The following is a 72,089-nucleotide window of genomic DNA, read 5'->3' as shown; positions in this document are numbered from 1 at the left end:
GACTTCTTGACCCTACCCAATCATTTGGTGGCTGTCACAGGGATACCAAATGTGAAGCAGAAGGTTGTCAGAGATGAGCTGGGTTCTGAGAGAAGTTCTGAGGGCAATCAAAAACCTAAAGAGCCTCCAGGGATCCATCCATCTTCCCAAAGACACTTGTGGACTGCAATTTAGAATCAGGAGCGCCATCTTGAGAAACCATCCCACATTCCAAGCAAAATTAGTTTAATGTTCCCAAGTAAAAAGGTCCCGAACCAGGTGGAGGATCATTGTATGTGCACACACCGTGGAACTAAAAAGGTCTGTATGTTGCTGGAATGGATTTATGGGGAAATTTATCACAGATCCACTTATGTAAATTGTCTCCCCGTATGATGAGCTCAGTGGAAGCAGTGAGGTCAAGAAAGGTTACCAAGACCAAATATCCTTGGAGCTGCCCCTTTGAGAAACAAGATATTCTTCATCTAGATACTCTTTTAAAATTTTTTATTTATCTATTTGACAGGTAGAGTTATAGACAGTGAGAGAAAGAGACAGAGAGTAAGGTCTTCCTTCCATTGGTTCACTCCCCAAATGGCCACCATGGCCGGAGCTGCTCTGATCCAAAGCCAGGAGCCAGGTGCTTCCTCCCGGTCTCCCATACAGGTGCAGCAGCCCAAGCACCTGGGCCATCCTCCACTGCTTTCTCAGGCCAAGCAGAGAGCTGGACTGGAAGAGGAGCAACCAGAACTAGAACCCAGCGCCCATATGGGATGCTGGCGCTGCAGGCGGAGGATTAACCAAGTGAGCCATGGAGCCAGCCCCCATCTAGATACTCTTATGTGGCCCAAGAAAAGGAAGAGAGGCAGAGGAAGAGAGACCATATCTTCTCCTAGGATAACTCCTCTGCCTCGGGGGACAGTCTGTTTCCAAGTTCTTTCTGCAAGCTGGGCTAAACTGGAGAACAATGGGGATAAACAAAGGAAAAAAGGCTGGCAAACAGAACAAATATCACAGTACTGAAGGGAACAAGGTCTTCGGCATCTCAGGTTCTTTATTTTCTCTTTATTTTTCTTCCATTGTACGTTTGTGGGCATTGGGAGTCCTTGTATACTATAAAGACCCTGACCCACAAACCCATACGTGACAGGACAATGCAACAGAATGCCAGGGCATGCACTTAGAAGCTAACCTGATAGAATCCAATTCTAGTCCTGTCATCTTTTGACAGGTCATTCTAACAAACAAACAAACAAAAAAAAAATGAAAACTAGCAACAATCATATTATGTGACTCTAGTGCCCCACTGGTAGCCAGAGTAAAGCCATCAGTGATGACCATGAGGCCCTACATAAATCATTTCCAGCTCTCTCCCTCCAAACTATTGTGCTCTCCCCACTTCCATTCCATCCCAACCATAATGGCCTCGACACTGCTCCTTAAACAGGCAGGGACACTCTTGCCCCAGGGCCTTTGCACTAGCTGTCCCCTCTGTCTGGAATGTTCTTCCCCATACTTTCTTCAGATCTTTGTTCACATGTCAGGTTATCAGACAAGAGCCTTCCCCCTGAGCCCTTTCTACCCTGCCCAGGATTCCTATTCCCCTTGTTAATTTTTGTAGTGCACATGACCAATTAAATCACATATAGCCATTTATTCATAAATCATATGCATCCCACACAAAGATGTCTAATCCTTAGTGGCACAGTTTTTTATCTATTTTATTCCCTGCCATAACCCTGGGAACTATAACAATACCTGGAATGAGTCAGTGTACACGTGGATGGATACATTTCATCATCAACCATATGCCACTTGATACCCTGAAAAAAATATATGAACAATTAACCAATTAACCAATTACACAATAATACTCAGACTTAACTTAGAGGAAAGGCAATCTTCAATACATTTACATTTATCTAAACTCAGTTAATGTCCTTCTAATAACACACAGCTTTTAAATCAGTATACTAAATAATTTAGCAATTACTTGTTTTCAGGAATTCTCTTCCAGTTATCTTCCAGTTATCTACTCCCTCATAAAATTTCCCCAAAGCTTAGCAGTTTAAAATAACAACCATTTTATTATGCTTCTCACTTCTGTCGGTCAACAATTTTGGCAATTCTCTGCTGTGTGATTTTTCAGAAGTTATTCCGTGACATCACAGTAAAATGGGCCAATCTGTATCACTCACACAGAGAGAGCCAGAAAAGACTGTAGGCCAAAGTATCTACAAAACCAATCCTTTGTTTTTAAGACTAGTAAATAAGACAACAAGCAATACAAAAGGGAATCTCAAAATATGTCAAACAATGGTAGTGTCACTGAAATGGCACTCAGCTTCCAAAGGTATGACATATTTATGTCTACATCCAAAATGCCTCTTGAAACAGTAATCTCTTAACTTGATATCACACTTTGCATACTTACTACTCAGCTTTTCAAAATAACTGACACATGGGGACGAATGACATTCTCTAGGCATAAATAAAATGAAAACCTAATTTTGTGGATTTGGAATCAAACTCAACAGGAATTACCTTTAAATTTAGCTACTATGTAAGCCAAAGCAGTGAGGTTTCATGATTTAAAAACAACATATTGAAGGATAAAAAGAAAAAAAAAACAGTAAATGCACACCTGGGCCATTCTGTATATTTTAAAGGTTTTCATATTTTACTCAGTCTCAGGATGAGTGAAAAGCAGCTGTGATGGTTTTGTATAACACAGAAAGTTCAAGAGCACAGCTATAGCTTCTCTCATACTATCTTTTGCAATGGGGAGAAAGGGATATAATCAAAGAAAGAACAGAGAAGCAGAATCCAGTTTTGTTTGTCCCACAATTTCACTTATCAGTACCTTCAAAGATGCCTACTTGAATCTTGCCCCACCTGAAAAATGTTTCTCTTTCAAGGAGCATATACGCATGTCCATTCCTCTATTCAGACAAGAGAAGGCAAGATAATGTTGTGCATGACGATATAACATATTGTACTCAGCACTGTAATGGTTGCCATTTTTGCATGCAGGAAGGTTCCTGTGCACACTGGAGGAGAAGAGGAGAGTGCTAATGCAGTTGCAGGAGCCAAGCTTACCCAAGAAGGGCCAGAGCCTATGCTTTACCTGCTTGATCAACTCCTGTCTCCTTATCTCCATGAGCAGTGTTCCTAAACTTCTCGTTCCTCCTCCAGTTCCTTGTATATGTGTTGAAATGCTTGGTCAAATCTGCATCCTCTTTACATACCCTTAAAAGACAAAATTAGCAATATTATATTGAAGATTTCAAAATAAGTAGGAGAGAGGAGTTTGAAAGTTCTCACCACAAAGAAGTGATAAATGTTTGAAATGCTGAACACCCTGATTTGATCATCATATGTTCATACATGCATCAAATTGTCACACTGCAACCTACAAATGTGTGCATTTACTATGTGTCAGTTAAAAACAAAAGAAAACTCAAAGAAGTCTTAGCAAAAAATGTTTTGAAGAAAAAACTTTCCCTTTTCCTCCATTTCAAAGTACATGTCATTCCAAAATTAAATATGACCAACAATTATAATAATGAAAATCAAAATTAACAGAGCACTTTCTATCTGTGAAAATGCTTCCAGCTTTTCAGGGATTCATTCATTTAATCCTTGCTGTAACTGTATGAGATAAGGTCTCTTTATACCATCTCCATTACTTAATGAGAAAACCAGGACTCAGGGGGCCGAGAAACTTCCTAAGATCATTCTACTAATAAAGGTGAAGCTGGTCCTTTATTTTAGGCAATCTGGTCTGGAGCTGGCCCTCTTGATACCTATGCTAATTTATATCCACAACAATCTCAGCCTTTAAAGCATCAATTTGTTTCCATCTGAGGTGATTTATTACAAAATCACAATGAACGAATATACAGCATACAAGGTACCACAGAATGCAGACTCTGTCATCATTCTTGTTTCTAGGAATGCATTCCCAGTGCCCTTGAGTAGGGATACCCGGTACATCTAGCTGGGAATGGTTCCTCACCCTGTGTGTCAACTTTGACCTCATCATTGAATTCCAGACTCTTTAATCCACTCACAAATTCAATTTAAGCATCTTTGCCTTCCTTGTTCATTGATAAATCCTAATCACTTTACTACTTGGCATATGATAGATATTTAAAAAAGATATTTGTTGAACGAAACAAGTAATGTTTAAAAGACAACTTAAATGTAACATGGTCAAAATAAGGCCTTTTATTCCTGTCCCATAAAAATTTACTCATTCTCATGTTTGATCCTTTGATCCAATTGCAAGATGCAAATCCTCAGAAACATTCTTAACTAGTCTCTGAATCAACCCCACAGCCAAACCACGAGCAGACAGGGTTTCACAAATTGCAATTTTATGTCCCTAGTCTTCCTGCTTCTCTCAATCTCCCTGCTAAACCTGAAATCCTAGCTATCATTGTCTCTCACCTTTGACTGGGCCTTCCTGTCTTCCTTCTTTCTCAGAAATCCATCATTTGCTCAGCACTTGACTCATCTTTATTAAACATCTATCTGGCCACATCTCCTCACACTAAAGTGGCTGGTCATAATGCATTGAACCAAACCCAAACTCCTAGCTTATCTTTTAAAGACCCTATACTATATGGCTCCTTCTGCCTCACTCATCTCCCCCTTTTTCCCCCCACAGGCAGAGTGGAGAGTGAGAGAGAGACAGAGAGAAAGGTCTTCCTTTTCCGATGGTTCACCCCCCAATGGCCACTGCAGCTGGCGTGCTGCGGCCGGCGCACCGCGCTGATCCAAAGCCAGGAGCCAGGTGCTTCTCCTGGTCTCCCATGCGGGTGCAGGGCCTAAGCACTTGGGCCATCCTCCACTACCTTCCTGGGCCACAGCAGAGAGCTGGACTGGAAGAGGAGCAACTGGGACAGAATCCTGCACCACGACCAGGACTAGAACCCGGTGTGCTGGCACCGCAGGCAGAGGATTAGCCTATTGAGCCACAGTGCCGGCCCTAACTGTTCTTTGAAAGCATAAAATCACTGCTAACATACAGGGGAAGGGGGCAACTTCATATAAAGTGGAACATGCTTGTGCATGTGTTTATGAGTGTCTATGAGTAAGGCAAAGAGTGTGTGGAACTGAATGTGTGTACATACGTAAATTCTAATCTACACCCTTAATTCAGTTACTATGCAAAGTGCCGATAACGTGCCTCAATAATCCACAGGTGCCTAACTAAAATATGAGTGATCCCAGTCAAGAATCAACATCTTAAGTGCTAGCTCCTTAGCACTTAAATATGGTTACTCAAAGCCACCATAATTACCAGAATACATACTAGTTTACAAATGGTGAAATGAGCAGATTTCAGCACAGGTGACCAGAACTGTCATAAAGACCCTACTGCCCTTAAATGAGCGAAGTATAGAGACCCAGCTGATCTTACATTCAAGTTCCCACCACTTCACAGAGGCCTCGTGGTTTGGTAACCACAAAAATACTTCTTCCTCCCCTTGCAGTATTTTGGCATTGGCTCCAGAGTGAGTCCTCCATACAAGGTTTTAGCTTGAGCATCAAGAGTAGAACCATGGAACTCATCATATGCTTGCCTTGTGCCTGTGTGTCAAATGTCTGTGCAACTCCTTAGAAATTAAATGTGCTTTTATTATAAGTCTTAATTTGAGATCTTCTAAAATGAGACCATGAGACAAGAATTAAAGACCATGGAATCTTGGGGGTAGTGGCATAGGGAACATGAGTATAAGGGTAGAAAAATGAAGGCAACCAAATAAAAGTTGCCAGCTACCACTGTGTGCACAACCAGTAGAGTTTAAGCCCACAAGGAAACTATGGTATATTATGCAAAACAGATACCTTGGGCGTAACAAACTGGCGTGCAAGAGACCGGGGTTATATATACACTGGTTCCCAAGTGTCACTGGTTGAGTGCTGTTCCTATGGCTGACCACACACATGGATATCATGTTGCTGGGTTACAGGGAAAAATCCTCAGGCAAAACAAGGTAGAGGCTGACTGTAAGAACTTGGCAGAGCATACCAACATGCACCCTAAAGTCTGAGAGCCAGAGGCAAGGCACTGACATGTTGGCTGAGAGAGTACAGCACCTGACTCTGCACTGAGGAGTGAAGACCCAGATGACCTCCACTGACTTCTGTCTAAGTATCCAATGAAGGGAAGGGGTAAGGAAAGGGAAGTGAAGGGAAGAGGACGGGAAGGGATAGCATGGGAGGGGAGACAGAAAAATCTACTGACATCTGCAGATGTGGGGCATGAGCCAGTTTGGAACACTCTCAGGAAGATTTTTGCACTTGCTGTTCCCTTTGCCTGGAATGGTTACAGGCCTTGCTTGAAGGGAAAATAACTGAAAAATTTGCTAGCAGAAAGCTCTAAGCAGCTAAAAACTACTCTCGTTTCCCTGAGGTCTCTCTCTCTCTGGAAAACTTAGTTCTCTAGAGATTCTTCCAGTGCCAACGGCACACTCGTGGCAAACCCCAAGTCTTATCATCCAATGTACACTGTATAAGAAGAGTTTGCAAAATGCTTTCTACAGAAGGAAAACTTCGCTGCTCTACCCAAAGTTTCTACCCTCAGTGGGAGAGGCATTCAGGCAGTAGGATACTAATTTTTTAATATTATCTATTTTTTGAGTTATAATTTATGTACATCAAATATATTTTAATTATACATTTTTTATGAGTTTTGGTAAATTTATCCAGTCCCACAAACCACCAAAAACAAGATATAGAACATATCCATCACCTAAAATTATTTATTTAGGGGCCGTGTGCTGTGCTGTAGCAAGTAAAATTGCCACCTGCAGTGCCAGTATCCTATATGGGTGCCAGTTCGAGTCCCAGCTGCTCCATTTCCAAACCACCTCCTTGCTAATGTGCCTGGAAAAGCAGTGGCAGATGCCCCAAGTGCTTGGGCCCCTGAACCCACGTGGGAGATCCAGAATAAACTTCTGGCTCCTGGTCTTGGATCAGCCCAGCTTCAGCTACTACATCCATTTGGGGAGTCAATCAGTGTATGGAAGATCTCTCTCTGCCTCCCTCCCTCCCTCCCTCCCTCTCTCTGTGTGTGTGTGTGTGTGTGTGTGTGTGTGTCTGTAACTCCGTTTCAAATAAATTTTAAAAGTCTGTCAAAAATGTTTTACTTTTTGTTTTAAAAGGCAGAGAAACAGAAAAATAAGCTACACCCACTGGTTTATTCCCCAAATGCCCTTAACTGTCTGGGCTGGGCCAGACCGAAGTCCGGAGTCCAGAGTCCAGAGTCCAGAACTCCATCAAGTCTTCCATGTGGGTGGCAGGGGCCCAGGTACTTGAGTCATCATCTGCTGTCTCCCAGAGTGCACATAAGCAGGAAGCTGAAACTGGAGGTGGGGCCAAGACTCTAACCGAGGCACTCTGATACTGGATGCCGGCGTCCCAAGCAGCATCTTAACCACTGTGTCAAATGCTAGCACCAGGGCATGACTGCTCTACACATGTCAGACACCCATCCTTAAGAGGTCAGCGTCAAAAGGTATCTGTATCAGAATGTGTGGCTGCTACAAAGCACTGCATGGCTTGCCTGCTGCTGCAACAATGCCATATGAAATCCAACCACATAGCCTTGGTGACAGAGAATACCAAGTTTACTAGTGATATGTCTGAAGTCAGGTGAGGCTAGCTGACAATCAGCTGTAGCAAATGGCGCTCTCTGCTCTGTCTGTCTCCCATCCTTCAGGAGGCCTGGCCAGGCAAATCTCAGGACATTGGCTAAGGAGCCAGAACAAGCCCCTCCCCCAGGGGATTTTTATTTTTTATTTTTTTTAGCATTTTATTTCAGAATAGTTTTCAATTTACAAAGCAAAATCTATGAAGGAGCAACACAAAGAGTATCCATATGTCCCACACCCTGCTTCCGTAGTCTTAACAGCTCATATTGGTATACCTGTCATAATTAAAGAGCCATATCCAGCTTCCCCTATTTTTAATCCAAACTTCTTGCATCCCTCCACCCTCTCCCAGCCGCTGGTAATCAGTGTTCCCACAAGCACTTTCTAAACCTCTGTCTGCTTTATATTTGTTAGTATCTCATCGGCTCAGAGTAACAGAAGCTAGAGGTAGCCTCTGCCATTTCCAAGAGGCAGTTGTCAGATACTCAGGAACTTTGTGAGCCAGCTATTAAAGTGCTGAAAGAATGAAATGAAAAAATGAAGATTTCTTTTTCCAGAGAGCTGGTATACCCCTGGCCCAAAGCAATCCCATGGCTGAAGTCAGAGTGAAAGGGGATCCAGAACACACTCAGTGGGGAAGGCTCTGCACGGTGACTGGACCAGGGAGTGGTTGTGGGAGGTGGGCAAGAGTGGGCCCACTCTGGGATGTCTCCCAGGTACTCAACAATGCCAAAAGGACATGGTTTTCTTCTAGGTTGTACAAAGCGTGGGGGCCAGCAAAGGCCCTTCTTTTTACTGATTATTTTTTTCTTCTTTCATTATCCAGGTCACTTGAAGGCTCAGGCTGATTCTTCACTTTTGGCAAACTTTCTTCTCATAAAAGATCCATGTGGTCTCATATCTTAAAAGTACACAAGTCTTTCCAGGGATGACGACTCATCAAAAGCAGGGAGCCTGTGCACTTCAAGTGCTCCACGGTGGGATCTCAACCACTGCAGACGTGGAAAAATATCTGGAAAAACTGAGAGGTGGAACCCATCCAAAATCAGAACTAGGAACAGGGTTCCAAAGTTCAAGCCACTGGCCACATCCAGGTTTTTGGGCAAGTGCACTGGAAGAGGAGAGTGGTGAACACAGGGACTAAGGAAACCTCAGGAGACTCTCATCATCGTGTGTTGAAAGCCTACTGCCCTCTTTCGTCAGAGAAACATCTGCAAGCTGCATGTTAATCTGCTTTACTGATACAACTCACTACAGATGGAGAAGGAAACAGTTTTAAAACTGTCCCAGCCCTGGTTTGCCAATGGCTTGGTTGGGTGAGGAAATCTGGTGTGAACAATACCTGCAAACAGTGTCATGGCCTCATGGTCTCACCTTGGATCTGCCTCATTCTGCCCCAAAAGGGATTCCAAACATTGCCTCTCACACCCTCATCCCAGCGAGCTCAAGAGCACATTAGTACACAGAAGGCCAGAGAAGTCTTTCAGGAAGGGATGAATGGCACGGTATTTCTCTGCCTGTCTGCATCAGTCACAGAGGACACTACGGATCTCAAAGACATGACTTGAGCCTGTCCTGCTTTTGGTGGCATACAGGTGTCAAGGTTCCAGGGACTAGTAGAGAACTGAAGAGTAAACCGTACCACAGAGAATTGCTGGGAATATTTCAGTGGCATTCAACAGCTGTCCTGTCTCTAGTCAGAAGAGTCTGGCAAAACTATCCCCAAGTCTCAGGAGCTTTAAATAATGAGACTAATTTTTCAGTCACACCCTTGCCATTTATGTGTCTACAGGAGAGCTCTGCTCAACATGGCCATCAGACCCCAAGGTGTATGGTTAAGCTTTATGAGTCAACTTGACAGGGTTGCCCAGAGAGCTTGATAAAATGTTCTTTCTGGGTGTGTCTGGGAGGGTGTTTCAGACAGACTACCATTTGAAACAACAGGCTGAGTAACGATGATCACCCTCACTAACCTTGGCAGGCACCATCCAGTTCACTGAAGGCATGAAAAGAACAGAAAGGTGGAGGAAGGGCAAGTTCACTCCCTCTGAATGGGACACCCATCTTCTGCCCTGAGAACGGGCACTCCTGGTTTCCTGGTTTTCTGATTCAGAGGGACCTACACTGTAAGCCCCCTTGGTGTTCTGGTCTCAGAGCCATGCTGCATTACACCTTGGAATACCCAACTTCTTTGCATGCAGAAGACAGATTGTGGGGCTTCGCACTCTCCATAATCACATGAGACAATTCTAGTAAGACTCACAGACACACAAGAGTACTTCATCAAGTTTGTGGAAAACAGAATGAAAAGAAAAGCCTATGTGATGCAAACAATTCCAAAATCCATGCATCTGAGTGATCTTCAAAAAGTTCATGGAAAATGTGTGTTATGATATGCATGATACATGGGGCTCTGCATACACAATCAAGGATTCTCAAGGTAGCACTTTGAGATCTTTATCAATAAATTAGCAAGTCTTTATCTTGATGCAACAGAATAAACTCATCATCTAATTCTATTTTTTCCACAAATTTTTGGAAGTGTATGTTTGTGTACCTTTCTGGAGAAACCTCAAATACCAGGATGACAAGGAAGCCACCATCTCCAAACCTGTCCATCACCAAATGGAAAAGCAGGCACTGGCCCTTAAAGATACCCATTCCATCAGCCAAAGGGGACCTGTGGCCACATAAAACTGGGACAAGTTTATATATATTCATCTCCTTAGCCTCCTATAACAAGTTACAAATATAGTGGTTTAAAACAACACAGGTATATTTATTCACAGTTCTGGAGCCCAGAAACCCAAAGCCTGGTACACTTGGCTGACACCAGCATGTGACAGGGCCATGCTCCACTTGAGAGCTCCAGAAGAGAATCCTTTCCTTGTCTCTCCAAGATTCTGGTGGCTTATGCCCACCTCACCTCATCTTCAAGGCCAGCATCCTCAAATCCTTCTCTGCTCTGTCTTCTCATGGTCTCCTCTGCATGAGTCAAATCTTTCTCTGCCTCTCTTACATGCTCACAGGTGATTGCATTTAAGGTCTGTCATGCTGCAGGAGCCTGAAGCCCAAGAGGTCTCACTCATAATGTTAGTTAATTCCAAAGAAATTACCCAAAAGTCCAACTGGCAGAGGCAATTACTTGAGAAAGGGAAGTGAGCACCAGTGACTACCAGTCAGTTGATTGGAATATCAATAATCTACATTGTCTGGCCAGAGTACCCCATGTTAAATATTACCTGAGGAACACAATCATAGTTGGTTCCAGAAGTCTAGGTATCAAAGACGCAAGCTGCAGCTGTATTCAGCATACCTTTACCCTCCCCACTAGATTCTACTTAAGATGTTTACCCTTTGCATGAGTTGTGGGGGGGGTGGGTACAGGGATGCCTATCCCAGAAGCTACCCCCACAGCACAGAATGTTCTTTCTCACAGGAGAGGGGAGCATCAAAAGCCTTCCCTACAGGGACCACCCAAACAATCCAAGATGTCCCTACACAGATATGCCTAATCACAATTTCAAAAACCTTCCAGCTCACTAGGCTAATCCTCCGCCTAGCGGCGCCGGCACACCAGGTTCTAGTCCCGGTCGGGGCGCCGGATTCTGTCCCGGTTGCCCCTCTTCCAGGCCAGTCCTCTGCTGTGGCCAGGGAGTGCAGTGGAGGATGGCCCAGGTGCTTGGGCCCTGCACCCCATGGGAGACCAGGAAAAGCACCTGGCTCCTGGCTCCTGCCATCGGATCAGCGCGGTGCGCCGGCCGCAGCGCGCCAGCCACGGCGGCCATTGGAGGGTGAACCAACGGCAAAGGAAGACCTTTCTCTCTGTCTCTCTCTCTCACTGTCCACTCTGCCTGTAAAAAAAAAAAAAAAAAAAAAAAAAAAAAAAACTTCCAAATAAGGCAGAAATCACAGTTCCAGGGACTAGGTAGGACCTGGTATCTTCAGGGGCCACTATTCAGCCTTAGGAAAGAGAATGGGAATGCTGTTGTTACTAACCGTAATAACAATCTCCATATCGTAGTACAGCCTTGCCTCCCAGCACTTCTCAACTAAGGTTGAGAATCCTCAGCCTGTCTATAGTCTAGTATTCATTTCTTCTCAGATACAGCCAGAAATACACAGAGAGGAACTCAAGAACCTACTTGTATAACTATCTCCTCTTTTTTTTTTTTTTTTTTTTTTTGACAGGCAGAGTGGACAGTGAGAGAGAGAGAGAGAGGGAAAGGTCTTCCTTTTGCCGTTGGTTCACCCTCCAATGGCCGCCGCTGCAGCCGGCGCACCGCGCTGATCCGATGGCAGGAGCCAGGATCCAGGTGCTTTTCCTGGTCTCCCATGGGGTGCAGGGCCCAAGCACCTGGGCCATCCTCCACTGCACTCCCTGGCCATAGCAGAGAGCTGGCCTGGAAGAGGGGCAACCGGGACAGAATCCGGCGCCCCGACTGGGACTAGAACCCGGTGTGCCGGCGCCGCAAGGTGGAGGATTAGCCTATTGAGCCACAGCGCCGGCTTCTCCTCTTTTTTTAAAAGATTTATTTATTTGTTTGAAAGTCAGAGTTACACAGAGATAGAAAGAGAGGCAGAGAAAGAGTCAGGTCCTCTATCCATTGGTTCACTCCTCAATTGGCTGCAATGGTCAGAGCTGCACCAATCCAAAGCCAGGAGCCAGGAGCTTCTTCTGGGTCTCCCATACAGATGCAGGGGCTCAAGGACTTGGGCCACCTTCTACTGCTTTCCCAGGCCATAGCAGAGAGCTGGATTGGAAGTGGAGCAGCCAGGACTTGAACCAGCGCCCATATGCGATGCCAGCACTGCAGGCGGCAGCTTAATCCTCTACACCACAGCACCAGCCCCAACTGTCTCCTTTAACAACTGAATAAACTGGGTCTCACAAAATGTCACAAATCCAGGGTCAGATATTTGGTCTGAGATGGAAATAGGTTACCAGGTTTATAGGGGAGCCACTAAATACTACACCATACTCCTTACTAGCTGGCTGGTTAGCCATTTGGGAGATAATCCCTTTTTTTCCTTCTAATGCATGTATTCCATAGCAACATCCACCTCAAGCCATATCACCCCGTCCCTGAACACTGTCTTAGAAATTGTCAGCACGTGATATTCTGTATGTTTACTGGGTTGTTTATGGTCTGTTCCTCTCCACCAGGATGTAAACCCCACAATGGAAAAATGCTGCTTTACTCTTTGCAGTGGTTAGCACAGGCCTGGCATTTACCCTATGTGACATGAATGAATAAATGAATCTTGAAAATTAACTTCCCTTCCTAATAGTTTATATACAAATTACAAAATTCTATAAACTATTATTTACAAATTCTGCCATGATGACAATATGTTCTAGATTATTACAAAGGATTATGTTTTAAACTCATTATGAGTGCAATTCCAATTTTGTAAAAATTTTGTATTATTATGTAGTGTTTTCTATTGTTTCTATTTGTTATAAACAAATTACCAACTTACAACAAAAATAGCCGGCGCCGTGGCTCAATAGGCTAATCCTCCACCTTGCGGCGCCGGCACACCGGGTTCTAGTCCCAGTCGGGGCGCCGGATTCTGTCCCAGTTGCCCCTCTTCCAGGCCAGCTCTCTGCTGTGGCCAGGGAGTGCAGTGGAGGATGGCCCAGGTGCTTGGGCCCTGCACCCCATGGGAGACCAGGAAAAGCACCTGGATCCTGGCTCCTGCCATCGGATCAGCGCGGTGCGCCGGCTGCAGCGGCGGCCATTGGAGGGTGAACCAACGGCAAAAGGAAGACCTTTCTCTCTCTGTCTCTCTCTCTCACTGTCCACTCTGCCTGTCAAAAATAAAAAAAAAAAATAAAAAAAATATACAAACTTAATTAACAACACATCCAATACCACAAAAATACCTTGGCTACATGTAGACAAAAATCAAGAATGACTTTATTTATACAACTAGCATCATTTTTTTAACCAATTTTGGTTTGAGGGATTTTTTTCCCCAATTCTTCTCTATAACCGCTACTTCAGATATTTACAACCAAAGGAAAATTCTCCCCTTTAACTCTCCTGTTCAACCTTTGATTTGAATAATAATTCTAACAAGTAGCTGTAGATATGAACTTCTATACCAAGTTCCATTTGATGATGGTGAAACAGAACCAAACAGGCTAATGACTGTGTATATTCTACCATGTCTGAAAATTAGCAAAAACTAAATTTTTAGTATACATTGTTTTAAATAAAGAAAGTCTATATATCTCCAGTTTTAGAGATGTCCAGTAAAAAACGAATAACTTAAGTGAAATCAATGGAAAAACTCCCTATAACGGGGTGGAATAATTATAAGATAGTTAGGCTTTCATAGGCTTTAAAATCTTTTTTATTTATTTATTTATTTGACAGGTAGAATTACAGACAGAGACAGATACAAAGACAGACAAAAAGGTCTCCCTTCCATTGGTTCACTACCTAAATGGCCGCAACGGACAGAGCTGCGTCGATCCAAAGCCAGAAGTCAGGCGCTTCCTCCTGGTCTCCCATTTGGGTACAGGAGCCCAAGCATTTAGGCCATCCTCCACTGCCTTCCCAGGCCATAACAGAGAACTGGACTGGAAAAGGAGCAACCAGGGCTAGAACCGGCACCCATATGGGATGCTGGTGCCACAGGCAGAGGATTAACCCAATGTACCATGATGCCATCCCCCATAGGCTTTAAAATCTAAAGTGAAATATTAGCCAAGATAGATTTATAGGAACTAGTAAGATGATGGACGTCAAGTATTTTACAACTATGAATCTACTATCCTTAACCTGAACTTTCCATTGTTAACTTGAATAAAAATGATTCAAGCGTACACTCTCTATTCCCACCATTCTGGATGCCCTCCAGTGCTCCAATGTATCCTGTATGTGCTTTCTTCTCAATCTTCAAGTATGTTATTCCTTTCCCCTGGACACTCTCTCCCAAAAAAGCCTGGATCTACCTCCAACACTCTCTCAGTACCTCAAATGCAAAATGGGCATATTAACATTTCCTACTCATATAAGGCTATAAGACAGCAGAAATGAGCCAATAATGCACATACTTAGTCCAGTGTTGGGGACATGGTGAACACTGAACAAAATGAGAATACTTAGAAATCATTATTTGGGGCATTTGGTAGGTCAATAGGGACATGTGTTTAATTCATTTAAGGTATTAACACTGCTAAAACAAACACTATGTGTCCTGTACTCAAGCATTTACAAAGTGTAGCACAACCCAGAACAGAAGTACATGGAATGAAAAGCATTTAATTAGGTAATTCTGAACTTACTACAACTCCAGGGGCTCCCTCTTCTTTGCCCCAGAAAGAAAATGAATGTATTCAAAATACAGCTACTGAACAGCTACCACATGCCAGGACCTAGCTGAAATCTAGAAACGTGAAGTCAAACAAACTAAAAATCCCTGCCTTGATGGAGCTTATGATCTAAAGGGCATAGGCATACAATAAAGAAAATGAATCAAGATTTGCCTATAAGATTTTGCTAAGCACTATGGAGAAAAAATTAGCAAGGCAAGTGTTTCAAGCAGTCCAATAAAGGAGTAACAATTTTAAATAGAGCTTTTAAGGTAAGATTAAGTGTAAAGGTAATATTTGATCAATGACTTGAAAGAGAAAGAGGAAGCGAACATGATTTGTGCATTTGAAATTTGAGGACTCTCAGCAGAATAAGCAACTAGTACAAAGGCCCTGAGGCAGCAGTGTGTTTATTGGTTCAAAGGACAAGCAACAAGAGTAGTTTGCTGCAGTATAGTGAGCCAACAAAGGGGTAAAGGGGCCAGATCACAGAGGACTTTGTAAACTATGTAAGTACATTGGCTTTTACCCTAGGCAACATGGGAAGCCACTTCAGAGCTCTGAGCAGAGAATGAGATTGGACTTACAGGGTGGTGCTGTGAAAATATGATTTTATACATTCAAAACCCTAAAGACTCCAACAAAAAACTATTAGAACTAATAAAAGTCTGGATACAATCATACACTAACAATGAACTATCATCCCAAAATCAAGACAACAATCTCATTTACAATAACTACAAAAATTAAAATACTTAGGGATAAATTTAACCAAGGAGGTAAAAGGTATTAAAAATTATAAAACACTAATGAAAGAAATCAAAGATACAAAAAAAATGGAAAAATACCTTGTGTTCATGGACTGGAAGAATTAATACTGTTAAAATGTCCATACTTGGGGCCAGTACTGTGGTGCAGTGGGTTAAAGCCCCAGCCTATAGCGCCGGAACTCCATATGGGTGCCAGTTCGAGACCCAGCTGCTTCTCTTCTCTTCCAGCTCTCTGCTATGGCCTGGGAAGAAGCTTCTGGCTCCTGGCTTCAGATCAGCTCAGCTCTAGCCACTGTGGTCATTTGGGGAGTGAATCAGTGGAATGGATCTCTCTCTCTCTCTCTCTCTGGCTCTACCTCTCTCTGTAACTCTTTCAAATAAATAAAATAATTCTTTGAAAAAAATGCCCATAGTACCCTAAATGATCACAGATTAAATGCAATCTCTAAAATTCAAATGACATTTTTAACACAAATAGAAAAAACAATTCTAAAATTTATATGAAACCCCAAAAGACCATGAATGGCCAAAGCGATTTTTTTAAATTTTATTTATTTGACAAGTAGAGTTATATACAGTAAGAGAGACAGACAGAAAGTTCTTCCTTCCATTGGTTTACCCCCACTAAATGGCCACCACAGCTGGCACTGCACCTGATCTGAAGCCAGGAGCCAGGAGCCTCCTCCTGGTCTCCCATGTGGGTTCAGGGACCCAAGCACTTGGGCCATCTTCCACTGCCTTCCTGGGCCACAGCAGAGAGCTAGAACCAGCACCCATATGGGATGCTGGCGCCACAGGTGGAGGATTAACCAAGTGAGCCACGGCCCGGCCCCAAGGCCAAAGTAATCTTTAACAAAAAGAACAAAGCTAGAAGCCAGCACCGCAGCTCAATAAGCTAATCCTCCGCCTTGTGGTGCCGGCACACTGGGTTCTAGTCCTGGTCGGGGCGCCAGATTCTGTCCCAGTTGCTCCTCTTCCAGTCAAGCTTTCTGCTGTGGCCCAGGAAGGCAGTGGAGGATGGCTCAAGTCCTTAGGCCCTGCACCCGCATGGGAGACCAGGAGAAGCACCTGGCTCCTGGCTTCGGATCAGCGTGGTGCACTGGCCACAGCATGCCAGCCACAGCGGACATTGGTGGGGTGAACCAATAGAAAAGGAAGATCTTTCTCTCTGTCTCTCTCTTTCACTGTACACTCTGCCTGTGGAAAAAAAAAAAAAAAAAAAGCTAGAGGCGTCATAGTACCTGACTTGAAAACGTACTGCAAAGCTACAGTAAAGAAGACAGCATGGCACTAGCATAAACCAGACATATCAACCAATGGAACAGTCCAGAAATCAAAAATGAATCCACACATTAATGGCCAACTGATTTTTGACAAAGATGTCAAGCAAACACAATGGAAAAAAATACTCTCTTTAATAAGTAGTGTTGCAGAAACTAGATATCCACATGCAAACAAATGAAGTAAGAGCCGTCTCACAAAATATACAGAAATCAACTCAAAATGGAGTCACGATTTAAACACAATAGCTAAACTGTAAAAGTACTAGAAGAAACATGAGGAAATGTTATTACATGGGTCTGGGCAATGATTTTTTTTTTATAAGATTTCAAAAGCACAGGTAACAAAAGCAAAATAGACAAATGAGACAACATCAAACTAAAAATCACCTGCACAACAAAGGAAACAATCGAAAGAGTAAGTAACAACCGAAATGGGAGAAATTATTTGCAAACCACAGACAACTCAGTAGCAAAAAAACAATAACCCAATTTTGAAATCGACAAAGGAGTTGAAACGACATTCTCAAGACATACAAATGACCAACAAGTATATGAAAGGATGCTCAACATCACTGATCATCAGGGAAATGCAAATTAAAATCATTGGGGATATCACCTCACAACAATTAGAATGACTGTTTTTTCAAAAAGATGAAAGGCAGGGCTGTCACCCCTTGGCACAGTAGGTTAATTCTCCACCTGAGGTGCTGGCATCCCATATGGCCGCCAGTTTGAGTCCTGGCTGCTTCACTTCCAATCCAGCTCTCTGCTGTGGCCTGCAAAATCAGTGGAAAATGGCCCAAGTCCTTGGGCCCCTGCACCCACATGTGAGACCAGGAAGAAGCTCCTGCCTCCTGGCTTCTAATGGGCACAGCTCCAGCTGTTGCGGCCATTTGGGGAGTAAGCCAATGGAAGGAAGACCTTTCTCTCTGTCTCTCCCTCTCACTGTCTATAATTCTACCTCTCAAATAATAAAATAAATAAAATCTTTGAAAAAAAGAAAAAAGATGAAAGGTAACAAATGACACTGTAGGCAAAGGAGAAACTTGAATACTATTGGAAGGAATATAAATTAGCACAGCCTTTGTGGAAAACAGCATGGAAGTTCCTCAAAAAGTTAAACAGAATTATCATGTAATCCAGCAATCTCATTACTGGTTACACATGCAGGGAAATGAAAACAATATGTCAAAGACATATTTGCACTCCCATGTTCTCTTCAGCTTTATTCACAATATCCACTATGTGGAATCCACCTAAGTCTCCATTAACATATGATGAACAAAATGTGGTTCATGTATACAGTAGCACTCATCCATAAAAGAGAAGGACATCTTCGCATCTCCAATAATCTAGATGAACCCAGAGGATACTCTGGTAATTAATGTAAGTAAGGCATGGAAAGATGCATACCACATGATCTCATACGTATATGAAATCCCACAAAATTGAATTCATGGAAACAGAGATTAGAAAGGTGGTTATCAGGGGTTGGGAATGGAGTGGAAGTCTTGTAGGGTTAGGGAGATGTTGATCAAAGAACATAAAATTTCAGTGAGATGGCAGGTACAAGTCCAAGACTCCATTCTACAATATCATGATTACTGCTAATAACAAGGTACTGTAGTCTTGAAAATAACTAAGAGAGTAGATTTTTAATGTGTTCAGCACAAAAAAGGTGATACATATGTGAGATGATGTGTATGCTAACCAGTTCAGTTTAACTACCCCACAATGTGTATCTATTTCAAAATATGCTGTACATGACAATGAAATAAAATTTTTGTCAATTAAAAATAAAACAGTAAGTTGGGAAGAGTGTCATGTGGAATGGACCTACTAACTTCCAGCTGTCTCAGTAGCCCAGAAGCTTATGAATATACAGCCAGCCTATGGACTGAAGTGAGTTTACCCAAAAGTCATATACTTAAGTCCTAACCTACAACATGATATTTGTGGATTGGGCCTTTAGGATACAATTAGAGTCAAATGAGGCTGTGAGTCCGAGGCACACGTTATGGGATTTGTGTCCTTATGAGAAGATGAAGAAGTTTCTCTCTTTTTCTCCCCAGTCCTAACAGAAGACACAGCTAGAAGGTGGCTGTCGCCCAAACAGGAAGGGAGGGTCATCACAGTATCCTAACCACAGTGTCACCCTCACCTCTAACTTTCAGCCTTCAGAACTATAAGAGATGAATGCCTGCTGGATGAACCAACAAGTCTGCGGTATGTTGTGACAGTACCCCCAAGAAGACTAAGACACAGTCCTTGCCAGGATGCATACCTTTTCATCTTCCTCAAATGGAAAATGCCAGAGAGACACAGAGGACTCCAACCACAGGAAGGCCAGGACCTTTCTGGGCTCAGATGGAAAAAGTAACCTCAGGCTGTGCCCTTGGGACAAGTGACTCATCTGCCACATGTGTGCCTCAACTCCTTCCAAATGGGAATTTAAAATAAACTAAAATATGCCTTGAATGTCTGCCATGTGCCTGCAAGACACTGTAGCTCACTGAGAGGGGGAACAAGTGGCCCAAAAACTATTCCTGAAAGTTCTCAAGACCTCATTACCAGTCATAGACAGGATCAAAGGAAATCTCAATTTTGAAAGGTGATGGGGTTGATTGCTCCTAGTTGACTCCAGGTATGCAAGAAGTATTACAGGTTTCACTAAAGTAACAGAATATTAAACATTTCCATTCATCCTTTGGGCAAACACTTGCTCTATGTCAGATAGCAAATTAATTGATTTAACAAACCATGAAGGGAAGTGCCTTCATCATAAAGAAAACAAATCAATTTAATATTTTACCTTCTATTCTCATCTCTAAATTTCTTCAGTGTAATTTTTCACGAAGGAAAAGGAATTAAGATGATGCTAAAACGTGTATTTCTTTATGTCTAAAACCAAGTAGGAGTGTTTTATGCAACAGTACCAAAGATCAAAGGTATTTTAAGCCTTATATTGCTATGTGACCAGAATGTGTCTGTCACATACATATCTCCATTTGATGGCCTTCGTTAACCCTTCATGATCTTTCATTTTCAATATTCGAGTGATGTTAGGACCCTACTGTGGGCACCATCCATGAGGAACATATCTGAAATTCTAACATGTTTCTGTGAGTTCATTATATGTTATTCTCATGCATACTGATGCCTTCAAAGAGGATTTCAAGCTAAGGGCCCTCTCCTTAAATGAATTACATGACAAAAATATATATTCTAAAATTAAAGCCAAGTTTGAGAACTAGCACTCTTTATGAGTGATCCTTAAACATATGTATATATCAGAATTATCTGAAGGGCATAGTAAAGTTACAGATGCCCAGGCCCTGTACTTTTTCAATGAGCCAAATGATTCTGGTAACCACAGTAGAGAATCACTATTCTAGGGTACATTCTGTTCCTAAAACAAAGAAAAAGACTCTTGTTTATAGGTGAAGATGCCACTCCCCAGCTTCGTCTGTCAGGAAACCTCAAGATTATCTGGGGAACAAAGATTCAGGTCAGTGATATACATGAGGGCTGAAAATTGCTGAAAATAGCAACTCTTGATTTTGCCAATTTTGGGTTCAATTATCATATAATGCTTTTCTCAAATAGATTCTCAGAGCCAGAAATGGTCTCTAAGATTATGAAGCCCAATGGATTTTAATAAAAGAAAAACGGAATCCCAGATTCTACATGGTGCTTGGGGCACATTAGATACTATTAGTTTTAATCAGAATTAGCACCCATGTCTGTCACACTCTATATGTCACAGCCCTAAAAAATCTGCAAAGCACCTAAACTAAAGTTGTTCATCACCACAACCTCTACAGAAGAGTTTCTCATTCTTGGCTCTATTAACCTGTGTCTCTGCTGGGGGCCAGGAAGAATGTCCTGTCCCATGCACTTCTGGTAACATTCCAGGCTCCACCCACTAGAAGCCAGCAAGAAACCCCACACAGCTGTGACAACCAAAAATATCTCCAACCACTACCAAATGTCTCCTATAGGTCCAAAGTGACCCCCAGTTGAGGTTGACTACTTCCAAGTACACCACAGTAGCACACAATCAAGCTCAGGTGAACAAGCAACTAGCCCAAGGACACAAGAGCTAGTAACTGGCAGAACTCAGGAGTGGGAGTAGAGAAACAGGACAAAGACAGGCAAAAAATACACACACAAACAAATATACAGGGCTTAAAATTTCAAGGGAAATGTGTATTATAAAAAAAGACTATGCATGACTTTCAAAATGTTTTCCACCAAAATAAACTTACCTCTTAATTCCATTTTTGTATGAACTTTCTAAAGTGGATTTTCCATATCCCCCTCTGCTGAGTGAATGTACGTTTCACATCATTCTTATTCCTTTCTAGGAAAAGAAAAAGAGATGCAAACAAGAGCTTGAAAAGCTTGAGGCCAACTGTTTCAAAGATGCTACTCACAATATATTTATCAATATTTTTTATCACAAGATACGGAAAGTGTAAGTTTACTGTAATTATTTTCAGATGAGGCCATTTGAAGGTAAATATCCCAGGGAGTATTTTGTATACATCCTTGAGTTAATCCTATGCCAGCACATACGGAAGGCAAATTCTCTCCAATGCATAGTTGCCACCCAGGGAAACTAGGACCGATTCAGTTGGTGCACTGGAGACATGAGAATTGCTTCTCAAACAAATGGCCCATCATTTCACTAAAAAGTGTTTACAAACGTTTGGCTCGACTATTCACACTGAGATAGTTAGCAATTATTTTAACTTCCAGTATTTTAAAGAACTAGTAATGGTATTATGAGTGTGGACAAGAAAGTTAAAACAAAGAAAATGGAAACAAGAGAGTTGACTTAGTCAAGGTGAATGATGTTATCTTAAATAAAAAGCTAACATGGTCTGCCCAATGGAAACGGAAGAGGTGTTGGGTTACCTACGCTGTGGCATTGGCCATGACCCACAGGGAGACATTTCCATACGGGTCATGGCCTGATGTTGCTGAAAAATCTCTCGTATCTCCTTTCTCTCATTCTTTTTCTATGTGCTATTTTAGCAATTTCTATAAAAGTTCAAAGACACCCAGTGGCAAACCAGCGAACCTGCAAACATCAGGCTGTTCTTCCAGAGGGTAAAAGACAAAAAAAATACAATGAAGTTTAAAATAGAAAAGAAAATCAGACCCAATGAGAAGGGTAAATAAAATATCCCATCTATTTTAACCTTTGTAGGAAAGTTAAACGCCATCTGCATGCTAAGCTTGGGGAGGTTAGAAATGATTTTGTGATTCAATATAATTGAAAAAATTAGGCCTAATTCTTCAGCACAGACACAACTGACATATGTATCTTCATGTGTCCTTCTGCAATGTATTCGTATCTCTGAGCCTCAGTTTCACCACTGACACACTGGGGATAATACATCTACTACAAAGATTTGGTGAGATTATATGTGTGTGTGTGTGTGTGTGTATAAATTTCTCAAGCTACTACATGACCCAAAGGAATCATTCGTTAACCCTCTTTCCTTATTTTCTTCTCCAGAACCACACTGGGAGAAGGAAAACCAAGATATTTGGATGTCAGGTTGTTTGCTTTTAAACCCACAACCCTTTCCTTTATTCTGTTCTAAGAACACCACAAATGTAGGCCTGAAATCACAGTGAAGTACATGGAAGGCCTCAACTGCTGCTGCATTCATATCTCCACAAAGAGTATGAGTCCCTCCTGTTCTGGCAGGTTAGCAAATACATACTCCACTATAGAACTGGGCTCATCAACTTGTAAAAACAGCTGCAACAAAGAATCATGGTAAATAAAGGTTGTTAAGGGCGAGGCAGAAACATCAGAGGTCTAAATCAGCAGGTGGGGTGGGGAAAAACTTAGAATAACATTAGTCTTTAGTCCAAGAAACAAAACCAAGATCCTGAGCTAGCTCTAAATGCTTCAGGTTGTGACCCCTGGGCCTGATTTCTTTTAAGAGCTAAAAGTAATTACAAACTACATAAAGTCAGTAGCTTCACAATTTTCAATAAGAAAACTGAGATCAAGAAATATTTACTTGCTCAAAGTCACACGGTTAAAAATTTTTAAAAATCATACTTTCCATGCAGTTGGTCTTTAGTGGGTTAAGATGCCCACATCAGAGGGCCTGGGTTCGATATCTGGCTCCAGCTCCTGAATTCCAGCTTCTTGCTAATGTAGATCTGGGAAGCAGCAGGGGATGCTCAAGTGATTTGGGTCCTTACCACCCATATGGGAGATCTGGACTGAGTTCCTCCCTCCTGACTTCTGCCAGGCCAGTGCCTGTCATTGCAGACATCTGAGAATGAACAAGTGAGTGACAGTGGTTGTGCTCATTCACTCTTGCTCATTCTCTCTTTCCTTCCACTGGAGAAAGTAAGATTTTTTAAAAACCTTTACACCCAATAAACAGGGATGATTCCTGTTTTATCAGGACCCTGGAATGAATATGGCTTAGTAATATTGTGGCTTAGTATAAATACTCCATTTTGGGTGTAAAGGTTTTTTTTTTTTTTAACTTTTATTTAATGAATATAAATTTCCAAAGTACGATTTATGGATTACAATGGCTTCCCCCACATACCGTCCCTCCCACCCACTACCCTCCCCTTTCCCACTCCCTCTCCCCTTCCATTCACATCAAGTTTGTAGGGACCCAAAAGGGCACAGAATTCATTCCATGTCATTGGAAAGAATAGATGTTCATGAAGAGACTACAAGTAAAGGTGCAGGCATGGTTAAGGAGACAGAGGAGGGACAGGGGAATGCACAGAGACTAGCACTCACTGACACCTCAGGGCTACAGGCAGAGGAAAACAGCATCACCAGAGCCCCTTGGAAAGTGAAGGCTGTCATGAAAGACTGTAGCTACTGCTCCCTCTTCACCTGTTGCTGGTGCCTCCCACCGACCAAACCCACTTGGAAGATACAAGCAACAAGCCCCAGCTAAAGCAGTCACGAGGATCAACGGCAAAACACACATAGTCTGGCAGAGGCTTAGAGACAGAATGGTTAATGGATGAGATGGTGCTAGTTGCCTGTGGAGATAAGTCAGGATGGGCCATTTCCAAGGTAGTCAAACCCAGAGACATACTGGATATGGGACTTGGGTGGGAGCCTTCTCCAGTGGACTCTAAGAACACTGCTGGGGATGCCTGGGGCATAGCTACAACAATGGTTTGCCAAAATATAAGTAAGGCAGACCGCAGGTAGGAAAACAGCAGAAGATGGAAGGGGGTAACAGAAAAAGCTCAGAAAAAGAATCTTCATTGAAAGAGAAATTAGCAAAAAGCCAGAGAGAGAGAAAGAGAACTTTCCAGAAGTAATCCATCCCCACAGCATGAGGCAGGGATACAGTAGAAAGGAGATGAAGGTTCTTTTAAGACATGGTCAGGCAGACTGTCATGCTGTCATGGCAGAAATGAAATGATACTGCCTGAAGCAAGTCTCATTCTCATAAATCATAGTGAGTTCTAAATAGAGTAGAAATGAGGATGGTGGTGCTGTAGTGATAGGTACAAACAGGTGCAGGCAGCAGGGGACCCAGTGAACAGAGAGCTGGACACAGATGAGGTGGGAGATGACACTAAGGTCAGAAAAGGGAGAGCTCCTGTGTATCATGCAAAGGGAGACAGGAATCATAGCTGCTGGTAGCTGAGTACCCAACACACCCCAAATATGTGGGCTTCATGCATTGAGATCTCATTTGATTTCATCTTAACACAGAAGTAGCTCTTTTCCTTTTTTTTACAGATAAAGAAACAAATATAGGAGTTTGGTGGTTAAGTGCATGGGCCCAAAGGTACAGACAAACACCACCTGCTTTCACATATGGAAATTAAAAAGCTGATCTCACAGAAGAAAATAGAAGGGCGACTACTAAAGGGTGGGGGTGGAAGAGAGAGGGAGTTTGAGCACAGGTAACAAAACACATTGGGAGGAGGAGGTTCTAGTGTTCTACAGCACAGTAGGGTGATTACCGTTCACAGCAATGCATTATGTAGTTTATAAAGAATGAGAACAACGGAATTCATGGGCTCCAAACACAAAGAAATATTTAAGGAGAAGGAAATGCTGATCACCCTGATTTGCTAACTATTTATTATATAACCACACTGTACCTCACAACTACCTACCAATTATTATGTATCAATTAAAAGTAAATTTGAGAAAAAAAAGAATATAGGCATTGAAGGCATATTTCTTGGGTTCCAATCTTTTCTGTTTGCCTTCAGGTAAATTACATAATCTCTCTGAGCCCAAGTTTCCTCATCTGTGAAATAAAGTTAATAACAGTATCTTTCTCACAGACTATTAATAAATGAAAAAAAGTACTTGTGAGTTAATGTTTTCAGGGTGACAATATATGATTAGTGTCTGACACAGAGTAGAAAATCAATAAATGCTGATTGTGGATATTATGTACTGCCTAAATGCATTGCTAGTAAATTAAGAAGCTGGGATTTGACGCCAGACTGGTCTAACTTCAAAGTACTTTTACAGCTCTGTCATGTTGACACCTGTCCCAGTTGGCACGGACGTCCCTGTTCCAACACAGCAAGGCCTCTGGGCACCACACCTCATGGAATCTGCTTCAGTCATCCAGCTCTAATTTCATATTCACCAAAGTAACCTGGAGCTGTTCATTCAGGTTTCTAGGACCTTCGGTTATAAAGAGGAAGGGATTGATTGGTCCAACCTGGTAAATCTCAAGGCCATAGGAATAAAGTACCAAGTGCAGCAGCGAGCTTGGAATTTGTGCTCATACAGTTTCAGTTGGGCCTGAAGCCACCCAACCTGCCCTCATGCACACCCTGACTCCCTGCATTCAGCTGCCTTGTGTGAGATGGAGCTGTAGAAGCCCCATTCTCCTGCAAAAGTGTAAGAAGCGGGGCACTCCTTCCCACCCATTCAAACTCCTTCTCTCCCTCTTTCCACCAGGTGAGGATACAGTGAGAAAAAACAGTGACCTACAAACCAAGGGGGCCTTCCCTAGACAGCAATCTGCTGGCACCTTGATCTTGGACTTCTCAGATTCCAGAAGTGTGAGAAACACATTTTGTTGTTTAAGACATCCATGGTATTCTGTTACAGCAGCCAGAACTAACATAGCATCCAACTTTTGAAGGAAGGGAGGGAAGCCACTGGCCCTAAGTGATGCATCATGAAAGGTAATGATTCCGATAATGGCTCTACAGGTTCTCCTGGGCTCCCTACAGCTATTCCCATAGACAACTCCCTGATATATTTAAGGCCACTGCCAAACTAGAACCAATTTTCCTTGGAAGTAATTCTTGAGGATTAAAGCTCTAGTGTTTCAGTGTTATTCTTGCAGGTGATGGTTTGTCATGGCATAAAAAGGATCTCAATTTTAACCCCAGTCAATCCACTAACTGCATATTAACTCGGGGAAGCTAAGTTGTATCTCAGCCTCTACTCCACTGCCTGTGAAATGGGAATGCTACCTCCTCCTTGCTGACAGGGTTGCTGGAGGTGCAGATAAGATGCAGACACAACACCCACAGACAATGTCAGCAACTCGGTCATTTTTGGGTGAGGCTCCCCTTTCTTTGCCAACAAGATATAGCAGTCAATGAAAGACAGCTTCCTAAGATTGCTAGCTATCTACCGGGGGTACTTTATCCACAAATACCATGACGAGAGCAGTGCAACGTTAGGGATGGTCACCAGTTTATATGAAGACAGGAGGAAAGCAAGGAATGCATGTGGGAAATGGCCAAGCAGTGACTGCACCCCCTGCAAACTTCTTCCTTCTCCAAATCCTCTATGCTTCAACACCTTCTCACATCCTTAGCCTGCCTTGTTGTAAAGCTATTTCCACCAGTCTTTTCTTCTCAACTGGGGTACACTCTCCTGAAAGTGTCTTTCATAATGTCTGGCTTAATGCTGTGGTCATGAAAAGGGATACTAAATGCAGGATGTTCCAACTATGATAGTTTCAGGTTTAAGTCACATGTATAATGCTGGCCAATACTTCCTTTAAAAGAAGAATTATCATTTTTTAAACTGTGTGTGCTTGAAAGATTTGGATTTGTCCTAAAATATTTTCTGGAAGGAAGTCAAATAAATTATAGCTGAAGAACTTTTCCACCCTCAGAATCAGTGATTCCTTGCCATAAATATAACCCCTATGCCCCAACAAATTTAAATTGATTAAAGTTAAAAAAATAAATTGTGGGAAGAATGAAATCTATTTAATATTTAATGATGTTATCCAGGAAATGAAAAAAGGAATCTCTTTGCTGCTCAGATGGCCACAAGGAAATGATTCACCCTGCCAAGTCTCAGAAAATGGGCATTTCATAATCATAGCAGAGAGACTGTGGTCAACAGAAAAAAAAGTTAGCACAGTGAAGAAAGGTTGCAGCCTGGGACAGGAAAGTGGCCAGAGAGAGACAGCTGCTGGGCTTTGTTTTTAAAGGCCACTGGGGTTAACAAGTAAAGCAAACTGATAGCATTTTTCAGGACACACTGCAGAGCATCAAAGCCTTCCTTGTAAATCATCTGCTAACAACTCCCCTTGGAGCTGGTTCAAAGGCAGAAACTAAGGAGAAATGGCCTTAGAACCAGCAAAAAAAAAAAAAAAAAAAAGTCGCAGCCTTGCCTCTTGGGGACAAGTACCACACAGAACACTCCAAAAGAGCCTCAGTAGAATCTGGGACAAGAAAAATGCAGACAAGGCTAGATGCCTATCCACTTTGTGCTGCTGTGTGACTTACAAAAAACAGAAATTTATTTCTCCCAGTTCTAGGGGCTGGAAAAACCAAGACCAGATCATAGGTATATTATGTTGCCTGCTCTCTCTGCATCTAAGAGGGCACATAATTATTGTATCCACCAGGGGAAAGAAACACTGTATCACCACATGGTGGAAGTGGAAGAGCAAGCTAGCCAAACTCCCTCCATCCAGTCCTCCTATAAGGACACCTAATCCTATTCACAAGGAAGACATTTTTATGGCCTAACTGCTCTTAAAAGCTCCACCTATTCATACTATCACATCGGAAACATCCGAATTTTGGAGAAGACACACAGAAACCATGGAAACAGAGAATCAACAATTGTTGCACCCACCTTACCAACTCCCCTTAGTAAAGAGGGGCTACAATTTAATATTAGAGTTTACTGTATTGCTTGTATTCATTCCAGTAACATATATTATAAATTACTCTCAAATAAGAGTGGAAATTCAGACATGCCTCATAAAACTTCGTGCAATAACAATAACAGTAGTCTCTCAAGTTCATGGGTGTTTTGTGAGCCAGATATCCAGGGGAAGCACTACTCAGTATTGTTTTATAAATTCTCAGCACAACCCTGGGAGATGGGCATTAATGTTATCCTGATTATATCAGTAAAGAAAGTGGGATTCAGAGAGTTCAAAGAACTTTTTCTTGGTCACATGGTTAAAAAGCGACAGAACCAGGATTGAACTTGGATATGTTTGATCTTAAGATGGTTAAATTAACTACAAGAAGAGACTTCCAAACTTTAATGGAGGTTATCTGGAGAGCTCATTAACACTGTAGGCTCTTGGGTCACCCCACCCCCCAGTGTTTTGGATTCAGTAGGACTGTGATGAGTCTAGGATCTCAAGCAACCCCAAAGTGATTCAGATGTATGCAATTTGGAAACACATTTTTAAAGATTTATTTTATTTATTTGAAAGACGGAGTTACAGAGAGAGAGACAGAGAGAGAGGCCTTCCATCTGCTGGTTCACTCCTGATGGCTGTAATGGCTGGAGCTGTGCTGACCCGAAGTCAGGAGCCAGGAGCCTCTTTCAGGTCTCCCACATGGGTACAGGGGCCCAAGGACTTCTACTGTTTTCCTAGGCCATAGCAGAGAGCTGGATCAGAAGAGGAGCAGCTGGGACTAGAACCGGCACCCATATGGGATACCAGCACTTCAGCTTTAACCCGCTGCTCCACAGCACTGGCCCCGGAAGCACACTTTGTTTAATGCTGCATTATACCACAGCGCTGCTTTTTATACCCTTCAAAACATTCCATGCTGTACATATCACTCTAAATGTTATTCATGGACACCTAGATGGGTGTAAACCCAACCTCCTTCAGCCAAGGTCCACAGCCAGATTAGGCCAAAGTAGGTAAGCATTTTCCCCTCTATTTCAATTAGGAAGGCAGGAGAAGAAAATTAGATAGGAGGCAGCACCTAAAACCACAGGAAGGATCAACAGAATGGACAGTGTAGCTCCCACATGTTCTGTTCCAGTTCACCAATATGAATTCACCTCTTAAAATTTCAACTTGAAGACTTCAAGAGTCACTAAGCTTGTTAAGTCACTACTTTTGTTTTCATACTTAGGGTTTTTTTTTTTTCTTACTGAAAGCCTAAAACTGGTAGAATTAAAGATAATTTTAATATACATGAGACTTAACCAATATGGTCATTTCAAGAAATAATTTACTAGGGTGGTGGAGAGGGCATTGTGACACAGTGGGTTAAGACACCACTCAGGATACCTACATTCCATATTGCAGTATCAGTTCAAGTTCTGGCTCCTCACCTTCCAGTACAGCTCCCTATCAATGTATCCTGGGAGGCAGTTTATGGTGGCTCAAGAGCTTGGGCCCCTGCTCCCAGTGTTGGAGATCCAGTTGGATCTCCTGGCTTCCGGCCTCTGGCTTTGGCCTTACACAACCCTTGTATTGCAGGCATTTGGAGAGTAAACCATCAGATAGATTATTGCTCTCTATTTCTCTCTCTTTCTGTCCCTCTGTCTCCCTGCCTTTCTACCTTTCAAGGGAATGAAAATAAATGTGAAGTTTTTTTTAAAGCATATTTTATAATATTTAGGGACTCTTTTATATGGTAGGGAATAGACTACTTTGGGTTGGGGGAATAGATTTTTTGGTTGGTTTGGTTTTGTTGTTTCAGCTAAGGAAGCTGTCAAAGATTGTTTATCTCTTCAAAATTGAGGTTTTTTTTTTTTATATTTCTAAGGATGTTTCTTATACCAATACATCATTCATTTTGTACTTCTAAAAAGTGGATTCCCTAAGTAAAATTCCATCCAGAATTTGCTATTGCCACTGCTAATGTGTTTTTAATCAGCTGCACAGATCACAGGTGATAAAACTGACATGACTATGCTGAAATGGTCAGTTTCTAACTAGCCCTGCAATGAATACAGCACTTTTCAAACACTTGGCTACTATCTTCATGTTGTTAGCCCTACCAGTTATTTTTCATGTTGAGTTTTAAAAGGGTCTATTAAAGTTTTTAGCAAGGTAACACTTCTTGACTTGTCGCTTCAAAAACCAATGTTTATTCATGGTGCACAACAAATCTAATGCAAGAAGCCACAGCAACAAGCTGTCCATGTGGCACAGTGCAGTCATTGTAGAAATTGGTAGAAATGCTGTTAACGCTGCTCTTCTGTGCTGCTCTTTAAACAGTGATGCACAATCACAGAAGGTAGCAATTACAAAGCCATGTTTTTCTAGTCATCCTACACTATTACAACAGTGTAACTGTTGTATTGCAACTATTTCTTACCACCACAGGCCACAGTTTTTACTTTATTCACTTTAAAATAACCCCTGCCACCTTTCTGAAATCAACATCATTCAATAAAAAAGTCCAGGCATTTTCATGGAATCTGAATATGTGTAGAAAGCCTCTGAAATTGATTCCTGACTGCCTGTGCATATGCTGACATTGCGGCCCTATCAACCGAGGAGCTTGAAGGGCACAGTCGTGGCAATCTGTTAAAAGTATGAACCCACTTGGACCCTCCTCTAGACTGTTTCTTAACATGGATTTTGTGTAATTGTTAAGCCTTGGCTTAAGAGGATGAAACCATTATATTGTTGGGGAGACCCATGGGACAGAAGTGGCACAGGCAGAACTCAACAGGAGGTGCTTACTTTTCCCAGCAGCTACCTCAGAAGCCCCAGAAACCAGAGAGCTGAGCTAATGACCCAGAAATGCTTCAGGAACTAGGAAGTGACACCACACTTGGTGGCAAGGAATTCTCCACCAGTCATCTTTAAAGCAAGGCCGTAGATACCATGTCTCCCAGCCACTATGCATCAAAATGGACAGAGCCCATGCTGTGCAACAGCAAACACAACAGAGGACACATACATAGCCTGGGCAGTGGCTGAGGAGGCTACATCTCACCTCTCTTCCTCCCCGCCCCCATCCCTCTCTATCTATCTATCACACACACACACACACACACACACCCTCGGAATTTTAGCATGTTTACAATAACTTGGATTAGGGAAACTCTCCAAGCTTTTTATGAAATTGCAGTGTTTGTCAAACACCAAGTTACAAAAGTTAAATGGGCCAAGCAAAAGATAAGACATCTCACATTTCTAGAGTTATTTCCTGTTAACTGATGGGAGAAGAAAGTTGGAGCACTGGAAAAATTGATAAATGAGAGTAAAAATATACCATGAGCATCTTCAAAATCTAAGAGCATCACCATGCTACTTAAAGTGATTTCCATCAGGCAATGAAGCTCTCTGTGTAAGTGACAGAAGTGACATGTTCTTTAGTGGCCCATGGCTTGCTGTTATTTGGTCCCCTCTGAGTAGAAGCATCTACTCATGTGACTCTTGGATTGGTCTTGCAGCATTCTTTGCCACTGAGACAGTTTTAACAACTCTTGCAAGCAAGGTAAAACAGTGTCTATCAGGTTTAATGTGATTCTGAACATAAAAGTCACAGGACAGTCCCATGGTTGCTTGTTTACTTTTAAGTCATTAATAATTAAGTGTGCTAATATAGTAAAATAATAAAAAAAAAACTATTGTGTTTTTACTTCTACATGTTGTAGAGGATTGTTCTTCATAGCTCATATTTACAATATGCCAACAGAGTAAAAAGAAAAATTTCAAAATGCACCTATGTCTACTAAATCTAGTAACAGTGTAATTTCACCCTGTGCACCACATAGATTCTTTTTTTTTTTTTATTCTTAACATTTTTGTGGTTTTGGTTTTGGTTTTTCTGAGGTTTTTTGAGAGGTGTGGGGCTTATGTCTATAAGATGAACAAAAGTTTAGTAATATTTTGGCTAATACATTTTAAAAGAAAAATGGTAGATACAGCTTTTTATGACATAATGTACCAGGCTACCAGATTGAGTTTCTCAGTTTACTCAGCATGAACATTTTTGATAATTTAAGTCAGAAAGTTATGAATGGACAAGGAACACTCCAAACATGTTTTCTACATTGTGGTCATTTCAGTCTTATCTCTCTGTGGGAAATCAGAGATTGAAACATTCAGTAGAAATGCTATAGGAAATTTATTTATGAAGAAAAGTGAACATAATACTCTAAAGGAGGGTTTGCTGAATGAACGATTCCTTTAAGAGAATTAAGTAGCAGTTAAATCCTATCATATTGTCTGCATTCCAAAGACGGCAACAGGTAAATTATAATAAACTTCACAGGTTATTATCAAGAGATGAAAAAGAGTATGAGAGTGTGAGTTATAGACACCAAGCACCTCCATCTGTCGGCAAATCCTCAAACCTTCAACTTGTTCAACTCCATACCAATAACACGAGGCACAATAACTTCTCAGTCTCTGCACAAACACTAGTGGGTTTGGACTTCGAGATCCAGATTCTAATCCCATCTCACTTTGCCTCTCTGCTTCCATTTCCTGCCAAATAAAATGAAAGGTTTGGACTGATCAGACCCACAGGAATCAAGTAAGGGGGGCGGGCTTTGGGCAACCAGAGAGTGAGTTCCTGCCCCAGAGACGGGGAGCCACTGCTGCTCTGAAACAGGGTGCTGCCGTGTGGCAGGTGTGACCCACTTTGCCAGGTCTGCAGATTTTTCAAAAGAAGCCAGACATCTGCATCTGAATATGTTGTCTCCTGCCTTGTAATCTGTTCGTAACAGATTGTTTCAGAAAAAGAGAATACTGAGTAGGGAACTTCTACTTTCAACCAAGAGAAAGTAACAGAATCAGCCATACCTATCCGCCTGAAACAAAGAAATATTCAAAATATATGAATCAATGGTTTCCAAGGAATGGATGTCAGTCAGTGAGGAACAGTGGCCTCTGAGAAATGGAAAAGGAGTGAGCCCCATAATTACCCTAGCTGGAGAGAGACAGTCACTACCACTGGAGAAAGGTTGGTCTTTCCAATACATGATACTGAAATAACTTGATATTCATACGAAATAAATGAACTTCTGTGGCCACATACAAAATTGAAGTTAAAGTGGATATATACCTAGTAACATATAAATTATAAAAACCACTAGAAGTAAATGTGGAGAAAATTTTTCCCATTATGATTTTTGGGTAAATCTCAAATAATTATGCTAAGTGAGAGAAGTCAAACTATAAAGTATATACTCTATGATTTTACTCATAGAAAATTCTAGAAAAGTGAAAGCTAACATAAGATGAAGGAAAACAGAACCAGAGTTGTTAACAGAGACTGGGAACAGACAAGAGATGTTACAAAGAGTCATGAGGAAACTTTTGCTGGGGAGGAACATTGGAATCTGTTTATAATCTGTTTATTATCTAAATTATAACACTGATGTCACCAGTGTATGCCTTTATTCAAATGCCAGATATGACAACACTACAGCTTTATCCAAACACATCAAACTTCATAACATACGTGCAGTTTGCTACCAATTACATCTCAATAAAGTGTTGCACACACACACACATACACACATACACACAGCCCCAAATGGTCAAATAAAACCCAGTCACAGGCAAAATCTGGCATGCTGGCAGCCAGTTTTCAATGTTGTTATTAAATGGCATCAAGAGCCACTTCCATGATCTCTTTTTTTGTCTTTCTTTATTTAAGATTTGTTTATTTGTTAGAAAGGCAGAATTACAGAGAGGGAAAGACAGAGATCTTTCATATGCTAATTCACTCCAAAATGACCTCAACAGCCAGGACTAGGCCAGGCAGAAGTCAGGAGCTTCATCCTAGGCTCCCTCATGGGTGGCAGGGCCCAAGTACTTGGGCCATCTTCTTCTCCTTTCCCAGGTATATTATCATAACTGAATCAGAAGTGGAGCAGCCTGGACTCAAACTGGTACCCATTTGGGAAAGTGGCATTGCAGCTGGTGGCTTAACCCAATGTGCCACAATACTAGCCTTGGTCTGTAGTTCTTAAGAATTACCCAAGGTACAGCTAAGATACCATTCTCATAGCTACTAGAGGTAACTACAGAAAAGAATTCTAGAAAATATCTGCAGCTGAAAACTTGGCTATATTCAAAGTGTATAGCAGTGTATGTAATTACTGCATAATTATAATGCTTGTGTCATCATTCGGAAAATACAGAAAACAGAATGTTCATTTTCAATAGATCTTTATTCCCTTGCTACTTCGAAGAACCTGTGATTTTCAGTATTCATGGAGAAAAAGGCTGTAAACCCTCCCTTTTCCAGCAATTCTGAACTGTAGGAGCACTGTAGGACTTACTCTAAGAACAGCATTCCCACAGACAAAGGCTTGGTGCTTTGTGAATGCTGTAGCCACACATGAACTGTTTTCAGAGTGTCATAGAAAATGCACTGGATGGATGCTGTGGCATAGCAAGTAAAACCACCACCTGAAATGCCGACATGTCATATGGGTGGACACCATTCATGTCCTGGTTGTACCACTTCCCATCCAGCTCCCTGCTAATGGTCTAGGAAAAGCAGCAGAATATGCCCAAGTGCTTGGACCCCTGCCACCCACATGGGAACTCTGATGAAGGTCCTGGCTCCTGGCTTCAGCCTAGCCCAGTCCAGGCTTTTTGTGGCTACCTAGGGAATGAACCAGCAGATGGAAAATCTCTCTCTCTTCAAATAAATAAATCTTAAAAAACAGAACATACGCTGACTACATATACACTTATATCCACATAAACATATATTTATATGAGTGTACCAACAGTCACATTATAGCACAAAATGAGATGTATACACAAACCTGTATGTACACATAATAATGTAATGTTTAACCTCTGCATCATTGCATAATATACCAGAGTGGTTCAAAATGTTTGTAGAAAAAAATGCAATTAAAAGATATGCTTCTTCTGGCACAAAAAATTTTTAAATGCATGCCTAGTATTTTTCTTTTTTTTTTTTTTTTTTTTTTTGACAGGCAGAGTGGACAGTGAGAGAGACAGACAGAGACAAAGGTCTTCCTTTTTGCCTATGGTTCACCCTCCAATGGCCGCCATGGCCAGCGTGCTGCTCCAGCGCACTGCACTGATCTGATGGCAGGAGCCAGGTACTTCTCCTGGTCTCCCATGGGGTGCAGGGCCCAAGGACTTGGGCCATCCTCCACTGCACTCCCTGGCCACAGCAGAGAGCTGGCCTGGAAGAGCGGCAACCGGGACAGAATCCGGCGCCCCGACCGGGATTAGAACCCGGTGTGCCGGCGCCGCTAGGCGGAGGATTAGCCTAGTGAGCCATGGCGCCGGCCCGATATTTTTCAAAATATACATTTTTCATGAACTTGCTGAAAATCCCTTGTATGCATGGATGTCTCCTCATGAAACTATTTTAAAGGAAAAAAATCACAAGTGTTTTCCTCAGCACAATATAACCCAGTTTTTCAGTGACCTTTTTGAGGTAACCTCATATATCATTTAAAGAACACATATGTGCAAAATTTCCTGTTTTTCTGATATAAATATATTCATAGAAATGTGGGTATATCATTGCTCACAAACATTTTTCCAGGCTTAAGTGAAACTGCTCTGAGAGTTTAGAAAAAGAGGTGAGTGGTATGTTTCCAAGCTGTCATTGCTCTCCCTGCCAGCATCAGCTTTCAGTTGCCATCAGATAAGCCTAAGAGTAATGGAGTTGATATAACCCAGTTCTGCAGGTAAAAAGAATACAGACATATTCTGTGGCAGACAGTTACATGAAAAGGGGCCTGAGGAATGTCACTTGTTCTGTGTCAAAACAATACAATAAAGAGATCTATTGTTGATGGGTCACCTCCATTAGGGTCAGCTTAATGTAGGTGGAGTCCCATAAAATCCCATTCTGGAATGCTGTCCATTTATGTAAAGAGGCACCATTTGCAAGCTGCTTACTTCCTTTTTCTTCTTTAATTGTGCTCTTCAAAAAAAAATGCTGGTGGCATTAAAAACACTACGACACAGCACAATTTTCATAGCTCAAATGACAGGTGAAGTAAGTGTTTTCTGAGCATTGTTCGTGGATGTCTAGACATGTTGTTAATAGGAAAAGAAAAAAATACTTCTCCACAATTGTCCACAATCTCCTCCTTCTGAGTCCAATAATATACTGAGTAACAACCATTTAGATTTTTTTTTTTTCTGAACAACAACCCATTTGATATCTAGGCATGAAAACATGTTGATCACTGTCTTTAGAACAGATAATGAGGGAAAAGAGCCATTTTCTTAAGTAAGAAAATTAGTCCAAGTATACTTGTGTTGCTAAGGCATAGCTAATGGTCTTTCTAACTGAGGACTCTTCTACAAATGCATTGCAGATGGATTTTCCTGCTCAATCCTTAAAGGAGGAAATGCATATTTACAACACATATATGATTAAATATATATACATATAGCTTTAAATAAAAATTCCTAAGAAATAACTAAAACATTTAAATGGAAATATAAATGTCAATGAATAAGATTGCTACTCTACAAAAGACTCTAAAGTGTGGACTTTCTAACAAGGTTAAAAGAAAAATCTCACCTCATTCCTGTCATAACAGCTAAAATCCAAAACAGAAAGAGTAACAAATGCTGGCAAGGATGTGGAGAAAGGGGAACAATTATAGACTGTTGGTGGGAATATAAATTAGTGCAGCCACTATGGAAAAACAGTGTGGCTATTTCTTAAAAAACTAGAAGTAGACATGCCATATGATCCAGCCATCTCACTATTGGGTGTATTCCCAAAAGACTTGAACATGATATATCAAAGATACTTGCATGACCATGTTTACAACAGCATTGTTCACAACAGCTAAAATTTGGAATCTGACAAGGCGTCCATCACAGGATGACTGGATAAAGAAACTGTGGGCCTGTGCCATGGCTCATTAGGCTATTACTCCGCCTGCAGTGCCGGCATCCCGGGTTCTAGTCCCGGTTGGGGTGCCGGATTCTGCCCCAGTTGCTCCTCTTCCGGCTCTCTGCTGTGGCCTAGGAGGGCAGCGGAGAATGGCCCAAGTGCTTGGGTCCTGCACCCACATGAGAGACTGGGAGGAAGCACCCGGCTCCTGGCTTTGGATCGGCACAGCGCCCGCCAGGAGTGAACCAACAGAAGGAAGATCTTTCTCTCTGTCTCTCTCTCTCTCTGTCTATAACTCTCTCTGTCTCTCTCTCTCTGTCTATAACTCTCTCTGTCTCTCTCTCTGTCTCTCTCTCTCACTGTCTAACTCTGTCTGTCAAAAAAAAAAAAAAACAAACAAACACACACACACACAAGAAACTGTGAAATATATACACAATGGAATATTATTCAACTATACAAAGGAAAGAAATTCTATCATTTACAGTAAAATGGTTGGAATTGGAGAACATCATGTGGAGTGAAATAAGCCAAGCCATAAAGACAAATACTACATGTTCACCTTTATATGTGAGAGCTAAAATTTTAAAAACAAACAAAAAAAGAAAGAAATTTCTATGTGTATCAGTATTGTTGCAAATATAGGTTTGTATAATTCTGTTTTATACCTTTGCCAAACCAATGGTTAAGTATGGTATAATCATAGTTGTAATGATCTGGGATTAGTTTAAAATTTACTATATATGGGTGAAATGGTCATTTTCCATTGAATTATTGTTTATAGCCATTGTCTATATTCCCAGTAAACTAAGGTGTTTTTTCTTTTTTTGCTTTTTACTTGTCAAACTTGTTATTTGGTGAAGCATTAAGCCTTTTATCATAATGTAAATTTAAAATATGATATTCAAAGACTTTTTAAAAAGGAAAGAAAATGAAAAGGAAGGAGGGAGAGGGGGGAAGGTCAGGGGAGAAAGGGTAATATCATTATATTCTTAGAATTATATCTACAAATTACAGTGAATCTGTTGGCCGGCGCCACGGATCACTTGGTTAATCCTCCACCTGCAGCACCAGCACCCAGGGTTCTAGTCCCTGTTGGGACGCCGGATTCTGTCCTGGCTGCTCTTCTTCCAGTCCAGCTCTCTGCTGTGGCCCGGGAGTGCAGCGGAGGATGGCCCAAGTGCTTGGGCCCTGCACCTGCATGGGAGACCATAAAGAATCACCTGGCTCTTGGCTTTGGATTGGCAAAGCGCGCCAGCCTTAGCAGCCATCTGGGGGGTGAACCAACGGAAAGAAAGATCTCTCTCTCTCTCTCTCTCTCTCTCTCTCTAACTCTAACTCTGTCAAAAAAAAAAAAAAGAATTATATCTACAAATTACAGTGAATCTGTTAAAAACTAATTAAAAGTCAAATTTAAAAATGAAAACAACAAACTGTAACCTCAATAAACACTTACGTTGACAAGACAGTAGTGGGAAAATAATGAATGCACTGGTAAACAACATATCTCTTGGTTCCTGAAAGAACAGAAACAGCTAAAATTGATGTACTGCATTTATTACTGTTAGGTGCCATTCTAAACATTCTTTGTGCATTAACTCCCTCAAATCTCAAAGCAATGCCATTAGGTAAATACTTTTGTTAGCTAATTTTACAGATAAGGAATCTACCACTGACAGCAGGTGGGAATTTGGCCCACCACACAGCCAGTAAGTGGCAGAGATAGAATATCACCTGGCTCCACTGGTTCCGAAAATGAAGTCCTTAACCATTCTATTCCCCTGCCCTTTGAATCTACAGAAAGTGACATTATTTGCAAGACTCCCATCGACCACTAAGACAATAGGCGAGGATGAGCTGCTTGCATGTGATCAGCCAGTTCCTTGCCACCTGTCCTCTGCTCCGCAGGATGAGGGGGTGGAAGGGGACATTACTCAGGGCCAGTCTAGCCAGACTTGGGATTTTTCAGAGACTAGTTCTTACAGGATTAGCCAATCTGTTGATGGCTATTCACTCCTGCTCAATATTGATCTACCAGGGACTGCACTGAAGCCAGGGGATTGAAAGGGCAGCACTGGTGCACAGTACTCCTCCACCAGGTCTGGAATAAACTTGATAAGAGGCAATGCCCTCCGCACACCTTGAAAAATAAAGTGGAGTCTTCAAGAGGGCAGCCTGAGCATTCCATTGCTAAGGGGAAGACTGCTACTCAGAAAGCACTGTCATCTGAAAGGTGACTTCCCAAGGCTGACTCTGTGGGGTACTACTCCCTGACACTGTGGAAGAGACACACCCGCTCCCTGCAGAAGAGGGCTTGAAAAGTTGTGTTAATTTCTTTCTTTACCATATCTTTTTCTTGTTCTTTAATGCATTTGGAAGTCTGGTCTATGATTAGAAATGCCATGTGACTGGACACATGCTTCATTTTCACATCCTACCCATGACACGCATCACCAGTAAAGGGGGGGGGGAGTGGGGAGGAGGGAAAGAGGAAGGAAGGAAAGAAAGAAATTAAGGAAGGAAGGAAGGGAAGAAGGAGGGAGGGACGAAGGAAGGGAAGAAGGGAGGGAGGGAAGGAAGGAAGAAGGAATGAAAAGAAAAGACGGGGCCTGTGTGGTGGCACAGAGGGTGAGGCTGCCACTTGCGATACACATATCCAATGTCAGAGCAAAGGTATGTTCAAGTCCTAGATGCTCTGTTTCTAATCTAGTTCCCTTCAAGTGCACCTGGGAAAGCAGAAGATGGTCCAAGGACCCCTGCCACTCATATTGGAGACCCACATGGAGTTCCTGGCTCCTGGCTCCTGGCTTGGGCCTGGCCCAACTCTAACTATCATGGTCATCTGGGAAATCTCCTCCCACCCCGTGTGTGTGTGTGTGTGTATGTATGTATGTATGCATGTATGTATGGGTATGTATGGGTGCACGTTACTCTGCCTTTCAAATAATCTTTTTAAAAAATCAGACCTACAGGCCACGGCTTACTGGGCTAATCCTCCCGCTTTGCGGCGCCGGCACACCGGGTTCTAGTCCCGGTTGGGGCGCTGAATTCTGTCCCGGTTGCCCCTCTTCCAGGCCAGCTCTCTGCTGTGGCCAGGGAGTACAGTGGAGGATGGCCCAAGTGCTTGGGCCCTGCACCCCATGGGAGACCAGGAGAAGTACCTGGCTCCTGCCATCGGATCAGCACGGTGCGCCGGTCGCAGCGCACCGGCCGCGGCGGCCAATGGAGGGTGAACCAACGGCAAAGGGAAGACCTTTCTCTCTGTCTCTCTCTCTCACTGTCCACTCTGCATGTCAAAAAAAAAAAATCAGACCTACAAATATTCACTTACTAAAAACTACAAAGCAGTACCTTCTTAATATCAAGTGTGTTGTGTTGAATTAAATGTCAGTCACTGTTTCATCACTATACATGCCCAGTTACACAGTATCAAGTGAGTTTTTTTGGTGTCATATGATGTTATATTATACAGCTATTTCACCATTTATAATCTGAGGGTTCTTATTTGTCTTTTATAATTATGTTAAGAAGAGTCAGACAAAAATACTGAGACAAAAATACTGAATATTTCTTCAAGGTTCTAGATCAATTTAATTAAGAACAATCTTGAAATTTCTTCTAAAAAATTCGTTTATTTGAAAGGCAGAGTTACAGAAGGAGAGACAGATAGAAACCTTCTGTCTGTTGGTTCACTCTGCAAATGGCTGCAATGATCAGGCTGGTCCAGGCTGAAGCCACGAGTCAGGAGTTTCCTCTGGGTCTCCCAAGTGGGTTCAGGGTCCCAAAGACTTTAGGTCATTCTTCAATGCTTTCCCAGGTGCATTAGCAGGGAACTGAATCAGAAGTGGAAAACCTGGGCCTCAAACCAGTGTCCATATAGGATGACAGCACTGCAGGCTGTGGTTTTAACCAGCTGTGCCACAGCACCAGCCCCAAATCTTGAAATTTCAAAGTGACCTTCTGAAGCATTTTGTTTTGAAGCTACTTATCTTTATGAATAAGGATTTTCTCAATGCTGTGAAACCAAAACATACACAAAAAGCATGATTTTCAAAAAAAATCTGTACTCTCACCTGATCATATGTTGCATAAAGCTTCAAATATCACACAGTACCACATAAAAACATAAACTGAGTCAAACAAAACACATTTTTTAATAAGTGAAAAAAGTAAAAGAGTGTAACTTTTGATTTTAGATTTTCAGGGGGCTCATTAAAATAGCTTCATTAATTTTAAGGCAATTAATGACTCCTAAAAGGACAGAAGTTAAAATATGATTTTAGAAAGAAATTTGTACTAAGAAACGTAAAAAACAAACAAAAAAAAATCTCCTCTGGGAACTAACTCCCAGCCTTTATCAGCTTGGTAGTTAAATTCCTTCTGCTATATCCTGGGTCCTCTGTTCAGCCTTCCAAGGCTTTTTGAAGCCATCTGTCCAATGGCCCTCACCTCCTTGCCAGCACCTCTATCATCAGATATCTGGGGTCATTCTGGGGTCACCTGCCCTCTAATCAGTGTGATTTCACATCTGCCGTTAAGGTGGAGGGTGGCAGGCTAAGCCGGTCTCTAGGGATAACAGAATCTGACCTCACTTTTACAGCTAGTGGGGTGGAACAGGGCCGGGTACAGCTGATACAGTCATGGAAATGTTCCTAATGGAAAAAGCGGTTGTTAGAGCACTTACTGTGAGGATGCTGGCCATCCCCAGGCACACCTGCCATCCAAGAAAGCGATAGCAAAAGGACTCTCTAGACAGAGGTTAGCTCCTCTCCTCTCTTCAACATCACTATCACGTGTCTAAGCTGCCCTGGAAGTACATGGTGGCTGTGACAGTAGAAGAGGGTTACGTCTGACAGGGCTTCCAGCACAGGCCACCAGGCAGGTGAACCAGACAGGGAGGTGCAACCGACCCTGTCTGTGTCTCTCCACGAACAACAGGAGAAAGCCACAGAAGTGACTTTGGTTTCTGAGTAGAAAGAAACTCTCCTGGAAAAGAATGCTTCAGAATGGGAAGTACCAAATGTGAACTTCTCCACAGGGTTATGCCTGTTTCCTTATAACCAGGCAAGGGTTGATTAATTGCATAATGTACAGCTCTCCATTGGTGCTGCGTTTCAGGCCTTAGCCTGCCTGACCCAAAAGCTGTTTAACTTGGCTCCAGGCATTTATGACTTTATTTTGAACAAATCCTGAACATTTTCATTTCATTCTTTCCAACTCCACTATGCAACTCAAAATTTGTTTTAAATTTTATGGTTTTTTTAAAGCTTCCCTTTTTGTCCTTCCTCTTCTTCCAGCTGTAGCTTGGGAATTTGAGTTGATTTTCCTTAGGCAACAGCAGACTGTGATGCAAAGGAAAGGAAGTTTGCAGAAGGAAAGGGGTGAAAGCAGAGGAGGGGAAGGGAAGGTCGTCTTACTAACTCTTTGGACCCCCTTAGAACAAGCTAAAACCTAATACTATATAAATAATGAAGTGCACGGTAGAGTCGAAGTATTCAATAAACATTTACTGTGAATGGAGGCATTAGGGAAGGCATTGGCCCCGCCTGAATTCCCATGGAATTTGTAAATATTTCTTTCATTTGTTCTCCATTTACAATTAGTTGCGGTCAGGCTGATCAAAGCCAGAAGAGGCCTGTTGCCTGTGAACCAGCATCCCTCCCAGTGACATCCACAAAGCAGAATGAAATATGGAATATCAGGTTTCTGCGGATGCATGAACTTGTAAAAAATCTGAAAGAATAGGAGGTTTTTCACACTGAGTAATGTGAAACATTTGGTGCGGATGGTAGGCCTCTGAAGAGGGAGAGGCAGAGCCCAGTCATCAGGCTTGTAAAACACAAGCAGGCCCAAGCACATAGCAGGCCCTTCCCAGGCACCCAGTGACTGCACTGTCACAGATTCACAGCCCTCCAGAGCCCTGGCAAAGAAGGGCTAAGGTAGGTACCCAGGTTCTGCAGCGATCCCTGCTGAGCTCCATCCCTCCTCCCTCCTCTGTCAGCTACTGGATTGTTGAATTACTGCTCCCAACCCAGTCTCATATACACAGACACCCCTGCCAACTCATGCTTTCATTTACATGCATTTTCCAACCCGACAGGTGTTTGAGTTAATTGGGAAAGCACTTGGGTAAGCTATGTCAACTTTTTAGACACTAAGTAAATAAACAACCCAAGGGAATCCAGAAGTATATGCTACCACAAGGCCTCAGCAGCCACACAGCTTACTTTCTCTCTCCATCTCATGGGCTCTCGCCCTCTCTCCTTCCCCCTCCCTCTCTCTCTCGCTCCCCTTCTCCCTGAGATCTGTTCCTTTCACTGTGGCTGGTCCTGGGCTCTCCTGTGACTAATACTAGGCATTTTCATTGCTTCCTATGCTTTCCCCAGCTGTCAAGCCACAATGGCGTCTGAAATGAGGACGTTTACACGTCCTCCACCTCCAGAAAGGCAAACACCTCCTCCCTTACAAGAAAACTGAGCAGCCACTACTGCCACTAACATAAAAAGTACAAACACCGCAGGGGCAGCAGTTAAGATGGCACTAGGAACACTCACGTTCTATGTATGTCAGAGCACCTGGGTTCGGGGCTTTGCTCTTTCCTGACCCCACCTTCATGCTGATATATACCCTAAGATGCCCCTGTAGTTGGGTCCTTGCACCCACATGAGAAAGACTCATAGAGAATTCCTGGCTCCTGTATTTGGCCTGGCCCAACCCTGACTGTTGCCTGCATTTGCTGAGAGAACCAGTAGACAGATTTCCCCCTTCCTCTACTTTGAAATAAGTAAAATAAATAAAACTTTTAAAAATTATTTGCCAAATATTTCTCATCAGGAAAGTCAGGTAAACAAGCACTCAGAGTTCTCTTTGGAAAATACAAACAACCCCTCCTTCCTCCCACTATTCACCCCTCCTCACACCCAAGGAGGCTACAGTTCAACTTCCTCCCATTCTTAGGTTTTTGGGGTACATACATTTTATTCAGAATGTATCCTAGCACCAAAATATTAGCAGATAGATAAATCCACTGTATTTTACCAAGTTGGGGGAAGATACTTCATCAGGATTAAAGATTAAAGGGGACTGGGCATGACAAACAAACAATAAGAATTGAGTTTCTGTGAAAACTCAGCCTCCCCTATCATATCACAGACCGCCCCCCCTCTGGCCCTCAATGCTTCAAACAAGTAGAGGAAGAACCAGTAGCATGTACAAACACTACACAGTGGTAAAGGGCTAAGGAGGATCACCACGGAATTAAAAGCCACTGTGTGACATAAAGCTCTGCTGTCAGACAGTTTTCCAAAGCTCTGGGTTCCTGCCACTGAAGAGAAGGTGTCTCCCCTGGGCTCAGGAGAGTTGATACAAAGCAATGTGCACACAGTAGTGCGAAACATGGATGTTCATGGAATCCAAATAGCAAGAAAGCTGTAACTTGACCATGAATAGAAAGCTTTAGTTAAAATCTGAATCATCCTATACCTTTCAGAATTTACTGGGCAGGGCTGGGGAACAACTTTAATCTCATAAACAGTTTCCAAAGACCTCAGGAAACAAGTAATTGTGCCAAAACCAGATTTCAGCAATTTGGTTACAAATAATTTGAAATATCATGAGTTTGGTTCGTTTTAGATGAACGTGATTCATAGCTTCGAAGAGGAGTACTCTCAAAGGAAAACTGAAGCTGAGGATTTTGGTTAAAACCAAATTTCGCTCAGCAGATTTAGCTCACTCAGATACACATCCTCTGAAAGGACGTAGATGATTGCAGATTGACCAGGCAATGCCACTGAGCCCCTCGAGGCGGAGAAAAGTTGCTGCAGTATTTTTTTAAATGGACACAGATCATTCCTTCCAAGAAACCAAACATTACCACAACCCAGAGCCACTTAAACACCTCTGTTGGCAGCACATTCTTCTTCCTTAGAGGCAACTACCATATTAAAGGCTGATAATTTACAGTACTGTACCTCCTGTGCAAGCATCACTCAATGTTAAGGAATTTTATTGTCAAAAGTTGAATTTAAACACCTAAGAATAATTGTGTGCTAATTACAGAGTTAAACCATTAGTACTAGAACAAAAAAACAATACTAAAATGGATAAAGTATTACATTCTACATCAATAGACAGGACAAGAGCTGATCAAGTCACTTTTTCTCACAGTGTCCATTTCACTTCAACAGGTTTCCTTTTTGGTGCTCAGTTAGTTGTCGCCAATCAGGGAGAACATATGATATTTGTCCCTTTGGGACTGGCTTAAGTCACTCAGCATAATGTTGTCCAGATTCCTCCATCTTGTTGCAAATGACCGTGTTTCATTGTTTTTGACTGCTGTATAATATTCTATAGAGTACATGTCCCATAATTTCTTTATCCAGTCTACTGTTGATGGACATTTGGGTTGGTTCCAGGTCTTAGCTATTGTGAATGGAGCTGCAATAAACATTAATGTGCAGACAGCTTTTTTGTTTGCCAATTTAATTTCCTTTGGGTAAATTCCAAGGAGTGGGATGGCTGGGTTGAATGGCAGGGTTATAGTCAGGTTTCTGAGGAATCTCCAGACTGACTTCCACAGTGGCTTAACCAGTTTGCATTCCCACCAACAGTGGGTTAGTGTCCCTTTTTCCCCACATCCTCTCCAGCATCTATTGTTGGTAGATTTCTGAATGTGAGCCATTCTAACCGGGGTGAGGTGAAACCTCACTGTGGTTTTAATTTGCATTTCCCTGATTGTTAGTGATCTTGAACATTTTTTCATGTGTCTGTTGGCCATTTGGATTGCCTCTTTTGAAAAATGTCTATTGAGGTACTTGGCCCATCTCTTAAGTGGGTTGTTTGTTTTGATCTTATGGAGTTTCTTGATTTCTTTGTAGATTCTGGTTATCAACCCTTTATCTGTTGCATAGTTTGCAAATATTTTTTCCCATTCTGTCGGTTGCCTCTTCACTTTCCTGACTGTATCTTTTGAAGTACAGAAACTTCTCAATTTGATGCAATCCCAAATGTTAATTTTGGCTTTGACTGCCTGTGCTTCTGGGGTCTTTTCCAAGAAGTCTTTGCCGGTAACTATATCTTGCAGGGTTTTTCCAATGCTCTCTAAGAATTTGATGGTGTTGTGTTGTAGATTTAAGTCTTTAATCCATGTTGGTGAATTTTTGTGTAAGGTGAAAGGTAGGGGTCTTGCTTCATGATTCTGCACGTGGAAATCCAATTTTCCAAGCACCATTTGTTGAATAGACTGTCCTTACTCCAGGGATTGGTTTTGGATCACTGATCAAATATAAGTTGGCTGTAGATGTTTGGATTGATTTCTGGTGTTTCTATTCTGTTCCATTGGTCTGTCCATCTGTTTCTGTAACAGTACCATGCTGTTTTGATTACAACTGCCCTGTAGTATGTCCTGAAATCTGGTATTGTGATGCCTCCAGCTTTGTTTTTGTTGTACAAGATCGCTTTAGCTATTCGAGGTCTCCTGTGTCTCCATATGAATTTCAGCATCATTTTTTCCAGATCTGAGAAGAATGTCTTCGGTATTTTGATTGGTATTGCATTCAATCTGTAAATTGCTTTTGGGAGAATGGACATTTTGACAATTATTCTTAGGTGTTTAAATTTTAACTGAAAAGTTATCCCTGTTAAATATAACAGTGGGAATAAGAGAGGGAGGAGATGTACAATTTGGGACATGCTCAATCGGACTTGCCCAAAATGGTGGAGTTAGAAACGTGCCAGGGGATTCCAATACAATCCCATCAAGGTGGCATGTACCAGTGCCATCTCACTAGTCCAAGTGATCAATTTCAGTTCACAATTGATCACACTGATAGGTCTAAGAGTCAAAAGGATCACACAAACAAGACTAGTGTCTGCTAATACTAACTGACAGAATCAAAAAGGGAGAGAACGCTCCATCATGGGAAGCAGGATACACAGCAGACTCATAGAATGGCAGATGTCCTAAATAGCACTCTGGCCTCAGAATCAGCCCTTAAGGCATTCGGATCTGGCTGAAGAGCCCATGAGAGTATTTTAGGCATGGAAAGCCAAGACACCCTGGGGAAAAAAAAAAAAAAAAGAAGACCTAAATGAAAGATCACTACAAATGAGACCCCAGTGGAGAGAACAGGGCCATCAAAGAAGGAGGTACCGTTCTCTGAAGGGAGGAGAGAACTTCCACTTTGACTATGACCCTGTCGGAATAAGATCGAATTCGGCAAACTCAAAAGGCTTCCATAGCCTTGGCAACTCATGACTAGAGCCTAGGGAGATTACTGACTCCATAAACAAGAGTGTCAAATTGTTAAGTCAACAACAGGAGTCACTATGTACTTACTCCTCATGTGGGATCTGTCCTTAATGTGTTGTCCAATGTGAAGTAATGCTATAACTAGTACTGAAACAGTATTTTACACTTTGTGTTTCTGTATGGGTGCAAACTGATGAAATCTTTACTTAATATATACTGAATCGATCTTCTGTATATAAAATAATTGAAAATAAATCTTGATGTTAATGGAATGGGAGAGGGAGTGGAAGATGGGAGGGGTGCGAGTGGGAGGGAAGTTACGGTGGGGGGAAGCCACTGTAATCCATAAACTGTACTTTGGAAATTTATATTAACTAAATAAAAGTTAAAAAAAGGTTAATTTTACAAACATGGAATTACAGCAATATATTCTGCTTTAGTGACTTGCTTTTTAAAATCAGCATATGGGGGCTGTCACTGTGGCATAGTGGGTAAAGCCACTGCCTACAGTGCCTGCATCCCATATGGGCGCCGGTTCATGTCCTGGCTGCCACACTTCCAATACAGCTCTCTGCTGTGGCCTGGGATAGCAGTAGAAGATGGCCCAAGTCCTTGGGCCCCTGCACCCATGGGGGAAACCCGGAGGAAGCTCCTGGCTCCTGATTCATGCAGCTCCAGCCATTGCGGACATCTGGGAAGTAAACCAGCAGATGGAAGACCTCTCTCTCTCTCTCTCTCTCCCGCTCCCGCTCCCGCTCCCGCTCCCTCTCCCTCTCCCTCTCCCTCTCCCTCTCCCTCTCCCTCTCCCTCTCCCTCTCCCTCTCCCTCTCCTTCTCCTTCTCCTTCTCCTTCTCCCTCTCCCTCTCCCTCTCCCTCTCCCTCTCCCTCTCCCTCTCCCTCTCTGTGTAACTGACTTTCAAGTAAATAAATAAATCTTTAAAAAAAAAATTAAGGCGGGCGCCGTGGCTCACTAGGCTAATCCTCCACCTGCGGCGCCGGCACACCGGGTTCTAGTCCTGGTCAGGGCACCGGATTCTGTCTCGGTTGCCCCTCTTCCAGGCCAGCTCTCTGCTGTGGCCCGGGAGTGCAGTGGAGGATGGCCCAAGTGCTTGGGTCCTGCACCCCATGGGAGACCAGGAGAAGCACCTGGCTCCTGCCTTCGCATCAGCGCAGTGCGCCGGCCGCAGCATGCCGGCCATGGTGGCCATTGGAGGGTGAACCAACGGCAAAGGAAGACCTTTCTCTCTGTCTGTCTTTCTCACTGTTCACTCTGCCTGTCAAAAAAATAAATAAAAATTAAATTATATCAGTCTTATGCTTATATCTTTGTTGATGCACATAAATGTTCTTCCTTACTCATGGCTATACAGTATTTAATACTTTTTTATAACAATGTATAATAATATTTCATAATATATTACTATTTTATAGTATTTATTTCTATGGCAATAGTTATTTACATGCTATATACATTTCTTATTTTGACCAGATAAAAAGGTTATGAATATTTTTGTCTCTTTCCACACACATGCAATGGTTTCTCACAATGTAGATACCTGATCATGGCATTGGTAGGTCCTAGGGTATGCTCATGATTGAATGTTCCCAAACTCATTTCCAAAACACTTGTACAATTTCTCCACCGAAAAGCAGTGGATGAGAATTCTTACATCTCTAGGTTCCAGTTAACTCTTGATATTAGACAACCGTTAAGTATGAAATGGTTTTAATTTGTATTTTTTTGATTAGTAATCAAATTGACCATCAACTCATTTGTTGTTTGAAACTTATCTACAATATTCGAATTTATTTTATTTGCCTATTTTTCTAATATGTTGCTCATTGTTCTTAATGATTACTAGGAATTTGTATGAGTAGTATTTTCGCTCAATTTCTGGTTTTTTTTTTTTGAAAGATTTTATTTATTTATTTGAGAGGTAGAATTACAGAGGGAGAGACAGAGAGAAAAGTCTGCCTTCCATTGGTTCACTCCCTAAATGGCCACAACGGCCAGAGCTGCGCTGATCCAAAGCCTGGAGCCAGATGCTTCTTCCTGGTCTCCCACTGGGTGTAGGGGCCCAAGCACTTGGGCCATCTTCTACTGCTTTCCCATGCCACAGCAGAGAGCTGGATTGGAAGAGGAGTAGCCAGGACTAGAACCGGTGCCGTAGGCAGAGGATTAACTTGCTGCGCCACAGCGCCATCCTCTATGGTGTCTTTTAATGAACAGAAATTCTGACTATATTAATTGAATTAATATTTTCCTTTATGGGTTTGGTTTTAGTGTCTTTTTAAAGTAATCCTTCTCTATCCTGATGTCACAATGACTCTTCTACATTATTTTCAAAAAATATCAAAATCTCACTTCTTACAGTAAGGTCTTCATCATACCTGAATTTTTAAATACAGTGTGAAAAGACAAACTTCATTTATTTAACCAATTGTCTCCACATAATTTATTTAAAATACACACCTCTTCTTCCACTCTTCCAAATAATCATAACAAATTCCATAAGTTTATGGATCCATTTCTGATTTCTCTTTTTATTCAAGTGGTCTGTTTTCTACTTCAGGTCAATAACCACCTACTGAATCAGGCAAACCAGAAGAAAAAGGAGACTTAGAGCCCTCACAGGAACAGCAGCAAGACTGACAAACAATCTAAAGGAAAGATCAGAGGCAAAGAGACAGGAAAATAATGTATCCAGCTCTGGTTTTCTTGTTTGTTTGTTTGTTTTTCCTATTTGGGGACTGTAGCATTCCTTGAACCTGTGGTGAGAGATCTGTCAGAGTATTCAGGAAATTCTCAGCCATTACTTCTCTGAATATTGCTTCCACCACATTATCACTCAGCAACTCATGTTAGTCATTCTCACTCTCTGCCATACACCCATATGTCTCTTACTATCTTTATATAATTGTCCATCTTTTACCATTTCATGTTGCAAAATAAATATTATAGTATCTTCTAATTTGGTCATTTTCTCATCTGCTGTGTCTAGGCTGTTAAATGCATACACTGAGTTCCTAATTTTTTTAAAAAAAGATTTATTTATTTACTTGAAAGGCAGAGTTACAGAGAGGCAAAGGCAGTGAGAGAGAGAGAGATCTTCTGCCTGCTGGTTCACTCCCCAAATGGCCCCAACAGCCAGAGCTGTGCCAGTTCAAAGCCAGGAGCCAGGAGCTGCTTCTGGGTCTCCCACATGAGAGCAAGGGCCCAAGGACTTGGGCCATCTTCCACTGCTTTCCCAGGCCATAGCAGAGAGCTGGATGGAAGTGGAGCAGTCAGGACTCGAACTGGTGCCTATATGGGAAGCCAGCACTGCAGGCTGCAGCTTTACCCATTATGCCACAGCGCCAGCCAAGTTCCTAATTTTTGTATTGCATTTATCCATTTTAGAATTTCCATTTGACTTTTTTTCTTCCCATTCTTTGTCAACATTTGCCATACTTTCTTTTAATTATTTTAATATACTTAGATCAGTTGTTTTCAAGTCTATATTTGATAACTCTAATAACTGGACCTCCCTGTGTTGTCTACTTCTATTTTCTCCTGTTTTTTTGGTCAAGTCTTATCTTTTTGTATGCCTGATTAGTTTCTGCCAGCATGAAAGACATTTCGCAGAAAAATCATACAGTTAACGTACTACCCTAGATAATATCAGTGTTCTCAGAGAGGATTTAATTTTGTAGCTAATTTTACAAATAGAGTAGAAGCCTATCTCCTTTATCTAATCAAGACTAAACTGATCTGAGCTCTGATCCTGGGATGACTTGACTTGTTCACGTTCACTTTTACTAATGTATGGTCCTTTAGGGTTTCAACTGAGAACTTGGGGTGTTTAACAGGGTCCTGTCCCCTTTGTGAAACTTGTCTCTACAGCCCTGAGAGACTGCTGAGAGAGAAAGCCCTAATAAGCTTCTGGATCTCTCATTGTTCTTGATTTCAGAACTCACAACTGTGTCAAAATGAAAACAAACCCCAAATGCTGAGCTCACTCCTCTTCTGGCTTCTTTCTCATTCTAGATCTTGGTCCCTGAAAATTCAAATTAAATACATAACTCTTTGAACCTTTTCCTCTTAGGGTGAGTCTGAAATAGTCTAGTCATCCATTACTAGAAGAAAAGTGCTCATACTTTAGGCTTTTTAATCCTTTCTTAAATGCCATCTTTTTTTAAAGATGTGTTTATTTATTTGAAAGACAGAGTTACAGAGTTACAGAGAGGCAGAGGCAGAGGCAGAGGCAGAGGCAGGGAGGAAGGGAGGCAGGCAGAGAGACAGAGAGACAGAGACAGACAGACAGAGAGAGAGAGAGCGAGAGAGAAAGTGAGTCTTCCATCCACTGGTTCACTCCCTAGATGGCTGCAACTGCTGGAGCTTCATCTATCTGAAGCTATCTTTTACTGCTTTCTCAGGCCATAGCAGAGCTGGATCAGAAGCGGAGCAGCCAGGACTCAAACCGGCGCCCATATGGGATGCCCCCACCGCAGGCTATGGCTTTAACCAATAAACCATAGTGCCAGCCCCTAAATGCCATCTTTTTTTTTTTTGACAGGCTTTAAGTTATAGTTAGCATATAGAATGTGACTGATTTCATTGCATTGATTTTTGGATTCAGCAACACTGTCAAATTCTAAATACTTCCAGTCATTCATTGATAGATTATGGTTTTCTAAATTTTTCTGTACCCTAGTTATTCATATTATCTGCTAACTGCAATTTTGTTTCTTCCTATCTAATGTTCATAGATTTTAATTTCTTTTTCTTAACTTACATGTTGGTTGGGAATGGCAATACAGTTGAATGGAAGTGGTGGTAGAAACAACCTTGTCTTGTCCACAATCTTAAAGACAGTATCTTTTGGAAGAAGCACAACATTCTCTGATTCTAAAATACATTATAAAGCTATTACCATCAAGTGAGCATGATACCGGCATAAATCATATACAGAACAATGGAACAAATCAATAATTTTTGACAAAGGTTCCAAGCATACACAATGGGAAAAGTACAGTTTCTTTTAAAACTGGTGCTAGGAACACTAAATATCCAAATGTGATACACTGAATCATTACCTTACACCATACACAAAAATCAACTCATAATAGATTAAAGACTTACATCTAAGACCTGAAAATGGAAAGCAATCAAAAATAAAAATAAAAAACAAGGGAAATACCACAACACTGATCTGAACATTTTAAATGATCCAAACAGCACAATTATACTGTACATTATACTAAAAAGCTTTTGTATACCAAAGGAAAAATCAAGAAGGGTAAGGACTACCATGAAATAGTAGAAACCATTTGCAAATCATATTCTGGTAGGAGGTTAATATAAAATATATACAGAACTTAAACTACTCAATAGCAAGAAAGCAAATAACCCAATTAAAACATGGGCATAGGAACTGAACACATATTTCTCAAAAGAAGGCATACAGATGGTCAACAGATTCATGAAAAAATGCTCAATATCAGTAGTCATTAGAGAAATGCCAGTGAAAAGCACAATGAGACATCACCCCACACTTGTTAGAATCACTATTATCAAAAAAATCAGAAAATGAATGTAAGCCATGATATGGAGAAAAGAAAACCCTTGTACACTCTAATTGGGAATTTCATTTAATGCAGCCATTATAGAAAACAGTATGAAAGTTCCCCCCAAAAAAACTAAAAATAAAACTATCATATGATCCTGGGCTTATATCCAATGGAACTGAAATAATTTACTGAAAAGATACCTATACCCCAATGTTTATTTTCTACAGCACTATTCATAATATGCAAGATATGGAATCAGCCTAGGTGTACATCAACAGATGAATGGATAAAGAAAATGTGGCTGTGTCTCAAACATTGTGGCCTTGGCTTCAGGCTCTCTACTCTGCACCAAACTCACTCACTCACTCACTCACTCACTTTCAGTCCCTCTTTCTCTTGCTTTCCTCTGTGACCTAACTTTGTAAAGGGAATAATCCCATTTGCAGTGCTGAGGGATTCAGGAAGAAATTCTGAAGGAGGTAAATGTAGTATAAGATTCCTCATAGGTTGGCTACACGGGGAATCCAAGATGGCTGAATAGAGAAAAGATGTGTTGATTTTGACCATGGGAAGATAACAGAAGAAAAGTGGTTGTTGCTAAGTCTCTGGGCAGTCACTATGTCTGGCTTCAGAGGCTCAGAGTTCCCTGACCCTGGGCCTATATCCAGGAGTGGCTCATTGCAGGGGATTCCATGTTCATACTGAGGACACAGATCTTTTGTGTAGTTCATGTGCCCACATGGGTGGGATATGTAGCCACTATGGGCTAACCCTGGGCATTGATCACCTTGGCAGAGAAAAGGTGAGGCTATGATCATATGTTCCCCTACTGACAATAGAAATCTAACATTCCCAAGTTAGATGTTACCCTGGATACTTGCCCGACCTTCAAGCACTGACCAGAGCTCTCTGGCCTCAACAAGCACATGCGTCTTAGATATACAGTGAAGCAGAAGATATTCCACTAAGTCATAGAAGTGTATATCAAGGATAAAAGCCATCAGAGGAGAAAACCAACAGGTGTTTCCACAAATGTCTAAATGCAGTAATACAACAAACATGAACAAGAAAAACAATAAAACTCCCCTTTAGGAACACAACAGCATTTTAATATTAGAATGTGAAGATGACGAAATTGATGAACTACCTGAAAATGAACTCAAAAGAATGATCATAAGATTATTCAAAAACACAGAAAATCAAATACATGAGATAAATCCATATACAACACGAATGAAAAAATTTGTCTATAAAGAGATATTGAATAGAAATAAAAAATATTAGAAAACAAAGATTTCCATCAGTCAAATAGGAAATCCTTAACAACAGACTCCATGAGGCAGAAAAGAATATTCACACTAGTGGACAAATCCTTGGAAATAATTACCCACAAAAAAAAAAAAAAGAAGAAGAAGAAATGAAAAAAACCACAGCTAATGTTCGAGATGGACAGGATACAATCAAATGACCAAACATACATGTCCTTGGTATTCTTGCACATGTGGAAAGAGAATATGGATTAGGAGGCCTTTTCAGTGCAGTAAAAGCAGAAAATGTTCCCAATTTGGAGAAAGTTAGGGGACATAAAGAACTCCTAATAGACATGACCAGAAAAGACCTTCACCATGATACACTGTAGCAAAACATTCAACAGTAAACATAAAGAGTCTAAAATGAGCACTAGAGAAACACCAGAGTACCTTCAGAGGATTCCCAGTTAGACTCACAGATTACTTATCATCAGAAACCCTACAGACTAGAGGAGAATAGAGAAACAGAACTCAGTACTAAAAGAAAAAAGTCAACCCAGAGTACTATACCCATCAAAGCTGCCATTTATAATTGAAAGTGAAATAAAGATACTCCAAAACTATAGAAGTTGAAAGACTTTCTCAGCACAAGTCAGCCTTACAAATGATACTTAAGGATGTGCTAGACATAGAAACACAGAATAATCATCATCATTGTCAAAGAATGTGAAAGCAGAAGATCTTCTAGTGAAAGTACAAAGGAAATCCAAAGCAAACTATAGGAATATTTATGAAAAATGGCAGGAACATGTTGTTACTTATCAATAATAACCTTGTACTCCTCAATAATAATCTTAAATGTAAATTGCCTAAATTCTCCAATTAAGCAATGCAGACTGGCTGAATGGATTAAAAAACAAAATCCATCTATTTGCTGCCTACAAGAAATACATCTCACCAAAAAGATACACACAGACTAAATGCCAAAGGATAGAAAAAGATATTCCATGTTAATGGAATGCAAAAAGAGAAGGTGTAGCCATCCTAACATCACACAAAATAAAGTTTACCTCAAAACTGTTAAAAGAGATTAAGAAGGGCTCTATGTAATGATTAAGGGATCAATACAATAAGATGTGACTATAATAAATGTATATACACCCAATGCCAGGATGCCTGGCTATTTAAAAAAAAAAGTTAATGGATCTAAAGGGAGATATATATTACAAAAATAATGGGGGACATCAACACCCCAATTTCATCAGCGAACAAATAAACTACACAAAAATGAACAACAAAAAAATAGAGCTAATCTACACAATGGACTAAATGGACTTAACTGATATTTACAGAACATTTCATCCCATAGATACAGAATACATATTCTTTCCATCACAGCATATACCTTTCTCTAGGATAGACCATATCCTAAGCCATAAAGCAAGTCTCAGCAAATTCAAAAAATCAAAATCATACCATGCATCTTCTCTGACCATAGAAGGAAGCTAGAAATTAAAAACTCAAGAAACTCCATGCAATATGCAAATACATGGATACTGAACAACATGCTCCTGAATGAACAATGGATCATAGAAGAAATCTAAATGGAAACCAAAAAAGTCTGTGGAATGGATGAAGATGACAACACAACATATTAACAGCAACAGATAACAGATAACAACAAAGAAAGAGAACTATAGACCAATTTCTCTGATGAAAATAAAAGCAAAAATCCTCCTCCCTTCAGAGAAAGGTACCTCCTTCTTTGAAGACCTGTTCTTTCCACTGGGATCTCACTCGCAGAGATCTTTTGCCAGAGTGTCTTGGCTTTCCATGCCTGAAATACTCTCATGGGCTCTTCAGCCAGATCCGAATGCCTTTAGGGCTGATTCTGAGGCCAGAGTGCTATTTAGGACATCTGCCATTCTATGAGTCTGCTGAGTATCTCACTTCCCATGTTGGATCACTCTCCCCTTTATTTATTCCATCGGTTAGTGTTAGCAGGTACTAGACTTGTTTATGTGCTCCCTTTGACTCTTAGTCCTTTCGTTATGATCAACTGTGAACTGAAATTGATCACTTGGAATAGTGAGATGGCATTGGTACATGCCACCTTGATGGGATTGAATTGGAATCCCCTGGTATGTTTCTAACTCTACCATTTGGGGCAAGTCAGCTTGAGCATGTCCCAAATTATACATCTCTTCCCTCTCTTATTCCCACTCTTATGTTTAACAGGGATCACATTTCAGTTAATTTTTAACACTTAAGAGAACCTCCACTTTGACTATGACCTTGTCTAAACAAGATAAGAATCGGAGAACTCAGAGGGCTTCCATAGCCTTGGAAACTCATGACCGGAGCATAGGGAGACTACTGATGCCATAGACAGGAGTGTCAATTGGTAAAGTCAACAACAGGAGTCACTGTGCACTTACTCCTCATGTAGGATCTCTGTCCTTAATGTGCTGTGTATTGAGATTTAATGCTATAACGAGTACTCAAACAATATATTTCACTTTGTGTTTTTATGGGGGTGCAAACTGTTGAAATCTTTACCTAATGTATACTAAACTGATCCTCTGTAAAAAAAAAAAAAAGAAATTGTCAACTCCCAACTTGACTCTCACTGGGATTAAACATGACAATAGGTCTGATCTGATTTCATCATCATTTTAAAAAAATCATCTATTATTATTTTTCACTTTTTGTTTTTGTGTGAGCAAACTGTTGAAATCCTTACTTAATGTATACTAAGCTGATCTTCTGTATATTAAGATAATCGAAAATGAATCTTGATGTGAATGGAAGCGGAGAGGGAGTGGGAAAGGGGAGGGTAGTGGGTGGGAGGGACGGTATGTGGGGGAAGCCATTGTAATCCATAAATCGTACTTTGGAAATTTATATTCATTAAATAAAAGTTAAAAAAAATAAAAAAAAAATCCTCAACAAAACACTAGCTAACTGAATCCAACAACATATCAGAAAGGTCACTCATTGGACCAAGTGAGATTTATCCCTGGTATTCAAGGATGGTTCAACAAACACAGATCAATAAATATGATAGATCACATTAACAAATTGATGAATAAAAAACTATATGATTATCTCAATAGATGCAGAGAAAGCATTTGATGAAATACAACATCCTTTCATTATAAAAACCTTAAGAAAACTGGGTATAGAAGGAAGATTCCTCAACACAATCAAGGCAATATATGACAAACTCACAGCCAGAATCATACTGAATAGGGAAAAGTTGGAAGCATTTCCACTAAGATTCAGAACCAGACAAGGATGCCCAGTTTCACCACTACTCAATACACTTCTCAAAGTTTTACCCAGAGCCATTAGGCAACAAAAAGAAATCAAATGGATACTAATTATCCCTGTTTGCAGATAACATGATCCTAAATATAGGGGAACCAAAATATTCTACTAAGAGACTATTAGAACTCAAGAGAGTTCAGCAAAGTTGCAGGATATAAAATCAACACACAAAAATCAATAGCCTTTGTATACACAAAAAAATGCCATGGTTCAGAAAGAACTTGTAAGAGCAGTACAATGCATAATAGCTATAAAAAATTAAATACATTCTAATAAATTTAAAAGGATGTGAAAGAGCTCTGTAATTAAAATCATAAAACATTAAGAAAAGAAATAGAGGACAAAATATGGGGGAAATCTCCCACTTTTGTGGACTGGAAAAATCAATACCATCAAAATATCTATACTTCCCAAAGCAATTTATAGACTCAATGTGATCTCAATCAAAATACCAAGGATATTCTCAGATCTAGAAAAAAATGATGCTAAAATTCATATGGAAACACAAGGGACCATGAATAGCTAAAGCTATCTTAAACAAAACAAACCAAAAAAAAAAAAAAAAAGTCAGACACATCCCAATACCAGATTTCAAGACATACTACAAGGCAGTTATGACCAAAATACCCTGATATGGGCACAAATATAGACATATAGACCAATGGAACAGAATAGAAACACCAGAAATCAGCCCATGAATCTACAACCAACTAAACATTAACGAAGGAGCTAAAACCCGTCCCTTGTGAAAGGACACATCTGTTTAACAAATGGAGTTGGGAAAACTGGATCTCTACATGCAGAAGTATGAAACAAGACTCTACCTTATACATTATAAAAAAAAAAAAAAAACTCAGAATGGATCAAGGATCAAAATCTACCACTTGTTAATCAAATTACTAGAGGAAAACATTGGGGAAACTCTGTAAGACATTAGCATAGGAAAAATTTCTTGGAAATGGTTCCAGAAGCACAGGCAATAAAAACAAAAATAGACAAATGGGATTATAGGGAGCTAAAAAGCATCTGCACTACAAAGGAAACATTCAACAAAGTGAAGAGGCAACCAACAGAATGGGAGAAAATATCTGCAAACTATGCAACTGATAAAGGATTAATATCCAGGATCTACAAAGAACTCAAGAAACAACAACAACAACAACAACAAACAATACAGTTAAGAAATGGGCAAAAGAAACGAACAGACATTTTTCAAAGGATGAAATTCAAATGGCCAACAGACACATGAAAAAATGCTCAGGATCACCAATCATCAGGGAAATGCAAATCAAAACCACAATGATGTTGCACCACTAGCCAATTTTAATGGTTATCACCAAAAAAATCAAAAAACAATAAATGTTGGTGAGTATGGGGTGGGGGGGAAGATATCCTAATCTATTTATTGTTGGTGGGAATATAAACCGTTATGGATGACAGCATGAAAATTCCTCAGAAATCAGAAAACAGACCTACTATATGATCCAGCAATGCCAGTTCTGGGAATTTATCCAAAGGAAATGAAATCAGCATATGAAAGAGTTATCTGTACACCATGTTTATTGCAGCTCAATTCACAACAGTTAAGATATGGAATCAACCCAGATATCCATCAACTGATGACTGAATAAACAAAATATGGTCTGTAAACACTAAGGAATACTACTTAGCCATAAAAAAAGAATGAAATCCTGTACTATGCAACAAAATGGATACAACTGAAAATCATTATGCTTAGTGAAATAAGTCAGTCTCAAAAAGACAAATATCAAGCTGTCACTATGGCATAGTAGGCTAAGCCTCTACCTGTGGCACTAGAATCCCATATGGGTGCGAGTTCATGTACTGGCTGCTCCTCTTATGATCCAGCACTCTTGTGGTGAAAGCAGTAAAGGATAGCTCAAGTGCTTGGGCCCCTGCATCCATGTGGGAGACCCAGAAGAAGCTTGTGGTTCCTGGATTGTGGCCAGGTAGAAAGTGAACCAGCAGATGGAAGACCTTTCTCTGTCCTGCCCTATCTGTCTGTAACTCTACCTCTCAAATAAATAAATGAAATTTTTTTAAAAAAGACAAATTTCATGTGTTTTCTCTGATACATGGCAGTTAATATAAAATGTAAAAAATGTATAGGTATGAAACAGGTATCTTGTGATATCTGTTGTTTTTATCCCTTGTTCATATTCCTGTGTCTATGGTCTTCCTATTTTTTACTTACTGAATATTATGGTTACTGGTGAATTAAGCCTGTGATTACAGGAGTGGAATAAAATCATGTCTGCAAAAATTAATGAAAAAAGAAGGGAGGGAAGAAGGTGGGTTCTACAGGATAAGGAGGAGGGAGGGAAGTATGGTTATCTTTGTATAAATCTACCTACGAAATATAGAACATTCTCATTACATTAATAAAAACAAAACAGAAAATGTCATATATATACCCAATGGAATTTTGTTCATTTACTAAAAAGCAGGAAATGCAGTTAGTTTTGAAACATGGGTGAACCAAAGGACATCACACTAATTTAAAAAGTGAGGCACCGAAAGAAAAATATTACATGATCTCACCCAAATGTGAAATCGAATTAAGTTGAGCTCACAGACATATAGAACAGAAGAGTGGTTAGTAGATGCTGGGTTGGAAAAGATTTATAACCAGTTGGTCAAAGGATACCAAGTTTCAATTAGACTGGAGGAATATGTTTTTGCTATCTGCTGCAAAGCAAGGTGACCAGCTAACACTAATGCTCTGTATATTTAAAAATAGCTAAGAATATGTCTTTCAAAGGTCTCACTACAAAAAAGCATAAATGAGATGAAGAATATATTAATTAGCTGGATTTAACCATTCCACATTGTACCCATAGAGCAAAATACATTATATTCCATAAGTATATATTTAATTGGGATTTTTCCGTTAAAATAATAATAAAGCATAGTGCTTTCAAACATTTGCCATCATGTCAGAAGTTGGCTAAAGTAATCTGTAGCAGCCTTTATCATAATAAAGAAGTCTTCTTACCATCCTATTTGGCAAAGACTGGATATACAGAAATCAAAGTTGATCTAGGTATTTAACAGACGAGGGTGCTCCAATTTTGTCAGTGTGTGACTGTTTCCAAAATTCCAGGGAAATGTCTCATTCCCTCTATGGAAAGAGCCAGTGACTAGATGTTCTTATTTACCTTTTAGTAAGATCCCTGCATGCTAGAGATCTCATTTAGCCCAACTGCTAGGTCTCAGGCCCCAAGGCAACACTAGCATATACAGTTTACTTTTCCCCATACCCTTTCCAGAGTCTGCCCACACTTCATATCACCAATTTCATCTCATGTCTATTCTTTATTGTAATCTCTTTCTGGGAAGACAGACCAGCTATTCACCATCTTCCATACAAAATTACTTGTTCCTGTATTTGAAAAATGTAATGTTTCCTCCTTCTTAGTCTTCTATTTAGCATACTAAATAAGAGAAGCCCTTTTGCTTTTGTTCATACCTGATATTTACTAGTCTCCTCTGAACATATCCCAAAGTTCACCATTATTGTACTTCAATGCCAGCATCCTACCTTGGGCAACACTGATGTAGTCAGGGAGGTAGTAGCAGCAAGGAAGAGCAGAGGTTTGCCAGTCTTGATCAGCTTGTACATCAGGCCCTGTCTGCACAACTGCCGAGCCTGCACTGTTCAAACTCTCTTCCCACGCACCACTCAGACCTCCATTCCTGTGACCCACTAAAATCCACCCCCTTTGCAACTTAGAGCCAAGACCAGCTATAAATAGCCAATATGGCCTCAGGCTGCATCTCCACAATGACCTTCAGGTCACTATAATATCACTATAATAAAATTACCACGGCCAACCCTCCTATTCCTATCATGTACCTGATGCCATCATACTTCAGAGATTTCCGAAAGGTACTCAAGTCCTACCACAGACGCTACCCTCTTTGAAATCCAATTAAGTCCTGCTCCAGAGACCACCCTCTATCTCTCCAGATTCTATCAAACAATGGCCCCAAATCTTGTTGACTGCAGCTCTCTCTCCTGAGTTGGCCCGCACTCCTTCTTTTGCACATCCACTCAGCATGTAAATAAATCTTGCTTCTCTACTACCCTTTATCTAGGTCCTGTCCTTGAATTCCTTCTTGCAATGGGAAAAAGACCATGCACCCAGGTTAGTGAGGAGCCATGCCAAACAACAAGATACAAAATCCTAAGGTTATCAAGTACTGGCGGGGGGTGGGGGGGTGGGGGGTGGGGTCAGGGCTAGGTAGTGCTTTCCTTCTCCTTTATATATCACATGCTCTCTCTTTTCTCTATCTTTTTTAATTACAGCTCTCTGTTGCTTCACTTGTAATTAACCTTGAAATTTGGATACTTTTTTTGTTTATTTAAGAGACAGAGAAAGATAGAAAGAAGGGCAGAGAGACCTTGAGAGAAATTTCCCATCCACTGGTTCACTCCCCAAATATGCACAAATGGCCAGGGCTAGGCCAGAACCAAAGCCAGGAGCCAAGAACTTAATTCACAGATTAACACATATGATAGCAGACTTTTACACTTGTCCACAATTTCTTTGCTCTCATCACAGTCACTTAATATTTCAGTACTGATGAGTTTCAGGATTTGAGCTAGCAACCTGTACAATTCCCTGTCACTGCCAGATGGAATAATGCCTTAATCTTGGTCTTCTAAATCATTAGCAAGCATTGAGGGGAGTACCATATCGCAGATCAATTCTTTCAGCAATTCAATCAATGAAGTAACATGTCTGCCTTCACGGGGGATACCACCAACCAAAACAATGGATTCACAACCCTAATTTATTCAATTAATTTAACAGGCATGTAGACAGAGAGTTAGAAGAGCAGCAGAGAGAGTTCCCATCTAATGGTTTACTCTCCAAATGCCTATGATAGCCAAGACTGAGCCAGGCCCAAACTGGGAGCCAAAAATTTAGTCTGGGTCTTCCACGTGAGTGGCATGGACTTTGAATTTGAAGAAGCATTCTAGAATTGGGAAAGAACCAAGACTTGACCCCAAGCTTCCCATATGTCGTGTGAGCATCCCAACTGATCTATTAATCACTAAGGTAAATTCATATTCCAAGAATGTTCTTTTACATGTTTGAAGATTTAAAAAATTTAAAAATGAAACTACTAGTTACCTACTCAAGGGACAACTGGGCCTGCCTACAAAACAACCTACATGACACTGTCATTTGGACTATCCTAGGAAGCAAATAACACATTAAGTGTATCCACTCTAAGAAAGTGGTGTCCCTGTGTGGTTTTAGCTAACAGTTACTCTGCAAATATTCTGCTGCAGTGGGCATGGACAGGATGCCATGACTTTCCAGTACCTCAAAATTGCCATCAGGCTGAGCAACTCTAGGGTAGTTGGGGGGGGGGGGGGCAAAACCTGCCTGTAGGAGGCAGTCTCTCCTCTCAAGTATGTTGAAATGAGACATAAGACAGACAGACAGACACACACACCACTAAGGAACAGCAAGAATTAAGGAACAGTGAGAAAGCAAGATAGATTTCTACTGGGTCTGGATAGATATTTTTAACCCTGTATTCTCAATTTCTGAGCATTCTCTAGACACAGAAGGGATCCAGTAATCCCCTAATCATTGAATGAACTGATGAAATACACCATAATGATTCCTGACAAAATGTTTTTTAACCAAGCACAATAATTTCCATTTTTTTCTCCAGAGTTATGGTACATTTGCAATGTGTTTCACCCAAAGAAGCTGAATCCAAGCATTCAAGCCAGGAGGGTAGAGAAGAAGGAATGAATAGATTCTGGAGATGAGAACAGATAATCATATGAGCTTCCCAAGCACAGTGATATTAAATTGGGGCACAGGATGGCAATCCTAGTGGTACCATGCTGGATCCTGTACAAACTCTCTCCTTCTTCCTCTCCCTCATCTCTCTGCCTTAAATAAACTAAATAAAAATAAGAGTTAACACATAAAATCCAATTATTGAGTTTTCAGGTTATGTCAATTTCAAACAGACTGTGTGTATTGTTTATATGCTGATCCATATTAGTTTGTACTCCTTGAGCAAACATCAGCTGTTTAGAAGGAGATGGTTAATGGCCTCTTGGATAAGAAGAGGAAGCCAACAGAGGTTTAAAAATGTGCTACTGATGTTTGCCAAAGACAACAATCCATGGCCAGACAACCTAGTGCTGACAGGGACTTCTGTGGGTGCTAGGCTCACACAGTCTGTCATGAACACCCCTGGAGGTCCTTTAACTGGCCATGAACATGGTGTTTCAGTTAGAAAACCAAACTGAAGTCACAGGTTTCGCCTCAGCATGACCAGAGAATTCTGCAGGAGAAGCCTGGGCAATGAGCCAGGCTAACTAAACTCTGAGAGTTTGACAGATTAGGAGGTGGAGCAAATAAGAGTTTGGGGGGTAGTTGAAAAAGATACATTTAGGACTGATAATAGGAAAACTCCAATGTTGTCGCTCCCCCTCTTCGTGGAGGAACGACACTAAACCCTGCCTAGGCTTCATATCCGAGTCACGGCACCATTATGTCGCTCCCCCTCTTCATGGAGGAACGACACTAAGCCCTGCCTAGGCTTCATATCCGAGTCACGGCACCATTATGTCGCTCCCCGTCTTCGTGGAGGAGCGACACAGGACCGTGCGCTGTTCTTTCGTCTGCTCGGCCCTCCCCAGGTTTACTGCTGGTTCTTCCCGGGTTGGCTACTGTCCCTTCCACCTCCGTGGAAGGGCGGTTCCCCCTGCCACTTTCCCCACTTCCGCGGGGGAGCGGCACACCGCCGGCCGGCTCTCTCGGGGGCTGCACAGGTGTTCCTTCAGCTAGATGTTCCCCATAGATGTTCCCGATGCATGCCGTCTCTCTCCTCCTTTATAGTCCTCCTCCGCCAATCCCAACTCGGCTACCCACATGCCGAGCACGCTGCTCTCCTCCAATCAGGAGCAGGTCCTGCTGCCTATTGGTTGAACTGGAGGCAGCTGTGCAGAAGCCGTCTCTCCCTTCTCAGCGCCATATTGTGGGAGAGCAGATGCATAGAATAAGTCTTAATTCCAGTAACTCAGTCCAGTCCGGGTTGCTCCCCACACAATGTCTTAGAGTCAGAAGAAAAGGAGAGAGAGGAAGGATGCAGGGAGTCCTCAGCAGGAGAAATAGGGACAAAGAAAACCAACAGCCACATTAAGGAAGACATCAATCGAAAATACATCTGTAGATGCAGGAACCGTGACAATTTAGAACTGTATATTTATAACTTAGAGGTTATAAATACAAGTCATTGGCTAAGTCATTGACCATTAATTATTATTTAATCATAGAGATCCATGAAAGTTTTTTTTAAAAAGATTTATTTATTTATTTGAAAGTCAGAGTTACCCAGAGAGGAGAGGCAGAGAGAGAGGTATTCCATCCACTGGTTCACTCCCCAATTGTCCCCAATGGCCGGAGCTGCAGACTCATTTATCTCAGTTGGTACAGCAGCTTAAATAGCCAAGGCAGCCAATCCAGTAAAGGGGCGGTTTATGCCCTAACCAATCACAGCCTGTTGTCAGGCAATATCCAAAGCCATCCAATCACAGCCTGTTGCCAGGCACACTCCACTGCCAGGTGGGTTTCGAAGCCATTCCTGAGTAACTGATGCTCCCTTGCCAGTGGCCATCTTCGCATGGCCTTCTCATTCCACCACAGATATCTAGTCTTTTTGAAAAGTCCACAAACAACAAATTATGAAAGATTCCTAGAGCAAGAAACCATGGATGTCACTGCTGAGGCTATGATAACTGGGTCCAATTCCAAGGCCTGGCCCCTACCATCCATTTTACAGACTACTGATAAAGAAGAAATTATATTTCAGTACTTGCAGCTGTAAAACACAACTTATCACAGCCATAATGTGAAGAACAGTCAATACTTGGGTGGAAATCATCAACCCAATCTCCAGCTGAAGCATTACCACCAGCACCAGAATCCAATAAGGAAGAGGAATTGAAACCTGCCAGGAAACCTGATTGTCAAAAGCCAAAGGAAGGGCAAAGGCAGGAATGTAAAGAAGTGGTTTCATCCTTAAAAATTAGGTCACCACATTAAACTTCATTTAGGAGTTAAAAAAAAAAAAGACTTTCAACACACACACACACAGACCTAATATTATCACAAGGTATCAATTATGTTTCTATCCTTGGAGGAGCCAAGGCACATTTCTTAGATGTCAAACTGTTAGGGAATCCACGCCAGTAAGACAACAGTATCCCAAGAATGCTTAAACCATAAGTCATTCCAGTGGGAAATGTTTGACAAACATGACAGTGCTTAAAATACAATAATCACTCCATCAAACCCAAATCCTCTGTATTAATGCAGTCCCAAAATACCAAAGTCTGGACTATCCCACAGGGCAGTGGGCATATGTTTCATTGCTCTTTCATTTAGTATTAGTGGAGAGAATCAGGATGAGAAACATGAAGATCCTGAGCATACAGCACCTGTGTGCTCCCATCTCTCTGTGTGTTAGCCTTCTTACTGGATCATACTGCACCAGGCTTCATGTTCTCACACATCTCTTCTTTTGTCCATCTGTTTTTGATGTTCTTCCTACAGGTCAACTCAGCATGTGCCAAACCGAATTCATCAAAGACTGCTTCTCCTCTCATGTCATTTTGGCCAACAACCCAGCCCATCTTCCTAGTCACTGGCCTCTATTTCCATATTCACCTTAACAATATTTTTTTTTATCTTTTATTTAATGAATATAAATTTCCAAAGTACGACTCATGGGTTACAATGGCTTCCCCTCCCATACCGTCCCTCCCACCCACAACCCTCCCCTTTCCCACTCCCTCTCCCCTTCCATTCACATCAAGATTCATTTTCGATTATCTTAATATACAGAAGATCAGCTTAGTATACCTTAAGTAAGTATTTCAACAGTTTGCTCCCACACAGAAACATAAAGTGAAAAATAATAGATGATTTTTTTTAAATGATGATGAAATCAGATCAGACCTATTGTCATGTTTAATCCCAGTGAGAGTCAAGTTGGGAATTGATAATTTCTTTTTTTTTTTTTTACAGAAGATCAGTTTAGTGTACATTAAGTAAAGATTTCAATCGTTTGCACCCCCATAGAAACACAAAGTGAAATATACTGTTTGAGTACTCGTTATAGCATTAAGCCTCAGTGTACAGCACATTAAGGACAGAGATCCTACATGAGGAGTAAGTGCACAGTGACTCCTGTTGTTGACTTTACCAATTGACACTCCTGTCTATGGCATCAGTAATCTCCCTATGCACCAGTCATGAGTTTCCAAGGCTATGGGAGCCCCTTGAGTATTCCGACTCTTATCTTGTTTAGACACGGTCATAGTCAAAGTGGAGGTTCTCTCCTCCCTTCAGAGAAAGGCACCTCCCTCTTTGAAGACCTGTTCTTTCCACTTGGATCTCACTCACAGAGATCTTTTTGCCAGAGTGTCTTGGCTTTCCATGCCTGAAATACTCTCATGGGCTTTTCAGCCAGATCCGAGTGCCTTTAGGGCTGATTCTGAGGCCAGAGTGCTGTTTAGGACATCCGCCATTCTATGAGTCTGCTGAGTATCTCACTTCCCATGTTGGATCACTCTCCCCTTTATTTATTCTATCGGTTAGTGTTAGCAGATACTAGACTTGTTTATGTGCTCCCTTTGACTCTTAGTCCTTTCATTATGATCAATTGTGAACTGAAATTGATCACTTGGAATAGTGAGATGGCATTGGCACATGCCACCTTGATGGGATTGAATTGGAATCCCCTGGTATGTTTCCAACTCTACCAATTGGGGCAAGTCAGCCCGAGCATGCCCCGAATTACACATTTCTTCCCTCTCTTATTCCCACTCTTATGTTTAACAGGGATCACATTTCAGTTAATTTTCAACACTTAAGAATAACTGTGTGATAATTACAGAATTAAACCAGTCATATTAAGTAGAATAGACAAAAAAAAAATACTATGAGGGATAATGTATTAAGTTGTTCATTAGCAGTCAGGGCTATGCTGATCAAGTCACCATTTCTCATAGTGTCCATTTCACTTCAGGAGGTTTCCTTTTTGGTGTTCAGTCAGTTGTCACCGATCAGGGAGAACATATGGTATTTGTCCCTTTGGGACTGGCTTACTTCACTCAGCATGATGTGTTCCAGATTCCTCCATTTTGTTGCAAATGACTGGATTTCGTTGTTTCTTACTGCGGTATAGTATTCTAAAGAATACATATCCCATAATTTCTTTATCCAGTCTACCGTTGATGGGCATTTAGGTTGGTTCCAGGTCTTGGCTATTGTGAATTGTGCTGCAATAAACATTAGGGTGCAGACCGCTTTTTTGTTTATCAATTTAAACTCCTTTGGGTAAATTCCAAGGAGTGGGATGGTTGGGTCGAACGGTAGGGTTATATTCAGGTTTCTGAGGAATCTCCAGACTGACTTCCATAGTGGCTTGACCAGTTTGCATTCCCACCAACAGTGGGTTAGTGTCCCTTTTTCCCCACATCCTTGCCAGCATCTGTTGTTGGTAGATTTCTGAATGTGAGCCATTCTAACTGGGGTGAGGTGAAACCTCATTGTGCTTTTGATTTGCATTTCTCTGATTGCTAGTGACCTTGAACATTTTTTCATGTGCCTGTTGGCCATTTGGATTTCCTCTTTTGAAAAATGTCTATTGAAGTCCTTGGCCCATCTCTTAAGTGGGTTGTTGGTTTTGTTTTTGTGGAGTTTCTTGATCTCTTTGTAGATTCTGGTTATTAACCCTTTATCTGATATTCACCTTAACAATATTTTCCTCCTCTATTTTCCCACTCCTGCCGTGCCATCCACAGTATCCATACTCCTGACTTACGTCATTTCAAAAATCTGGGGAGGGGCCAGCGCCGTGGCTCACTAGGCTAATCCTCCACCTTGCGGCACCGGCACACCGGGTTCTAGTCCCGGTCAGGGTGCCGGATTCTGTCCTGGTTGCCCCTCTTCCAGGACAGCTCTCTGCCATGGCCCGGGAGTGCAGTGGAAAATGGCCCAAGTCCTTGGGCCCTGCACCCACATGGGAGACCAGGAGAAGCACCTGGCTCCTGGCTTCGGATCAGCGTGATGCGTCGGCTGCAGCGCGCCGGCCGCGGCGGCCATTGGAGGGTGAACCAACAGCAAAAGGAAGACCTTTCTCTCTGTCTCTCTGTCTCTCTGTCTCTCTCTCTCACTGTCCACTCTGCCTGTCCAAAAAAAAAAAAAAAAATCTGGGGAGGCACTATACTGCAGCAGATTAGCTTACTACTTGGGATGCTACATTCCATGTCAGAGTGCCAGTTTAAGTCTTGGATACTGTTTCCTGTCCAGCTTCCTGAAAATAAATCCTGAGAGGCAGTGCATGATGGCTAAGATACCTGGGCCCCTGCAATCCACATGGAAGACCTGGATTCAACTGCAGGCTCCTGGCTTTGGCCTACACCAGCCCTGGCTGTTGTAGGCATTAGGGAAGTAAACCAGTAGATGGAAGATAAATCTCTCTGTTGCTCTTTCAAGCAGATGAAAATAAACTTTAAAAAAAAAAAAGAATTCTATCTGTGAAGTATGTTAAATTTGTCCTCTTTATAGAAATTAAAATATAAATAAAAAACTATTTATGTAGAGAAATACACAATACCCTATAGAAATAAAAAAAAGAAGAAAAGGACCAAAGGAGAGCAAAGAATAAATGGGACAAATAGAAAACAAATAGCAAGATGAGACACTTAAATATAACATTGCAAATTTGAATGGAATTTACAAGCACTGAACATTTTTCTATTAGGATAGAAGACTGATGGTACTTTTTTATTCTTTCTCAAATTTGCTGTTCAATAATAAAAGAAAATACTTTAACAAACTGATTTAATTCATAACTTCCCATTCATTCCTATGTCCCTTATCTTTACATTTTTATTTACATAAAACAGATTTAATCTACTTCACACAATTCTTAAAATTTTTTAAAAACATCATTTTCATCTACTTGAAAGAGCAGCAGAAAGATGTATCTTCTATCTGCTGAGTCAACACCCAGGGCTGGTATTGTGGCTCAGCAGGTTAAGCCATTGCCCTTTGCTGCATTCCCATATGAGCCCAGTTTGAATCCTGACTGTGCCACTCATAATCAAGCTCCCTGCTAACGGCCCTGGGAAGACAGTGGAAGATGTTCCAAGTACTTGGGGCCCTGCCTGGTTCATGGCCTTGGCCTGACCCACCCAGCCCTAGATGGTGCAGCTACTTGGGAAGTAAACCAGCTAGTGAAAAGAACCCAACCTCAAGCAATCTCTCTCTCTGCCTGTCAAATACATAAATCATCATCAAAAAGAAAGAAAGAGCCACCATCCTCCTGTTCCAACCAAGATCCAGCCTTACTTCCTACTGCTCCCTTTCATATGCCCTACTTTCTTGCCAAACAACCTTTTCCTTGCTTACTTCCTAGTATTCAGTTAATTCTTTCCCTGTTCATGCTATTCTCTTGTACAATGGCTTTCTGATGACAAAGCTACATGTCTCTATCACATTACCCTTCAAGAGTCAATCTAAAGGCCATCTTTTCTGAAGCTTCTCTGCTGTTAGAAAAATCTCTCCCTCCTCTGAATTACGTAACACTTACGCCTCACTATAGAACCTTACTAGTTCTTCCTTGAGTTACAATTATTTATTTACATAGCTTAGCTGTTGTACCAGCTCTTGTATATAAAGAAATATACTTAAATTATCCTTTATCCTCCAAATTCCATAATGATTTTCACATGGTAGATGCTCTGCAAATATTTATTGAATAAATACATACACAACTAAACATAAATTAAGACAAAAGGCCATGCCGTAGATTGTGGCCTAACAACTATTTTGGATGAATAAGCCTCAAGATGTCTTTTGTTATGAGCAGTTATGTGGCATAACTGAGAAGACCAGAAGTTAGAGCCATTAATGAGTATAATCACCATCAGATGTACAGACTTTGGAAAAAATATTTAACCTTGGTTAGCCTCAGGAGTTTATCTGGGTTTTTGTCTGTTTATTTGTTTTTATTTGTACCACAGTACAGATTTGTGCTGAGGATTATAAAAAAAATACCTGAGCCACATTTCAATGCATAATAAGTATCAGACATATGTCAGCTGCTGTTAGTGTTAATGGCTTTTTTACAATTTCCTCTTTGCTCCTCAACCCAATTCCAATCTGATCAACCTGAACCTAAGTTTGGGGAAAAACAGATAAGTCTCAGCTTTCAGAGTGAGAAAGTCTATTTCTATCAGAAATGAGACTGATACTTTCTCATCTACATGAGATCTGGACCAATCTGTGTGTGTAGCCTGCAACACCACTTTCCAACTACAGAAAGACAATTTATTGATGCTGCCCTTTAAAAATTTATTTTACATTTACTTTTAATCTTAGAATATGTAAAAACAGCTGATCATATTTTGTTCCAATACTTGGAACATAATGTTTACTATTAATATTGCTCTTTACCTGTCATAAAATGGAATGTCAGGTATTTTTCAAATCTTTTTGTAATGTGTCAACATTTCTGTAGAAAATATTTTCAGTGGCTTCTTTTCCTATTTGTTTTTAGTTTATGGTCCTTTCTTAATCATTGAAAACTCAACAGTCCCCCTTGTGGATTATCCAGTATGTGAATACTTCAAAAAGTTCATGGAAAAGAGAATTCAAAGTTTAGTTTAAGGAGCAGGCATTTAGCCTAGTGGATCACATGTGCATGTCCCACACTGGAGTACCTTGGTTCAAGTTGAGGCTCCAGTGCCTGACTCCAGCTTCCTGTTAATGCAGACCCTGGGAGGCAGCAGTGACAGCTCAAATAATAGGGTTCCTGCCATGTATATGGGAGACCTGGACGGACTTCCCAGTCCCAATCTGGCTTTAGCCACTATGGGCATTTGGGTAGTGAACCAGCATATGGCATCTCCCTCAGACTCTCTGCGTCTCTGATAAATAATCTTTTTAAAGTTTATTTTTGTACAAAAATTTTGCAATCAATGTACAGTTTTTTCATAATATACATTTCCAAGAACTTTTCTGAAGATCCCTTGTATGCATGGATGTTAAATTTTTTCCACCAAGTAAATTTATCTTTTAATTCTATTTTTTTTTTGACAGGCAGAGTGGACAGTGAGAGAGAGAGACAGAGAGAAAGGTCTTCCTTTGCCGTTGGTTCACCCCCCAGTGGCTGCCGCGGCCGGCACGCTGCAGCCGGCACACCGCGCTGATCCGATGGCAGGAGCCAGGTACTTATCCTGGTCTCCCATGGGGTTCTGAGCCCAAGCACTTGGGCCATCCTCCACTGCACTCCCTGGCCACAGCAGAGAGCTGTCCTGGAAGAGGGGCAACCGGGACAGAATCCGGTGCCCCGACCAGGACTAGAACCCGGTGTGCCGGCGCTGCAAGGCGGAGGATTAGCCTAGTGAGCCGCGGCGCCGGATAATTCTATTTTCCACAAACGTTTAGAAGTACCCTCTACGGTAGCTTTTCACACATCTTGTCTTATTTTGTAAATAGAATCTTAATACACAAAATAGATAAAAATGCTGGGATGCTCTCCAGCCTGTTGTGGATGGGGTAGG

The sequence above is a fragment of the Oryctolagus cuniculus genome, chromosome 1 (assembly GCF_051225735.1).
Source record: "Oryctolagus cuniculus isolate XC-2025 breed Fujian yellow rabbit chromosome 1, ASM5122573v1, whole genome shotgun sequence".
In the NCBI taxonomy this organism is placed as follows: domain Eukaryota; kingdom Metazoa; phylum Chordata; class Mammalia; order Lagomorpha; family Leporidae; genus Oryctolagus; species Oryctolagus cuniculus.
Note: the sequence above shows the minus strand (reverse complement) of the source record.